We start from the raw sequence: 72,089 nt of genomic DNA on the forward strand, positions 1-72,089 counted from the left end.
AGGAACATCAAATATGTGTAGCAAGTTGATTGAGTGTCCTCTTATCATCTTGTGATCTCCAAATTTGGGCAAAAGAGTATGCGTGAGGATGGTGTTGATTGTAGGCAATCCTGACAATAAGTGCTTCACTGATCCAAACTTGTGAGTTTCCAGGTCTGCATGTGGAATTTCCTTGTACATACTTGCCATTGAGTTATGGTCTTTCTTCTTCTTGGCATACACATCTAAGTCATCCTCATGATCTGCTGGGGCATTTATCAACTTGGCTCATTCATCAACAGTGGATTGGTACCTTGTACCCTCTGACATCCATACAATCCTGCCATCTGGATAGAAGTGAGCAGTGGAGTAGAATTGCATGATCAGCTCATCATTCCACTTAGTGAGCTTCTGGCCAACAAACTTGTCAACTCCATAGTCCTTGAAGCTATCATACACACCTAGGAAGTGATCTTCGTTTTCTCTGATGTATGTCCAGTCAACCCATCTCATGTCACAAACAATTGGCTTCTTGTCAAGCAGGATAGTCTCATAGAAATCTTGTTGTTCTTTGGTGTGGAACCTGTAATCCACAACAGTTCTTCTTCTCACAACATAAGGGTCATTCTTCCTTCAAAGTCTCAGACCTGCATCCTTCCTGATCCTCATGTCCTCTGCCACTGGATGTGTGTCATTGTGGTCTCGGATCTTTGGTTTGAGCTTTCTCAGCACTTGGGCTTCAGCTTCTTCTGCAGCTTCAGGCACTCGGGCCTTGTTCTTCTCTTCAGCAGGGATGTTTCTTATGCTCCTCTTGGGTGCAGTCTTGGTGGTTGGAGCAGCAGCTTTGGGAGCATGTTTGGGCTTAGGAGCAGCCCTTGATCTGATTGCATCTCCCATAAGCTTATGTGCCTTAGGTGCTGGAGCAGCATCCTCTTCATCTTCTTCTTCAGAATCTCTCATCATAGAGGGCTTGCCAATGATCATGGCAGTGGTCTTCTTGACCCTCTCTTTCCTCTTCTTCTCTGCTACAATAGTCTCTTTGGGTTTAGATCCCAAAGTTTCTTGAGTGGATGCTCTGGGCTTAGACATTGGAATTCTCCTTGCTAGTGCTTTCTTGCTCAACCTTGGCTTGATTGAAGCAGCAGTGCCAGACTCCTTCTTCACCACTTTCTTCTTTGAAGTGGCCTCATCTTCAGCTGCAACATAATCTTCATCCTCTGAATCTGAGATTCTCTTCTTTCTTGCTCTACTAGCTGCCTTGGGCAAGTTACTAGGTGTGCTCCTGCTTCCCTCGTCATAACTGCTGGAGGTACTAGTGCCCTCACTCAGATGCATTTTCTCTTCAGACTTGTTCTGGCTGTCACTTTGGTCAGACATCTTGCAGGCAAACTGTCAGTAGACCCTGTGAATAGATGTAGATGAGGTAGAGTGGTTGAGCATCACAAAGTACAGAGGTTTTTCAAAAAAATGAGTCAAAAATCTCAGTTTTAGTTCTCTACAAAAATGATCTCGGAGCTACCGAATTGACAAACTTGGTGATACCGAAGCAACTTTTGGAACCTAAACTAGTGAACTCGGTCAGACTGAGTCACAGTTCGGTGGAACCGAGATTGCTAGGGTTTCACAAAGAAGTGATCTCGGTCACACCGATTTGCATTTTTCGGTCAGATCAAAAAGCGCATGTGTAATGACCTAAGCCAAATAAGTGAGACAGATTTCTACAATTCGGTCGGTCCGAGATGAGTTCTGCGGAGAGCTAACCCTAATTTTTTTGAATCAAACTAGGCTGAAGGAAGATTTAACTGGATAGATTGATTTCATTCGTGGCAAGAATCATGGCATTGTCCTCGTACTAGGAATCGTAGGTAAATAGACAGCACAAGGGGTCGAACACATACCCTAGAACGGCGAGGGTTCGCTACGGTGGCGATGGCGGAGCAAAATCCGTCGACGGCGGCAGAATCCAGCGGCTGGAGGTCGCTGGCGGCGAGGAGGCGATCCGGAGACCCGAGGAGGCAGAGCAGGACACATGCGGGCTGAGGGTTTTTGAAGGAATTTCCAAAATCTCACCCGTGGGTATTTATATCCCGACCCTATCGGTGTGACCGAGTGGAACAACTCGGTGGCACCGAGATTGCAGAATCGCAAGCGGTTGCTGCAACTCGGTGTGATCGAAGTTTTTAAATCGGTTGCACCGAGATGAAAACCTAGATCAACTTAGTGAACTTGGTCAGACCGAAATGTAGAAAGAGGTTTTGGAAGTTTAAGTCTATGATGAATCGGGGACTCCGAGTTCTCCTCACACAAAGTGGTTCAAATATGACTTAATCAAACTTTGTGATGTAGCATGAATAGAGTTTGAGATGAGAAAAACATAGATAGCTAGAGAAGGTTCTTAGGCATTCTTGTCCATCCACTTGGCACAAAGAGAAAGAGCCAAACAAGCAAAACAACAAGTGGATGTCCTTGCATGAGTAAAATATGCAAACAACATGCTCACACAATAAAATGGCAAATGAAATATGTGACAAAGCATGCACAACCAATTCTAGCATCTATCAAGCAATTGGCGATGACTAGGTCATCTATATATGAGTATATTGACTTAGGAGTTAAATGAGAACATTTGATCATAGGTCATACTCATCATTTAAGCACAAGTGGGGTTGTCACTTTTACATAAAGCATTGTTGTGTTCACACCATTAGAGTTGCTTTAGCTCAATTCTTAGAGTAAAGCCCCCCTAGATGTGAGATCCCCCCTAAGAGGGATGAACTAACCTTGGGTTTTGTCAATGATGACTTCATGTAGGTGTTGAAGATGTGGATGCTCAATGTTGTTGTAGATCATTTGGAGCAATCCATTGGAGTGAGTTGCACTTTCAATGCCTACACGAGTTAGTCCCACAAGGAACAAACAAGGATATCCATAGACATAGAGTGAAGTACACACAAGATGATGTCCATGAAAGCATTAGGTTACCTTGTCCCTTGTCTTACCAACAAAAGGGTTTGTGACTCCTTGAACTAGTGCATGATATGAAGGTTGTTTGCACTTGTTCTCGCCAAAATGATATGAGTGAAGTTTGTTGGCGGAGTCACCCTCAAGAACTCTCTAGTCCTTCTTCTTCGGGATCCACATCATCTTGATGGGAATCCTTGGAATTGTAGTCGTACTTGATGAAGTAGAACTTGATGTAGTCTTGGGAATCCACTTGACCAAGGCTTTGGGAGCTTCTTCAAATGCATCAATCTCCTCTTGAAGCTTGTCCTTTTCGTGTTTTCAAAGTTATTAACTATCTCATACCCTATTTTTGATTTCGATAGTATGGTGTAGTGTATCTTATGCAAACCGAATTCTAAGGTTTCTTTATTTTATTTTATTGTGCAATAAGAAGAATTCTTCCATTTTCTTTTTCTTTAGTTGCGGGAAAACCCAAATTAAAACTTTTCCTTTTAGCTTGTGGTCTTGTGGTGGAAGATCATCTTGAGCTCGTGTCCCTTGGAAAGAAGTAGGATCATACTTCTCTTGTTGAGGAACAAACTTCGTCTTGGGGTATTGATCTTCTTTCCACTCAACTCCATTGTCATTTCAAAACCAACACCTTGATTCTTCCGGTGCCTTTCTTGCTTGCGTACAATTTCCTCAAATTGCTTACTCCCGGCAAGGCTCTTGTAGACACCTTTCTCTATAATTCCCTTCAATAAGCAATTTTCTTGCTCAAGTGTAACTTGGCTAAGAGAATCATTAGTGGAATCAAGATAACTACTAGAAGCAACAATATTGGATTTAGCATGATTATTGTTACTACTAGAATAAGAATCTTTCTTGCTCTTATTGTTAGATTTAGCTTTCTATCATGTAAGTAGATAAGAGTAAACGCTTGGCAATGTAAGAAGAACTTTTCTTGCGAAGATCATCATTGATTGCCTTTAAAAACTCATGCTCTTGCTCAAGGTTGATCTTTTCAGAGCGCAACTTCTCATGAGTCTTTAAAAGTTCTCGATGATCTTCCAAGATAGTTTCATGAGCTAACTTAAGAGTATTTAGTTCTTTAGTTAGACGCTCAATCTTCTCCTTATCATTGTCATTCGTTTTTATCTTGATTAGCATGATTAATTGATGTTTCATCATAGTTTTCATAACTAGAGTTGTCAACAAGTAAATCATCATCACCTAACAAATCATCTTCATCACTATTGAAATCAACATACTCGGGGTGTGGTACCTTTGGCCTTTAGCCATGAAGCATCTTCCAATTCCTTCATTTGGTGAATCAAATATGTCGTAGGAGTTGGTTGACACAAGTGCTAGAGCGGCAACACCTTCATCTTGAGTATATTCAAAGTCGGAGTGATAGCTTCTTTCAGAGTGATGGCCGGAGTCGGAGCCGGATACCAATTCACCAACATGAGCTTGATGTCTTTGCTTTGTATAGCTCTTTGATGATTTGTCCTTCCTTTCCGAATCCTTGCCTCTCCGGGAGGTTCTTCGTTCATGACGATCATCTCTACTCCTTGTCTCTCTTGGTGGTGATTATTCTCTTCTAATTCTTCTTTTAGGTGAATCTTCTCTTCTTTTGTAGGGAGCCGTACACTCATTAGAGTACTGTCCGGGTCTTCCACAATTGTAGCAATTGCGCTCACGACTCGAAGATCTTTTGTCATTGTAGGACCTTGACTTGGAACTTCTTTCCTTGATTCTACTCTTGTAGAATTTGTTGTAGTTTTTCACCATTAGGCTCAATTCCTCATTGAATGTTTGCTTCTAACTTGATGATGTAGGAGCATCACATGAGGCTTTGTAAGAACCACTTGACTTGTTGTGAAGCTCTTATTTATCCTTGAGTGACATCTCATGAGCAACAATTCTTCCAATGACTTCCGTTGGCTTGAGATCTTTGTAGTTGGGCATCATTTGGATCAATGTGCACACGGTATCATATTTTCCATCCAAGGCTCTTAGGATCTTCTTGATGATGAATCTATCGGTCATCTCTTCACTTCCTAAGCCGGCAATCTCATTTGTGATGAGAGCAAGCCTAGAGTACATTTCAGCGACACCTTTACCATCCTTCATTTTGAACTTGTCAAGTTGACTTTGAAGCACATCCAATTTGGATTCCTTGACGGAGTCGGTACCTTTGTGCATATCAATCAAAGTGTCCCAAATTTCCTTTGCATTCTCAAGACGGCTGATTTTGTTGAATTCTTCGGGGCACAATCTGTTGAAGAGGATATCACAAGCTTGAGGATTGTATTGCAGCATCTTCAACTCTTCCGTGGTAGCTTCACGGTTCAGTTCTGTCCCATCGAAGAATTCACCTTGCAAGCCAATACAAACAATAGCCCAAACGGCGGGGTTATGTCCAAGAATATGCATTTTCATCTTATGCTTCCAACTAGCAAAATTAGTACCATCAAAGTAAGGACCTCTACGGTGGTAATTTCCCTCGCTAGATGCCATACTCTTCTAGGTTGTGAAACCAAGGCTATGATCACCAAAAGCTATGGAAATCAAGGCAAATGGAGACAAAAGCTCTGATACCAATTGTAGGATCGAAAGTATGTCTAGAGGCGAGGGGGATTAGACTACTTGACCAAATAAAAATCTAGCCGTTTCCCAATTTTAATATTTGGCAGATTTTAGCAACTTAGCACACGTCAAGCAATCACAATATAGTTCAAGCAAGCATGCAATGAGCATATAAGCAACGGAAAGTAAAGCATGCAACTTGCAAGAAAGTAAAGGGATGGGATTGGAGTATGCGAACGCAATTGGAGACACGGATGTTTTTGTCGTGGTTCCGATAGGTGGTGCTACCGTACATCCACGTTGACGGAGACTTCAACCCACGAAGGGTAATGGCTGCACGAGTCCACGGAGGGCTCCACCCATGAAGGGTCCACGAAGAAGCAACCTTGTCTATCCCACCATGGCCATCGCCCATGAAGGACTTGCCTCACTAGGGTAGATCTTCACGAAGTAGGTGATGTCCTTTCCCTTACAAACTCCTTGGTTCAACTCCACAATCTTGTCAGAGGCTCCCAAGTGACACCTAACCAATCTAGGAGACACCACTCTCCAAAAGGTAATAGATGGTGTGTTTATGATGAACTCCTTGCTCTTGTGCTTTAAATGATAGTCTCCCCAACACTCAACTCTCTCTCATAGGGTTGGATTTGGTGGAAAGATGATTTGAGTGGAAAGCAACTTGGGGAAGGCTAGAGATCAAGATTCATATGGTAGGATTGGAATATGTTGGTCTCAACACATGAGTAGGTGGTTCGCTCTCAGAATATGAGTAGTGGAAGTGTAGGCACGTTCTGATGGCTTCCCTCATGAATGAGGAGAGGGTGGAGGGGTATATATAGCCTCCACACAAAATATAACTGTTACACACAATATACCAAACTCGGTGGGAACGAATCATAAAACTCGATCGGATCGATTCAGTACAAAATGTGACCGTTAGGAATTTCGGTGGCACCGACATGTCAACTCGGTGGGACCGATATCATTAGGGTTAGGACATAACATAATCTCAGTGAGACCGATTACACAAACTCGGTGGGACCGACTTTGGTAATAAGCTAACCAGAGAGTTGGCCAGGCAAACTCGGTGGGACCGATTCGCTCATCTCGGTGGGACCGAAATGTTATGAAAGGGAAACAGAGAGTTTACATTGCGAACTCGGTGGGACCGATCACTCATCTCGGTTGGACCGAAATGTTATGAAGGAAAACAAAGAGTTTGCAATCCCATCTCAGTGAGACCGAGATCCCTATTGGTTAGACCGAAGTGACTAGGGTTTCTGGCAGTGGCTATGTCAAGTGAACTCGGTGACGCCAGATGGATCAAATCGGTTGGGCTGAGTTTGACTTTTGATTTGGGACATATGTGGATATGAGAAAGTGGTTGAGGGCTTTGGAGCATATCACTAAGCATCATGAGAGCAAGCAAGCCATTAAGCAACACTTCATCCCCTTTTAATAGTATTGGCTTTCCTATGGACTCAATGTGATCTTGGATCACTAAAGTAAAATGTAGAGTCTTGAACTTTGAAGCTTGAGCCAATCCTTTGTCCTTAGTATTTTGAGGGGTCCACATTCCTAATACGTGCCATGCCAATCATTGAAATTTCCTGAAATATTTATCTTGAATGGCATTAGTTCAATGAGCTATATGTTGTTAGTCATTACCAAAACCACCCAGGGATAGTTGCACTTTCAAGTAGTCTAATCATCCCCCTCTAGACCTACTTGCGATTCTACAGACATGTGTCCCAATATCCTCTCTCATTCCTCTCAGCCCTCCTGCCTTCTCCATTCTCCCAAGATTCCTCCATGAAGTGTTGCTGCTTGGATGTCGTCGCATGTTCCCGGCAACTCCGGTCACCCTAGACCGAACTATTCATCAAAAGACCGTGAGGAGGAAGATAAGTAGTTGAGGAAATTCTATACACATGACGCAATCTGCATTTCCTTCGACTCGAACCGTCATATTCTGCGCGTCAATTCATCCTTCTTGGTTAGCTACTATCTAATTCCTCACACATATGTGCTTAATCATATCTAACCTATACCCTAGACTGCTCCTTGCATCCTATGGTTGTAGTTGGCCGCGATGATGCTGTCGCAGACATGAATCGAATGTTTTTCAATGGCATTGCAACGTTTGCATCGTTTTTTGTTCACTGGTTGATCGCGATCCCAATAGATGAAATGTTTTGTATGGTCCTAGGAATCTGCTCATAGTTTTAAATTTAGAGTATATAGCATAGGGATAGAAATACTATTTTAAACCCATTATGGTTTGGTTTAATTCAAACTACGTGCATGTTTCTGATCAATGTTAATTTTTCACATGTGTTTTGATGTCTAGGAGTCACTGTAATTTATCTAAAATATAATAAAAGTTACTTGTGATTTACTATATTTATTTGAATGCCATTTTTAATTCTTAACAATAGTTTTACATGTTTTTCATGTTAATAACTCTTTTACTATTCATTTTCCTATGTTATGCATGTGTATAAATAATCCTGGATTGTCTCCATGTTTATGACTTTGCATGAATTACTAAAATATTTGCCTGATTTATTTAATTATGGATTACTTGTTGTTGATTATTTCTATTTTTGTTTAGCATGATCATACAATAGATGTGTTACATATATCCTTGTCAACCATATTGCATGCGCGTTTTCTAGATTTGATGCAACATTATCTAGGTTGTTCTTTATTTTATCACGAATCGATTTGTTATCTTAGAACGTAGTCATGCTTGCAGAATTGCTTGTGTTATTGTTTTCATTTAGATCATGTGTGGTATGAGAGTAGCACATTATTGTGTAGTGTTCCTATTGTTTTGTGGAGGTTTGCTCTCCAAGATTACATGGTAAGTTGTTTTTATGTCATATGTTAGTGTTGCGTTGCTATTATAAAAGTTATGCTTCATATTGACGTTTGGATAATTATCCGGTGTCTTTTGTTTACCAAAAATAGTATCTAAGAATGCTTAGTTGGCCGAATGTATGTTTTGTTTGTATTCCTACCATGTGTTATATCATTGCTAGCTTGTGCGTTATGATCGCACATATGCTTGTCCTTTGCTTGGTAGGGATACATGTTACTAGATCCATGTATTTTTATATCATAAATTTTAAATAAGTAGGATTCCTTATTGCTTGATCAATACCATGCCATGCACGATGTTGTGAATCTGTAGTTAGATTGTATAGTGTGTGTGTGTGTGTATGCGTGTACATGTGTGTGTGTGTGTGTTTGTGCGCGCGCGCATGCACGTGTGTATCAATTCATGTATTTGAAGATCATGCCTAGCGATGCATCTTATGTCATTGCAACTATAGGTTGTACTAGATAGGAATTGTATGTCATCATGTTATTCATGCTATTATAGTACATTTCTTGATTTTTTTGATGACATGATTTAGTTGTTTAACTTGCATACATGCCTAATATGCTACGTTCATGTGTTTATTTGACATAGCATGCTAGTGTTGTGTGATAATGCCATGCTTCCTGAAGGATATATGCCCTAGAGGCAATAATAAAGTTGTTATTTTATATTTCCTCATATCATGACAAATGTTTATTATTCATGCTAGAATTGTATTAACTGGAAACTTGATACATGTGTGGATACATAGACAAAACACAGTGTCCCTATTAGGCCTCTACTAGACTAGCTCATTAATCAAAGATGGTTAAGTTTCCTAACCATACACATGTGTTGTCATTTGATGAACGAGATCACATCATTAGGAGAATGATGTGATGGACAAGACCCATCCGTTAGCTTAGCATATTGATCGTTCAATTTTATTGCTATTGCTTTCTTCATGTCATATACATATTGCTTTGTCTATGAGATTATGCAACTCCCGGATATCGGAGGAATACCTTGTGTGCTATCAAATGTCACAACGTAACTGGGTGATTATAAAGATGCTCTACAGGTATCTCCAAAGGTGTTTGTTGGGTTGGCGTAGATCGAGATTAGGATTTGTCACTCCGAGCATCGGAGAGGTATCTCTGGGCCCTCTCGGTAATGCACATCATAATAAGACTTGCAAGCAATGTGACTAATGAGTTAGTTGCCAGATGATGTATTATGGAACGAGTAAAGAGACTTGCTGGTAACGAGATTGAACTAGGTATGAAGATACCGATGATCAAAACTCGGGCAAGTAACATACCGATGACAAAGGCAATAACATATGTTGTCATTACGGTACGACCAATAAAGATCTTCGTAGAATATTTGAGAACCAATATGAGCATCCAGGTTCCGCTGTTGGTTATTGATCGGAGAGGTGTCTCGGTCATGTCTACATAGTTCTCGAACCCATAGGGTCCGCACGCTTAACGTTCGATGACGATTTTGTATTATATGAGTTATGTGATTGGTGACCGAATGTTGCTTGGAGCCCCGAATGAGATCACGGACATGACAAGGAGTCTCAAAATGTCAAGAGGTAAAGATTCATATATAGGACAATAGTATTTGGACACCAGAGAGTGTTCTGGGGGTACCGGGTACGTATCGGGTCACCGGAAGGGGTTCCAGGCAACCCCCGGCAAAGATATGGGCCTTATTGGGCCAAGAGCGGGACAGACCAGCCCCTAGTGGGATGGTGCGCCACCATATAGGCCTAATTGGAGGAGAAGTAAGGAGGGGAAGGGAGAAAGTAAAGGGGAGGATTCGGTCTCCCCCTTGCCTTCTCTCCCCCCTCTCTTTCCTTCCCCCTCCGACACTTATGGAAGGGGGGAGACCAACTTGTGGGAGGCGTCCAAGTAGGATTACTCCTACTTGGGGCGCCCCTTGCTGCCCCTCTCCCTCTCCCACCTATATATATATATGTGGGGGGGCACCGCTAGAACACACAACATTGATTCCTAGCCGTGTGCAGCGTCCCCCTCCACAGTTTACGCCTCCGGTCATATACGTAATGCTTAGGCGAAGCCCTGCGTGGATCACTTCACCATCACCATCACCATGCTGTCGTGCTGACGTAACTCTCCCTCGACACCTTGCTGGATCAAGAGCTCGAGGGACGTCATCGAGCTGAACGTGTGCAAAACTCGAAGGTGTCGTACATGCGGTGCTTGATCGGTCGGAACGAGAAGAAGTTCGACTACATCAACCGCGTTGTTAAACGCTTCCGCTTTCGGTCTACGAGGGTACGTGGACACACTCTCCCCCTCTTGTTGCTATGCATCTCCTAGATAGATGTTGCGTGAGCGTATGAATTTTTTTAAATTGCATGCTATGTTTCCCAACAGTGGTATCAGAGCGAGGTCTATGCGTAGATGATATGTATGAGTAGAACACAAAGAGTTGTGGGCGGTCATCGTCATACTACTTACCACCAATGTCTTATTTTGATTTGGCGGTATTGTTGGATGAAGCAGCCCGGATCAACCTTACATGACCATGTTCATGAGACCGGTTCCACCGACAGACATGCAACTAGTTTTGCATAAAGGTGGCTGGCGGGTGTCTGTTTCTCCAACTTTAGTTGAATCGAATTTGATTGTGGCCGGTCCTTGTTGAAGGTTAAAATAGCAAACTTGATAAATCACCGTTGTGGTTTTGATGCGTAGGTAAGAACGGTTCTTACTAGAAGCCCGTAGCAGCCACGTAAAACTTGCAACAACAATGTAGAGGACATCTAACTTGTTTTTGCAGGGCATATTGTGATGTGATATGGTCAAGACATGATGTGATATACGTTAATGTATGAGATGATCATGTTTTATAAAATTTGTCGGAGCCTTATGGTTGTTTCTTTATTGTATGAAATGCAAACGCCATGTAATTGCTTTACTTTATCACTATGCGTTAGCGATATTTGTAGAAGCAATAGTTGGCGAGACGACCCCGATGCTACGATGGAGATCAAGGTGTCAAGCCGGTGACGATGGAGATCATGATGGTGCTTTGGAGATGGAGATCAAAGGCACAAGATGATGATGGCCATATCATGTCACATATTTTGATTGCATGTGATGTTTATCTTTTATGCATCTTATTTTGCTTAGTACGGCGGTAGCATTATAAGATGATCCCTTACTAAAATTTCAAGGTATAAGTGTTCTCCCTGAGTATGCACCGTTGCGACAGTTCGTCGTGCTGAGACACCACATGATGATCAGGTGTGATAAGCTCTACGTTCACATACAACGGGTGCAAGACAGTTTTGCACATTCGCAATACTCGGGTTAAACTTGACGAGCCTAGCATGTACAGACATGGCCTCGGAACACTGGAGACCGGAAGTTCAAACGTGAATCATATAGTTGATATTATCAACATAGAGATGTTCACCATTGAAGACTACTCCATCTCACGTGATGACCGGACATGGTTTAATTGATTTGGATCACGTGATCATTTAGATGACTCGAGGGATGTCTATCTAAGTGGGAGTTCTTAAGTAATATGATTAATTGAACTTAATTTATAATGAACTTAGTCCTGATAGTATTTGCATATCTATGTTATAGATCAATAGCTCGCGATATAGCTCCTATATATTTTGGTATGTTCCTAGAGAAAAGTTGAAAGATGATAGTAGGAATGATGTGGACTGGGTCCGTGATCTGAGGATTATCCTCGTTGCTACAAAGAAGAATTATGTCCTTGATGTGCTAGGTGACAGACCTATTACAGGAGCTGATGCAGACGTTATGAACGTTTGACAAGCTCCGTATGATGACTAATTGATAGTTTAGTGCACCATGCTTTACGGCTTAGAACCGGGACTTCAAAAATGTTTTGAACGCCACGGAGTATATGAGATGTACCAAGAGTTGAAATTGGTATTTCAGACTCATGCCCGTGTCGAGAGGTATGAGACCTCTCACAGGTACTTTGCCTACATGATGGAGGAGAATGGCTCAGCCAATGAGCATGTACTCAGAATATCTGGGTAGTACAACCACTTGAATCAAGTGGGAGTTAATCTTCTAGATAAGATAGTGATTGACAGAGTTCTCTAGTCACTATCACCAAGCTACTAGAACTCCGTGATGAACTATAATATGCAAGGGGATGACGAAAACGATCCCCGAGCTCTTCGTGATGCTGAAATCAGCAAGTAGAAATCAAGAAAGATCATCAAGTTTTGATGGTTGACAAGACCACTAGTTTCAAGTAAAAGGGCAAAGGAAAGAAAAGAGAACTTCAATAAGAATGGCAAGCAAGTTGCCAGCTGGACCCAAGCCTGAAACTAAGTGCTTATACTGCAAAGGAAATAATCACTGGAAGTGGAATAGCCCCAAACATTTGGCGGATAAGAAGGGTGGCAAAGTGAACAAAGGTATATTTGATATAAAAATTATTGTGTACCCTACTAGTATTCGTAGTAGCCCCTGGGTATTTGATACTAGTTCAGTTGCTAAGATTAGTAACTCAAAACAGGAGTTACAGAATGAACAGAGACTAGTTAAGGGCGAGGTGACGATGTGTGTTGGAAGTGATTCCAAGGTTGATAAGATCACCATCGCACACTCCCTCTACCTTCGGGATTAGTGTTGAACCTAAATAAATATTATTTGGTGTTTGCGTTGAGCATGAATATGATTGGATCATGTTTATCGCAATACTGTTATTCATTTAAGTCAGAGAATAATTGTTGTTCTGTTTACATGAATAAAACCTTCTATGGTCATACACCCAATATGAATGGTTTATTGAATCACGATCGTAGTGATACACATATTCATAATATTGATGCCAAAAGATGCAAAGTTGATAATGATAGTGCAACATATTTGTGGCACTATTGTTTAGGTCATATTGGTGTAAAGCACATGAAGAAACTCCATGTGGATGGACTTTTGGAATCACTTGATTATAAATCATTTGATGCTTGCGAACCATGCCTCATGGGCAAGATTACTAAGACTCCATTCTCCGGAACAATGGAGCGAGCCTATGAATTATTGGAAATAATACATACTGATGTATGCGGTCCGATGAGTGTCGAGGCTCGTGTTGGGTATCATTATTTTCTGACCTTCACAGATGATTTGAGCAGATATGGGTATATCTACTTGATGAAACACAAGTCTGAAACATTTGAAAAGTTCAAAGAATTTCAGAATGAAGTGGAAAATCATCATAACAAGAAAATAAAGTTCCCACGATCTGATCGCGGAGGCAAATATTTGAGTTATGAGTTTGGCCTTCATTTAAACCAATGTGGAATAGTTTCACAACTCACACCACCTGGAACACCACAGCATAATTGTGTGTCCGAACGTCGTAACCATACTTTGTTAGATATGGCGCGATCTATGATGCCTCTTACCGATTTACCACTATTGTTTGAGACAGATGCATTCACGTTAAATAGGGCACCATCTAAATCCATTGAGATGTTTTGCAAAAAACCTAAGCTGTCGTTTCTTAAAGTTTGGGGTTGCGACACTTATGTCAAAAGGCTTTAGCCTGATAAGATCGAACCCAAATCGGAGAAGAGCATCTTCATAGGATACCCAAAAGGAATTGTTGGGTATACCTTCTATCATAGATCCGAAGGCAAGATCTTTGTTGCTAAGAATGGATCCTTTCTAGAGAAGGAGTTTCTCTCGAAAGAAGTGAGTGGGAGGAAAGTAGAACTTGATGAGGTTATTGTACCTTCTCTCGAATTGGAAAATATCTCATCACAGAAAACCATTCCTGTGATGCCCACACCAACTAGAGAGGAAGCTAATGATAATGATCATGAAACTTCAGATCAAGTTATTACCGAAACTTGTAGGTTAACCAGAGCATGTTCCACACCAGAGTGGTATGGTAAACCTGTCCTGGAGGTCATGTTACTAGACCATGATGAACCATGAACTATGAGGAAGTGATGATGAACCCAGATTCTGCAAAATGGCTTAAGGCCATGAAATCTGAGATAGGATCCATGTATGAGAACAAAGTATGGACTTTGGTTGACTTGCCCGATGATTGCCGAGCCATAGAGAATAAATAGATCTTCAAGAAGAAGACTGACGCTGATGGTAATGTTACTATCTACAAAGCTCAACTTGTTGCAAAAGTTTTCCAACAAGTTCAAGGAGTTGACTATGATGAGACTTTCTCACCCGTAGCGATGCTTAAAGTTCGTCCGAATCATGTTAGCAATTGCCACATTATGAAATCTGGCAAATGGATGTCAAAACTTCATTCCTTAATGGATATTTCAAAGAAGAGTTGTATATAATGCAGCCATAAGGTTTTGTCAATTGTAAAGGTGCTAACAAAGTGTGCAAGCTCCAGTGATCCATCTATGGACTGATGCAAGCATCTCGGAGTTGGAATACACACTTTTATAAGGTGATCAAAGCATATGGTTTTATAGAGACTTATGAAGCCTATATTTACAAGTGAGTGAGAGCTTTGTAGCATTTCTGATATTATTATATGTGGATGAGATATTGCTGATTGGAAATGATATAGAATTTCTGGATAGCATAAAAGGATAATTGAATAAGAAGTTTTCAATGAAAAACCTTGGTGAAGCTGCTTACATATTGGGCATCAAGATCTATAGAGATAGATCAAGACGTTTGATAAATTTTTTCAATGAGTACATACCTTAACAAGATTTTGAAGTAGTTCAAAATGGAATAGTCAAAGGTGTTCTTGCCTGTGTTGCAAGGTATGAAGTTGAGTAAGACTCAAAACCCGACCACGACAGAAAGTAGAAAGAGAATGAAAGTCATTCCCTATGCCTCAGCCATAGGTTCTATAAAGTATGCTATGCTGTATACCAGACCTATTGTGTACCTTGCCATGAGTTTGGCAAGGGGGTACAATAGTGATCCAGGAGTGGATCACTGGATAGCGGTCAAAGTTATCCTTAGAGGACGAAGGAAATATTTCTCAGTTATGAAGGTGATAAAGAGTTCGTTGTAAAGAGTTACGTCGATGCAAGATTTGACACCGATCCAGATGACTCTGAGTCTCGATCAGGATACATATTGAAAGAGGGAGAAATTAGCTAGAGTAGCTCCATGCAGAGCATTGTAGACATAGAAATTTGCAAAATACACATGGATCTGAATGTGTCAGACCCGTTGACTAAACTTCTCTCACAAGCAAAACATGATCACACCTTAGTACTCTTTGGGTGTTAATCACATAGCAATGTGAACTAGATTATTGACTCTATTAAACCCTTTGGGTGTTGGTCACATGGCGATGTGAACTATGGGTGCTAATCAAATAAAGATGTGAACTATTGGTGTTAAATCACATGGCGATGTGAACTAGATTATTGACTCTAGTGCAAGTGGGAGACTGAAGGATATATGCCCTAGAGGAAATAATAAAGTTGCTAATTTATATTTCCATATATCATGATAAATGTTTATTATTCATGCTAGAATTGTATTAATCAGAAACTTGATACATGTGTGGATACATAGACAAAACACGGTGTCCCTAGTAAGCATCTACTAGACTAGCTCGTTAAACAGAGATGGTTAAGTTTCCTAACCATAGACATGTGTTGTCATTTGATGAACGGGATCACATCATTAGGAGAATTATGTGATGGACAAGACCCATCCGTTAGCTTAGCATATTGATCGTTCAATTTTATTTCTATTGCTTTCTGAAAGGACAAGAGCTCCCTGGGTGATTTTGGTAATTCATGACAACATATCTCTTGTTGGACTAACTCTTTTATCTAGTATATTTAAGATAAATTCAACAGTGGAGTGGCATGGACAAGAGGAGGTGGAACCCCTTCAAGATGCTAAAGGCAATGGATTGGCTCAAGCTCAAAGCTCAGGACTCTACATTTTCCATTTCAGTGATCCAAGATCACATTGAGTCTATAGGAAATCCAATACTATTAAAAGGGGATGATGTGTTGCTTAATGGCTTGCTTGCTCAAAATGCTGCGTGATATGCTCCAAAGCCCTCAACCACTTTCTCATATCCTCATATGTCCCAAACCTAAAGTCAAACTCGGACCCACCAATTTGATCCATCCGGCACCACCGAGTTCATTTGACTTAGCCACTGCCAGAGACCCTAGTCTTTTCGGTCTCACTGATAGGGATCTCAGTCTCACCGAGATGGGATTGCAAACTCTCTGTTTCCCTTTGTAACATTTCGGTCCAACCGAAATACGCGATTGGTCGCACCGAGTATGCAATGCAAACTCTCTATTTCCTTTTCGTAACGCTTCGGTCCCACCAAGACGAGCGAATCGGTCCAACCGAGTTTGCGTGACCAACTCTCTGGTTTGCTTATTACCAAAGTCGGTCCAACCAAGTTTGAGTAATCGGTCCAACCGAGATTAGGTTATTCCCTAACCCTAATGATCTCGGTCCTACCGAGATGCGTGTCGGTCCCACTGAAATTGTCTAACAGTCACATATGAACTGAATCGGTCCGACCAAGATTTTTGATCCGGTCCAACCGAGTTTGGTGTAATGTGTGTAACGTTTAGATTTTGTGTGGAGGCTATATATACCCCTCCACCCTCTCCTCATTCGTGAGGGAAGCCATCAGATTATGCCTACACTTCCACTATCCATTTTCTAAGAGAGAGCCACCTACTCATGTGTTGAGACCAAGATATTCCATTCCTACCATATGAATCTTGATCTCTAGCCTTCCCCAAATTGCTTTCCACTCAAATCAGCTTTCCACCAAATCCAATCCTATGAGAGCGAGTTGAGTGTTGGGAGACTATCATTTGAAGCACAAGAGCAAGGAGTTCATCAACAACCCACCATCTATTACCTTTTGGAGAGTGGTGTCTCCTAGATTGATTAGGTGTCACTTGGGAGCCTCCAACAAGATTGTGGAGTTGAACCAAGGAGTTTGTAAGGGCAAGGAGATCGCCTACTTCGTGAAGATCTACCCTAGTGAGGCAAGTCCTTCGTGGGCGATGGCCATGGTGGGATAGACAAGGTTGCTTCTTGATGGACCCTTTGTGGGTGGAGCCCTCCGTGGACTCGCGCAACCATTACCCTTCGTGGGTTGAAGTCTCCATCAACGTGGATGTACGATAGCACCACCTATCGTAACCACGGCAAAAACATCCATGTCTCCAATTGCGTTTGCACACTCCAATCCCATCCCTTTACTTTCTTGCAAGTTGCATGCTTTACTTTTCGCTCCTCATATACTCTTTGCATGCTTTCTTGATATGTATAGTGAATGGTTAAACTCATTCTTAAACTCTACCTAAACTTGAAAAACTTTAAAATTGCCAACTTTGTGTGTTAAGGGTCTATTCACCCCCCTCTAGACACCTCTTCTCGATCCTTTCAATTGGTATCAGAATTTTGGTCTCCATTGCCTTGGTTTAAAAACCATTGCAGGAAGATGGATGAGTCTACTTTGGGGAGTCTTAGACATAGAGTGCCTACACTTGATGGAGAGTATTTTCATGAGTGGAAAAATGAGATGCTCGTGATTTTCAATGAATATCATTTGAACAAGTACATTACTAGCCCTTGTGCACCTCATGTTGATCCTATGCATCCTACCCTTGATGAGTCCAATGACATGATTCACAATCTTAGAACTGTTAATCTTATCACTAGAGGTTTGCCTAGAAACTTGATTGGTTGCTTGCCTACTCTTGAGTGCACCTACAACATATGGAAATTTCTTGAGGAATGATTTCCAAATTATTCCTTGCAAAATCTAGATGAAATTCTCCATAAGTCTATTGCCTTGAGTAAGATGAATTCCAATGATCCTAAGTTTGGTGATTGTCTATTTGAGCTTACAAATCTTATGCGTGCCAAAGGAGAGGTTGGAGTTATTAGCGATATTATCTCCGAAGCTATTGGAATTCATAAAAATGACTATTGTCAAAATCATTTGTCTAACGATTCACCCCCTCAAGGAATTGATCCACCACATGATGATGTTGAGCATGGATACTATGATGAGGATGATGTTAGTGACTATGATCTTGATGATGCAATGAGACACTTTGGTCTTATGGCAAATCTTCGGGGATACATGGCAGGAGGAAATGAATGGGTCCTTGACAGTGGATGTACCGATCACATGACCGGAGATAAAGATATGTTTGGTGAGTTTGCTGAAAACGACGGCCCTCGAAAGTATGCCACTTTTGGTGATAACTCAAAGGGTAAGGTGGCTGGCCTCGGTAAGGTGGCCATCTCACATGATAGCTCCATTCAAAATGTCATGCTCGTTGAATCCCTTGGCTATAATCTGCTTTCTGTTTCTAGAATAGCTGACTTTGGCTTCAATGTCCTATTTACCAAAGTAGATTGCCAAGTGTTTCGTAGAGATAATCATAAAATGGTCTTTACCAGTATACGCAAAGGTGATCTATACATTGTTGATTTCACTAAAAAGGCTAAACCTAGAACTTTCTTAATTGCTAAATCTTATAAAGGTTGGTTGTGGCATAGACGGTTAGGTCATGTGGGCATGCGAAACCTTGACAAGCTTATTAAAGGTGATCATATCCTTGGAGTTAAAGATGTCATATTTGATAAGGATAGACTTTGCAGTGCTTGCCAAGTAGGAAAACAAGTTGGAGGAAGCCATCCCATGAAGAACATCATGACCACAAGGAGACCGCTCGAGCTACTTCACATGGATCTCTTCGGTCCCAACATTTACAAAAGTCTCGGTGGAAACTCATTTGGTCTTGTTATAGTTGATGATTTTTCAAGATTTACGTGGGTGTTCTTTCTCGATGATAAATCGCATGTCCAAAAGATCTTCAAAAACTTCGCTAGGAAGGCCCAAAATTAATTTGAAGTGAAGATCAAGAAGGTTCGCAGCGACAATGGAATGGAGTTCAAGAATGCAAATGTGGACACCTTTCTTGACATAGAAGGGATTTCACATGAGTTCTTGGCTACGTACACACCTCAACAAAATGGAGTTGTTGAGAGGAAGAACCGGACACTCATCAAAATGGCGAGAACGATGCTTGATGAGCACAAGATGCCAAAGCATTTTTGGGCGGAAGCGGTTGAGACAGCTTGTCATGCGACAAATCGCTTGTATCTTCACAAGCTACTCGGCAAGACGGCATACGAGCTCCTCACCGGTAACAAACCCCAAGTTGGATACTTTTGAGTATTCGGCTCCAAGTGCTACATTCTTGATAAGCATCGTCGTTCTAAATTTGCTCCTAAATCTCATGAGGGATTCCTACTTGGTTATGACTCAAACTCTCACACTTACCGTGTCTACAACAATTTCACCCGAAAAGTTGAAGAGACGGTAGATGTGAAGTTTGATGAATCTAACAGCTCGCAATTAGAGCAATTGCCAATTGATGTAGGAGATAAAGATCCTTCGGAAGCAATCCAAGACTTGTCTATTGGCAAGGTTCGTCCAACGGAGGTGAAGGAGAGTACCTCGTCCGTCCAAGTGGAAGCTTCTACCTCACGACAAGGTGAACCAAGAGTTGATATTGAAGCATCCACAAGTGGGACACACCAAGATGAAGCAAAAGCGAGGAAGTACACCAAGATGAACCGCATCAACCTCCTTCTCCACCACAACGAGAGAATGACAAGGTTAACAATGATGAAGGGCAAGAAGAAGAACAAGATGATGAAGAAGATGTTCCACCCCGATCAAAGCAAAAGCTCTCACGAGTCCAAGAAAGAGTTGCTAGAGACCATCCCGTCGAACAAATCTACAATGATATCCAAACCGGGAGAATCACTCGCTCTAAATCTTGTTTGGCTAACTTTTGTGAACATTATTCATTCATCTCTAGCATTGAACCTATGAAGGTTGAAGAAGCATTGGAAGATCTAGATTAGATAAACGCCATGCACGAAGAACTACACAACTTTGAGAGAAACCAAGTGTGGACATTGGTAGAGAAGACCGACAACAACCACAACATCATCGGTACCAAATGGGTGTTTTGCAACAAGCAAGATGAAGATGGACAAGTGGTTCGCAACAAAGCACGTCTCGTCACCCAATGCTACGCTCAAGTCGGAGGTATGGACTATGGTGAGACATATGCCCCCATTGCTAGACTTGAGTCCATTCTTATCTTACTTGCCTATGCTAATCACCATGATATCACTTTGAACCAAATGGACATTAAAAGTGCTTTTCTAAATGGTGAAATTGAGGAGGAAGTTTATGTTAAACAACCTCCCGGCTTTATTAATCCTAAGAAACCAAATCATGTTTACAAGCTTCACGAAGCTCTTTATGGTCTTAAACAAGCTCCTAGAGCATGGTACAAATGCTTGACCAAGTTCCTTATTGAAAAAGGCTTTGAGATTGGAAAGATTGATTCTACTCTTTTTACTAAAAGGGTTAATGGAGAATTATTTGTGTGCCAAATTTATGTCAATGATATAATATTTGGATCAACTAACTCTCATTTTAGTGAGAAGTTTGGGAAGCTAATGCCAGAGAAGTTTGAGATGTCTATGATAAGTGAACTCAAGTTCTTTCTTGGTTTGCAAATCAAGCAAACTAAGGAAGGCACCTTTGTCTCTCAAACGAAGTACACCAAAGACTTGTTTAAGAAGTTCAATATGCAAGAATGTAAAGGTATGAGTACACCCATGCCTACTAGTGGACATCTTGACTTGACCAAGGACGGTGAACCTGTTGATCAAAAGGTTTATTGCTCTATGATTGGTTCTCTATTGTATCTATGTGCCTCTCGTCCCGACATCATGCTAAGTGTGTGCATGTGTGTACGATTCCAAGCGGCCCCTAAAGAGTGTCATCTTAAGGCCGTGAAAAGGATAGTGAGATACTTAATTCATACACCAAACTTTGGCATTTGGTATCCAAAGAGGGCCTCCTTTAATCTTATTGGCTACTCCGACTCGGACTATGCTGGAGACAAGGTTGACAGAAAGTCCCCTTCGAGTACTTGTCAATTTCTTGCTAGATCTCTTGTATCTTGGACCTCCAAGAAACAAAACTCCGTATCCTTATCCACCGCCGAAGCAGAATACATTGCTGCTGGGTCATGTTGTGCTCAATTACTTTGGATGACCCAAACTTTTAAAGATTATGGGATATATGTGAAACACGTTCCTTTGCTTTGTGAAAATGGAAGTGCTATTAATATTGCTCACAACCCCGTGCAACACTCTCGAACTAAGCACATTGAAGTTCGTCATCATTTCATTCGAGATCATGTTGCTAAGGGTGACATTAACCTTAAGCATGTTCGTACCGAAAAACAGTTGGCCGATATTTTCACTAAACCACTTGATGAGAAAGTGCTTTGCAGGTTAAGAGGTGAATTGAACATCATTGATGCTTCAAACTTAGAGTAGGAACTCCATTTGGATACATGCAATACATGAGCCTATGACTATTCCATGATATTTCTCTTATGATGATAATCATATATCTTGTATACATTTGGACCCTTGCATGCTATCTAACCCTTGTAGGTACTTGGATGGATCTAAATCTATGAGATTGCAACTCACTCACATCTTGAGAAATCTCTATATCACCAAGTCTCTACTTTACGGTGGTTGAAGACAAGGAAGCATGAAACCCTTCAAATATATCCTTTGACATATTTCTATATCAAATTACATGATTGTCATTTTGGATACACAAGTGCTGTTCCTTGCAATGCTAACTCATGTAGGAAGATGAACTTCATTTACAAGTGGTGCTCCAAGTGAACTCCAACAACATTGAGCATCCCACACAAGTTCAACTACATGATCAAGTTCAACACCACCACCCAAGGTAAGTTATTCCATCTTAGAGAAGCTTTACCCCAAGTCATGGGTCAAAGAAACTCAACAAGATGTGAATACATCAAGATGCTTAAACGAAAAATGGCAACCCCATTTTGAGCTTAAACGATGAGTATGACCTATGATCAAATGTCCTCACTTGACTCCTAAGTCAATATACTCTAACATAGGTGACTTTGTGCCGACCTATTATAGATGAAGTTCTCTGGTATTTCTTATTGTTATTGCATTTTGTCTTATGCATATTTGTTCCCCTTTCAAAAAAAACCTTCATCTAGATTTCTTTTCTTTCGTTTTATGTTCTGCGTTTCTCTGCATCCTAATTCATTGCAAATCCTTGGGAGATAGTACTTGCTTAGTGAGCTAAGGTGACTAGTGTTTTCTCTGTGATGAACTCGGACAAACCGGTTTGCTTCTTTCGGTTAAACCGAAAATTTTCGGTGCCACCGAAATAATCAACTCGGTGTAGCGGATTTCAGCGCTGGGAAACCACTCTGTCAGTTGCATTCTACACATTTTGTTCCAGCTCCACTCGATGATTCTTATCCTCTATCAGCATCATACTCTATGTGCTGCTTTGCTCTGTGACTCAAGGACCAAACCTATTTTGACTCACACTCCAGAAGAACCTTCTTGGAAATTGATGTCAAAGGGGGAGAAAGAGTTCACATCAAAGCTTAATTACTCCAACAGGGAGAGAGAGCAACAGGGGGAAAGAGACACTCTTTTCAAGAGGAAGACCCAAGTTGCTTAATATTCAAAGAGGAGAGAAGTTACATGTCTTTAGAGCGGAAAGATATGTTCATATTGTGTTTTATGTTTGCCTTTCTCTAATTTTCTTGTCCCTATCTTCTCCCAGTATCCATTATAAGATTCAGGGGGAGCAAGACCTCTAAGGGAAGAAAATCTTCAAATCTTATGTTCCATATTTACATGATTGCATACATGTAGGGGGAGCCTATGCGTGTTACATGTCCTTCTAAAGCTTTACTTGCTTTTCTCTATATCTCTATCTAAAGCTTTGATGTATGTTGTCATCAATTACCAAAAAGCAGGAGACTGAAAGCACAAGTGCTCCCTGGGTGATTTTGGTAATTCATGACAACATATCTCTTGTTGGACTAACTCTTTTATCTAGTATATTTCAGATAAGTTCAACAGTGGAGTGGCATGGACAACAGGAGGTGGAACCCCTTCAAGATGCTAAAGACAAAGGATTGGCTCAAGATCAAAGCTCATGACTCTACATTTTCCATTTCAGTGATCCAAGATCACATTGAGTCTATAGGAGAGGCAATACTATTAAAAGGGGATGAGGTGTTGCTTAATGGCTTGCTTGCTCAAAATGCTTAGTGATATGCTCCAAAGCCCTCAACCACTTTCTCATATCCTCATATGTCCCAAACCTAAAATCAAACTCGGCCCCACGAATTTGATCCATCCGGCGCCATCGAGTTCATTTGACATAGCCACTGCCAGAAACCCTAGTCTTTTCGGCCTCACCGATAGGGATCTCGGTCTCACCGAGATGGGATTGCAAACTCTCTGTTTCCCTTCGTAACATTTCGGTCCAACCGAAATACGTGATCGGTCCCACCGAGTCTGCAATGCAAACTCTCTGTTTCCTTTTCGTAATGCTTCGGTCCCACCGAGACGAGCGAATCGGTCCCACCGAGTTTGCCTGACCAACTCTCTGGTTTGCTTATTACCAAAGTCGGTCCAACCGAGTTTGAGTAATCGGTCCAACCGAGATTATGTTATGCCCTAATCCTAATGATATCGGTCCTACCGAGATGCATGTCGGTCCCATCGAAATTTTCTAACGGTCACATATGAACTGAATCGGTCCGACCGAGATTTCTGATCCGGTCCAACCCAGTTTGGTGTAATGTGTGTAACGGTTAGATTTTGTGTGGAGGCTATATATACCCCTCCACCCTCTCCTCATTCGTGAGGGAAGCCATCAGATTATGCCTACACTTCCACTATCCATTTTCTGAGAGAGAGCCACCTACTCATGTGTTGAGACCAAGATATTCCATTCCTACCATATGAATCTTGATCTCTAGCATTCCCCAAATTGCTTTCCACTCAAATCAGCTTTCCACCAAATCCAATCATATGAGAGTGAGTTGAGTGTTGGGGAGACTATGATTTGAAACACAAGAGCAAGGAGTTCATCAACAACACACCATCTATTACCTTTTGGAGAGTGGTGTCTCCTAGATTGGTTAGGTGTCACTTGGGAGCCTCCAACAAGATTGTGGAGTTGAACCAAGGAGTTTGTAAGGGCAAGGAGATCGCCTACTTCGTGAAGATCTACCCTAGTGAGGCAAGTCCTTCGTGGGCGATGGCCATGGTGGGATAGACAAGGTTGCTTCTTCATGGACCCTTCATGGGTGGAGCCCTCCATGGACTCGCGCAGCCGTTACTGTTCATGGGTTGAAGTCTCCATCAACGTGGATGTACGATAGCACCACCCATCAGAACCACGCCAAAAACATCCATGTCTCAAATTGCGTTTGCACACTCCAATCCTATCCCTTTACTTTCTTGCAATTTGCATGCTTTACTTTCCACTGCTCATATACTCTTTGCATGCTTGCTTGATATGTATTGTGAATGGTTAAACTCGTGCTTAAACTCTACCTAAACTTGAAAAACTTAAAAACTGCCAACTTTGTGTGTTAAGGGTCTATTCACCCCCCTCTAGACACCTCTTCTCGATCCTTTCACTTTCTTCATGTCATATACATATTCCTTTGACTATGAGATTATGCAATTCCCGGATACTAATGAATACCTTGTGTGCTATCAAACATCACAACGTAACTGGGTGATTATAAAGAAGCTCTACATGTATCTCCGAAGGTGTTTGTTGGGTTGGCATAGATCGAGATTAGGATTTGTCGCTCCGAGCATCGGAGAGGTATCTTTGGGCCCTCTCGGTAATGCACATCATAATAAGCCTTGCAAACAATGTGACTAATGAGTTAGTTCCGGGATGATGTATTATGGATTGAGTAAAGAGACTTGCCAGTAACGAGATTGAACTAGGTAAGAAGATACTGACGATCGAATCTTGGGCAAGTAACATATCGATGACAAAGGGAATAACCTATGTTGTCATTACGGTAGTTCCGATAAAGATCTTCATAGAATATGTGGGAACCAATATGAGAATCCAGGTTCCGTTGTTAGTTATTGGACAGAGAGGTGTCTCGGTCATGTCTACATTGTGACTGGAGAGGTGTCTCGGTCATGTCTACATAGTTCTCGAACCCGTAGGGTCCGCACGCTTAGCGTTCGATGATGATTTTGTATTATATGCGTTATGTGATTGGTGACCAAATGTTGTTCGGAGTCCCGGATAAGATCACGGACATGACGAGGAGTCTCAAAATGGTCGAGAGGTAGACACTCATATATAGGACGATAGTATTCGGAGTCCGGGGGTACCGTGTACGTATCAGGTCACCAGAAGGGGTCCCGGCAACCCCCGGCAAAGATATGGTCCTTATTGGGCCAAGAGCGGGACAAACCAGCCCCTAGTGGGATGGTGCGCCCCCATATAGGCTGAATAGGAGGACAAGGAAGGAGGGAAGTGATACGTCTCCAGCGTATCTATAATTTATGAAGTATTCATGCTATTATTTTATCATTCTTGGGTGTTTTACAATCATTTTATAGCAACTTTATATCATTTTATGCCGTTTTTTGCTTGTTCTTTACATCGCAGGAAATCATTATCAAAAGGAGTCCAAACACCGCTAACTTTTTGGAGATTTTTTATGGACCAGAAGGAACCCAATGGGCCTGAGCTGCACTTGGGGGGTGCCGCGAGGGGGGCACAACCCACCAGCCTTGGCGCGCCCAGGTGGGTTGTGCCCACCTCGCTGGACTCCAGTAGCCCTTCTTTGCACTATAAATTCCCAAATATTCCGAAACCCTTCAGGGCAAACCTAGATAAGAAATTCCACCGCCGCAAGGCCTTTGTATCCACGAGATCCAATCTAGACCCCGTTCTGGCACCCTGCCGGAGGGGGGAATCATCTCCGGTGGCCATCTTCATCATCCCGGTGGCCACCACGATGAGGAGGGAGTAGTCCACTCTTGGGGCTGAGGGTTTGTACCAGTAGTTATGTGTTTGATCTCTCTCTCTCTCATGATCTATAACATGGGCTTTGTTAATATAGTCGGATCATATGATGTTTCTCCCCTCTATACTCTTGTTATGATGAATTGAATCTTTACCCTTCAAAGTTTTGTCTTGTCGGATTCAATATTCAGAGATGAGAACACATGATATATGTCTTGAAATATGAATACCTGAGGTGACAATGAGGTATCTTATTGATTCACTTGATATGTGTTATGGCATTCAACTCGCGGATTCCCGCTGTGATATTGGGGTAATCTATGCCTAGGGGTTGATGCACATTTTTCTCCGACGGAAACTTTGGGGTCTCTTTGTAGTTCTTTGTGTGGACTGAGTATTATGAATATGAATTTGCTTTGGTGTTATTGTAGTACGAACTCTAGGATAGATCAAACAAAAAAATAGCTTTGTGTTATTTTAGTATGAACTCTTGAATAGATCGAACGGAAAGAATAGCTTTGAGGTGGTTTCGTGACCTACAAACAATTCCTATCTTTTGTTCTCCGCTAATAGGAACTCGGGAGTGATTCTTTGTTGCACTTTGAGGGATAATCATATGATCCAACTATGTTAGCATTGTTGAGAGGTGGCACTAGCGAAAGTACGGATCCTAGCCCTCATCTTTAAGCATTGCAACACCGTTTTTGTGCCCGTTTCTATGTGCTACCTTGCTGTTTTTATTTATTCAGATTATAAAAATATATTTCTACCATCCATATTACACTTTTATCACCATCTCTTCGCCGAACTAGTGCACCTATACAATTTTCCATTGTATTAGGTGTGATGGGGACACAAGCGATTTCCTTGTATTTGGTTGCAGGGTCATTTGAGAGAGACCACCTTCATCCTACACCTCTCACGGATTGATAAACCTTAGGTCATCCACTTGAGGAAAATTTATATATCCTACAAAACTCTGCGCTTGGAGGCCCAACACGTGTCTACAAGAATAAAGTTGGGTAGTAGACATCAATCACTTTTCTGGCGCCGTTGCCGGGGAGGTTAGGAAACCGACACTGACACCACGAAAATGAAGCTCTTTTCTGGCGCCGTTGCCGGGGAGGTGAGTGCATGAAGGTATATCCTTAGATCTTGCAATCGAATCTTTTAGTTTCTTGTTTATCACTAGTTTGGTTCATAAAAGAAAACTACAAAAAAAATGGAATTAGGGTTGCATCATATTATTGATCATCTTTATAATATCTTTCTTGAAAATGATGATCGGAAAATTGTGATCAATTGTTAGAATAGGAATTGAATAAAATGTTTGGCACAAAATATTTGAATGATGAGCATGATTGCAATATTGTTGGTATGAACTCTTTGAATATCCATGATGCTAACAATATGCAAAGCCATAAGCTTGGGGATGCTATGTTCGATGAAGATGATATTTTCAGTCCCCCAAGTTTTGATGTGCAAATTTGTTATAATGATTGCATGCCTCTTATTTATGATGATTATAATATGAAAGTGGATTTGGAGAGGTCATGAATTTATTTAGTGATGAATCCACCCTTTTGGATGAGGCTTCAATTGACTATGAGAACAAGGTTGCTATCTATGATGATTATGGTGATGACATGTATGCTATAAAGAATAATGATAACCATGAAACTTGTCATCATGATTTTAATTTTCACTCTCATGATAGTTATTTTGTTGAGTTTGCTCCCACTACTATTGATGACAAGAAATTTGCTTATGTGGAGAGTAATAAGTTTTCTATGCATACGTGTCATGAAAAGAATGCTTTATGTGATGGTTATATTGTTGAATTTCTTCATGATGCTACTGAAAATTATTATGAGAGAGGAACATATGCTTTTACATATCTCAATAATATCAAGTTTCTTGTCTATGTGTTGATTGTTTTGAAGTTGCACTTGTTTTGCCTTCCTATGCTAGTTGATTGTTGTTCCCATAAACTGTTTGCTTACAAAACCCCTATGCATAGGAAGTGGGTTAGACCTAAATATGCTAGTCATATGCTCATGATTCTCTTGTTATGTTTCAATTCATATCTTTTATGCGAGCATCATTAAAATCATCATGCCTAGCTAAAAAGGCATTAAAGAAAATCGCTTGTTGGGAGACAACCCAACACTTTTACCTACTGTTTTTGTGTGTTAAAATGATTATGTCATTGTAGTAATCATGCTTATTGCTTTTGTTTCAATAAAGTGCCAAGTAAAGCCCTTGGGATCATGTTGGGTGATAGTTGATTTGATCTTGCTGAAAAACAGAAACTCTTGCGCTCACTAAAATAGCTCTCATTTTTAACAGAAGAGTGATTTTGAGTTGATTCTTTTGCAGAAGATTAATATACAAAATTCTCACGTGGTCCAATTTTTTCATAATTTTTGGAGTAGCAGAAGTATGGTTTGAGTACAGATTACTATAGACTGTTCTGTTTTTGACAGATTCTGTTTTCAATGCATAGTTTGCTTGTTGCCTTGTTTCTATGGCTTATATTGCTCAATAGAAATTGTGGAAATGATATGCTACAGTAGTCATTGTGTGGCAACAATTATGAATCTTGTCTTTGACAGTACCAAAGTGAAATGGTTTGCTCTTTATCATACTAACCTATCTCATGAAGTTCCGTTAAGTTTTGTGTGATTGAAGTTTTCAAGTTTTGGATGAGATGCCGATATGAGGAGAATAATGAGTGACAAGATCCTAAGCTTGGGTATGACCAAGGCACCCAAGGTAATATTCAAGGAATATCCAAGCAATTAAGCTTGGGGATGCCCTGGATGTCATCCCCTCTTTGGTCTCCAACATTGTCGGTAACCTCACTTGGAGCTATGTTTTCATTCGTCACATGATATGTGTTTTGCTTGGAGCATCAATTTATTTTGCTAGGATTTTCTTGCTGATATTTATAATAATTTTTTGCATCTTTATTTCAATAAAAGTGGCAATAATAGCCTTTGCCATGCTTATTTTGCAAGTATACTTGTTGCTGTTTGAAAACAGAAAGTTTATCAAACTAGAAAATTCAGAATATGATAAATTGTTGAAACATTTTTCAAATTAAGCTCTGATAAATTTTCTACAGTATAGTATTTTTCTCCTAATTTTTGGAGTTAGGGAAGTATGATGAATCTTGCATTCTTTACAGACTGTACTGTTTTGGCAGATTGCTGTTATGTTTGCATTGTTTGCATATGTTTGCTTGTTTAATGATTCTATTTGAGGATAGGAGTATTAAATATGTAGAGGCATTTAGTATGCAATGTTGAATAATAATTCTTGTGGTTTGCTACAGTAAAGAATGATAAGGTTTTTGCATTGGTTTGTACTAACTTCTCTCACGAGTTCTTGTTGAGTTTTGTGTGGATGAAGCTTTTGAGATTTAGGAAAACCGTGATATGAGAGGAATTAAGGAGACACAAAAGCTCAAGCCTGGGGATGCCCAAGGCACCCCAAGATAATATTTCAAGAAGTCTCAAGCATCTAAGCTTGGGGATGCCCCGGTAGGCATCCCACCTTTCTTCTTCAACAATTATCGGTTAGTATCGGTTAAGCCTAAGTTTTTACTTCTTCACATGAGTTGTGCTATCCTTGAAATGCCATTTTATTTTATTTTGCTTGCTGTTTGAATAAAGTACTTAAGATCTGAAATAATTAAATGAGAGAGAGTCCTCATATAGTTAAATAATTGTTTGACTACTCATTGATCTTCACTTATATCTTTTTGGAGTAGTTTGTCATTTAATCTTGTGCTTCACTTATATCCTATGAGTAAATTGTTGAATAAATTGAATGTCATGAAGTTGAAATCATACCATGCCTAGTGGTAGCTTCACATTGGGTTTAGAAAGTGAAATATTTTGAAGCTTGACAATCACAACATTGATCATACAAGCAATTCACGAATGATTAGTATAAGGAAGAGAACTTTCACATGCAAATACACTATCATGGAAATCTTTTGTGATTGTGAGCCCCCATCAAAATATTATATGCCAAAATTGTTGACGTTGGACAAGGAAGACAACGTAATGATTTATGTTTGTTCATATTCACATAGAAGTTATATTGTCATAGATCCTTAAACATGTGGTGCTTGCCCCCTATCTTTGCTAGCCAAAAATTCCGCACCAAGTAGAGATACTAGTGCATCCAAAAACCCTTAAAACCAAATCTTGTTTTTAGAGTCCACCATACCTACCTAAGGATTGAGCAAGATCCTTCAAGTAAGTTTTCATCGGTGCAATAAGGCAATAAAAATTGCTTCTAAAAGTGTTAGATCATTTATAGTGTAAGAGAAAACTGAGTGTTGTATGTACTTGTGATGTTAAAGAATAAAAGCGACATACTGCATAATAAAGGTTGCTATCATAAGGGGAAATATAACATGATGTTCTTTTGCATTAAAGGGTTGATCATACAAACAAATAAGCGCATGTCAACCTCTGCTTCCCTCTGCGAAGGGCCTATCTTTTACTTTTCAGTATCTTCTTTTATGCAAAGAGTCAAAGTTTTTCTCTCTATTCCTTTTTATTTTTCTCCTTTGGCAAGCATCATGTGGCGAGGAAAGATCTAGGCACATATGTCTAGTTGAATATGGGTAGCATGAGATATTATTTTTTACATCACCCAAAGGTGAATACGTTGGGAGGCGAAATTTTAAGCCCCTATATTTCTATGTGTCCGGTTGAAAGGTTTTGCTCATGTGTATGCGGTGAGTGTTAGAAATCATAGAAGACTATATGATGGTCGAGTATGTGGAGCTCTTACTTAAACTCTGTTGAATAAGTTGAATTGCAATTTCTTGGTGACTGAGAAAATAGGTTGTTGGGTTTCAAGAGAATTCATTGTTTGAACCTTAACATGTGAATTGGTTGCTACTATAACATGAGAAATTTTATAAGAAAGAATTGCTGTTATGATGCTAGAAAAAGTGATTAAAATTATCATTGATAAAACTTATGCACTTTGCTAGCATTCACACTTCATAAACTATTACTTTTATCATTTACCTACTCGAGGACGGGTAGGAATTAAGCTTGGGGATGCTGATACGTCTCCAACGTATCGATAATTTATGAAGTATTCATGCTGTTATTTTATCATTCTTGGGTGTTTTACAATCATTTCATAGAAACTTTATATCATTTTTTGGGACTAACCTATTGACCTAGTGACCAGTGCCAGTTGTTGTTTTTTGCTTATTTTTTACATCACAGGAAATCAATATCAAACGGAGTCCAAACACCACGTAACTTTTTGGAGATTTTTATAGACCAGAAGGAACCCAATGGGCCTGAGCTGCACCTGGGGGGAGGGTGCCCCGAGGGGGGCACAACCCACCAGGGCACACGAGGGCCCCCTGGCGCGCCCAGCTGGGTTGTGTCCACCTTGCTGGCCTCCCATACCCCTTCTTTGTACTATAAATTCCCAAATTTCCAAAACCCTTTGGGGCAAGCCTAGATTAGAATTTCTGCCGCTGCAAGGACTCTGTATCCACGAGATCCAATCTAGACCCCGTTCTGGCACCCAACCGGAGGGGGGAATCATCTCCCATGGCCATCTTCATCATCTCGGCGGCCACCACGATGAGGAGGGAGTAGTCCACCCTTGGGGTTGAGGGTTTGTACCAGTAGCTATGTGTTTGATCTCTCTCTCTCTCTCTCTCTCTCTCTCTCTCTCCCTCTCGTGATCTATATCATGGCCTTCGTTAATATAGTTGGATCATATGATGTTTCTCCCCTCTATACTCTTGTTATGATGAACTGAATCTTTACCCTTCAAAGTTTTGTCTTGTCGGATTGAATATTCAGAGATGAGAACACATGATATATGTCTTTCAATATGAATACTTGAGGTGACAATGAGTTATCTTATTGATTCACTTGATATGTGTATGGCATTCAACTCACGGATTCCCGCGGTGATATTGGGGTAATCTATGCATAGGGTAGATGCACATTTTTCTCTGACAGAAACTTTGGGGGTCTCTTTATAGTTCTTTGTGTGGATTGAGTATTATGAATATGAATTTGCTTTGGTGTTATTCTTGTACGAACTCTAGGATAGATCGAATGGAAAAAATAGCTTTGTGTTATTTCAGTACGAACTCTTGAATAGATCGAACGGAAATAATAGTTTTGAGGTGGTTTCGTGACCTACAAACAATTCCTATATTTTGTTCTCCGCTAATGGAACTCGGGAGTGATTCTTTATTGCACTTTGGGATAATCATATGATCCAACTATGTTAGCATTGTTGAGAGGTTGCACTAGCGAAAGTACTGACCCTAGACCTCATTTTTAAGCATTGCAATGCCGTGTTTGTGCCCGTTTACTATTTGGTACCTTGCCGTTTTTATTTATTCAGATTATAAAAATACATTTCTACCATCCATATTACAGTTTGATCACCATCTCTTCACCGAACTAGTGCACCTATACAATTTGCCATTGTATTGGGTGTGTTGGGGACATAAGAGATTTCTTGTATTTGATTGCAGGGTCGTTTGAGAGAGACCACCATCATCCTACACCTCTCTCACGGATTGATAAACCTTAGGTCATCCACTTGAGGGCAAATTGCTACTGTCGTACAAAACTCTGCGCTTGGAGGCCCAACACGTGTCTACAAGAATAAAGTTGTATAGTAGACATCATGAAGGGAGAAAGGAAAGGGGAGGATTCGGCCTCCCCCTTCCCTTCTCCCCCTGTCTTTCCTTCCCCCTCCGACACTTATGGAAGGGGGGAGGCCGACTTCTGGGAGGCTCCCAAGTACGATTACTCCTACTTGGGGTGCCCGTTGCTGCCCCTCTCCCTCTCCCACCTATATATATGTGGGGGGCACCGCTAGAACACACAACTGTAAGTGCATCTAGTGCCTCTTAGTAATTTTGGTGTATTGAAGAATTAGGTTAAGGGACTAATATGTTTGTGAGTGTACACAGGCTCTATAAGTCGATGAGGAGTTTGATATTTATAGTGAATGTCGACCCCTAAAAATGAACATCTTCAGCTGAAGATTTGGGTTCTCCTGAAGACTTTGAAAGTGAAAAATTGGTGTGACCTTGAAGACTTGGATATTCATGCGAGGATTATGAAGCGTGAAGTCTTTTGTTTTCATAATTTCATTTTCTCTTTCTTGAGTCATAGGAAACACCGTACTGTTGAAGGGGGTTGAGGTAATACTAAGGAAACTGATTTCCAAGTGATGCTCATCTTAAAATCCTACACCTACCCAATCCTTTCGAGTGAAGCCATTGGAAATCTCATATCAGTTTAGTAAATTTCTTAAGTGACAGAGACGAAGATTTTCTGGTCTCTGAGGAATTTGTTCTGACTGAGGAGTTAGGTATTCGCTAGTGGGGAATGCCTACATAGTGAGGAACATGATAGCCCTGAGGAATTCGAACCTCAAATCCGACTGTTGTTATACTACACGCCAACTGTCCAAAATATCCTACCACCTAACGGTCATATCATTGAAGGGCATTTATGTCTTATCATGTTGGGCTGCTCCCTAGGCTATAAATAGCATCCCCTACAACCACTAGTTGGTTGGCTGCTCCGAGAGAAACTGACACTTGTCAATTGATAGCATCCCATCCTCCGAGGACTTTGAGCGAAAATCATCAAGTGAGGAAAACCCAAAACCCAAACCCAAACACCTACAAACCCAAAGTGATTCAGCATCACTGAAGAGATTGTTCCTGTGTGGAACCGATGCTTGTTACCTTTGAGGATTGTGTATCCTCCAGACGGTTAGGCGTCTTGGTCTGAGCATGCAAGAGGAATTGTGGATTGCCGAGTGACCAAGTCTGTGAAGGTTTGGAAGTCACCTGTGAAGACTTACCATGAGTGTTGGGAGAGGTCTGTGTGATCTTAGCTCAAGGAGAATATGGTGAGGACTGTGTGTCCAAGACTGTATGTCCTCGAGTTTAAATACTCAGCCACTCCAATCAGACGTACAACTATCACAACAGTTGGAACTGGTCTACCAAATCATTGTATTCACCAAGCCTACTGGTTCTATTTCCTCAACCCTTTCATTTCCTCATTCATGTGTTGATTAACCTGATCATTACTGTTTGAAGACTTTGACTGAAGACTTTCTCTATTTCTGCAATCCAATTTCTTCAGTCTCACTGTGTTCTGCCTGCTTATCCTATGCTTACGCTACTTGTGCTTTGTGTTTATTTTCCATATAATCCTGATGACTATGTTGTTACTATGTTATGCTTACACTTGAGCACTTATTCCGCTCCTAGTTGTTCAGGACTTAGGAATTTCCTCACCCTTAAATTCCTCATTTACGAATTTGTAAAAATTGCCTATTCACCCCCCTCTAGTCGACTTAATGCACTTTCAATTGGTATCAGAGCAAGGTACTCCCTTGTTCTGTGTGATTTTGGTTTAACCACCTGGAGTTTTAGTTACGTCGACTGCAGGTATGATCAAGGTCTCGGCTGGGTGTCCTACCTTCGATGGGACGGACTACCCCTACTAGAAGAATAAGATGCACATGCATCTTGAGGCAATTGATCATGATCTTTGGTATGTTGTGGAAAATGGTGTTCCCTCAGTCACTCCGTCTGTGAATGCTGCTGATGTGAAGAGATTCAAGCAACTTGATTCTCAAGCGAAGAATATCATATGTGGCCATTTGAGCAAAGGACAGTACGACAGAGTGAGTGCTTTGGAAACTGCTAAGCTGATTTGGTACAGGCTGTCCAAGGTCAACGAAGGAGTCTCCAATCAATGTGACCCCCGAGTTAATGTTCTTCGCAATCTCTTCAACCGCTTGAAAAGACTCGACAACGAAAATGTTTAGCAAACCGTCGATCGCCTCACTGACATCTCAAATGAGCTTCAAGCACTTGGTGGCACTGAGATCACCGTCCATGAGGTGGTGAAGAAATTGCTGAGATCACTTGATTCCTCATTCGATACTTTCGCACTGATGATTCAAGAGTGAGCTGATTACAAGTCACTAGATCCCGCTGACATCCTTGAGAGGCTAAACACTCATGAGTTCCAGCTTGCTGATAAGAGAGGCCTCCATGGACCAAGCTATGGAAGATCACGTGCACTGAAGGCCAAGGCAATCTCTGAGTTTGAAGGTGAAGATTCTGGTAGCAGCCTTGGTGATCCTGCAGAACTGAGCTAGGAGCTAGCAATGCTCGTGAAGAAATTTCAGAAGTTCTCCCGCCGCGGTCGCTTTGGAAAATCTTCAAGTTCCTCGTCTCGTGACTACAAAAAGAGAACTTGCCACAAATGCAAGAAACCTGGTCACTACATGTCTGATTGTCCTCAGTGGGAAAAGGAATCAAAGAATAAGAAGTAAAAAGATGACAATTCTGATGACTCAAAGAAAAAGAAGAAATCTTCAAAGTCTTCATTTTCAAAATCTTCAAAGTCTTCATCTCACAAGAAGGGCAGTTCCAAGAAGGCCCGTGCATTCATTGTCAAGGAAATGGACTTTGAAGTGAATCTGAGGATACTGTGGAAGAGGAGGAATCTGAGGAGTCAAACTCTGGTGTGGCGAGCTTAGCCCTCACTACTGCTTACTTCAGCAAGTCCATCTTCAACATTGAAGAAAATGACCTCCCCAACTCTGCTGACAAGAGCGTCGATGACTGTCCTCCCACCTACTGCTTCATGGTGAAAGGTGCCAAGGTACTCAAACATTCCCCCTCTGACTCTAGTGAGGATGAATCTGATGACAATCTCAAGCCTAGCTATTCCAAACTTGCTACAATTGCTGTTAAACAACAGAAGGCTTTGGAAAAGATTCAAAATCTACTAGACAAAAGCGATGACCTGTTGGGTGAGGAATTGAATTGAACTAAGACTCCGACTGATAATCTTTAGAGACTTCAGTCTAGGTTTGAGAACCTTCAAAATCATCATAACACTCTCTTAACTGATCATGAGAAGCTTTCTTATGAATTTCTTCATAGAAAGCAAGATCTTGAGAAGTTAAAAGTGAGTTATGAAGATCTTCAAAAGGAAAACGATTCATTGCTTGCTTAATAGATCAGTTCCGCTTAGGAAGAATTTATTCCACCATGTCTGAAATGCATTGAGCGTGAATCTGCTAATTCTTCACCTGAATGTTCAAAGCTTCTATTGCTGCAAATTCTTCAACTGTCTCTGTTGTCACAAATTCCTCATCTGAGGATACCACAAGTATCACTGATGATAATGCAGGATTGAAGGAGTTGTATGTAACAGGCATATACAAATGCCTCAAAGGGCTTCATACTCTTTGTGATGTGCTCAAAAATCAGATCTTGAACAAGAATCCGAGGAAAGAGGGTATTGCCTTTGAAAGGAAACTCAATGTTGATGGGACCTATTGGAAACCTGAGCAGTATCCCAAGACCTCATGGGTTGCTGCGAAAGGACCTCCTGTAGATCCATGCACTCTATCTGGCTTTACTTGTGATTCTTCATATTCCTCTGATTAGTCATTTGACTCCAACTATAAATTGTTCAGGAATCAGATTGGTGAAGTGTTTGCTCGATATGTTGGAAATAACTGCAGGAACGGTCCCCCTATGAAGAAAATCTGGGTTCCCAAAAGGTGCCTTGAAAATCTTCAGGTGAATGTCATCATGACACCACCTATGAAGGAAAGAAACCCCAGATCAAATTCTTCATATGGATCAAATTCTTCATCTGGATCAAAATCTTCACATGAACATCATCATGCTAACACTTCTGTTTCGCAGGAAAAGTCTAAAGGCTATGAATATGTGCATTATTCTTCAAACCATTATGTTCATAAGTCCTCGAAGAATTTCTCTGCTTATTCATATGCTTATCCTAACCACTCTTCTATGAAACAAAGTGCACTGGCTTCAATGCCATCCTTTTCTTATGGAGCTCGTAGAATGATGAACTCGTTGCCACCCCTCCAGATGTGGGTGGTGAAGAAAAATAACTAATCTCTTATGCAGGGTCAGGTCTCCAGACGAACTTAATCGTCTGAAGAATTTGCTGGAGACCTGAATGTGCTTGTATGGACTCAAGCAAATCATGAAGAAATGAATCACTCATTTCTCTCATCCTCATACTGCTATATCTGTTACTGTTAATGAAATTGATATCATATTCTTCACTGATGAAGTATATGGGTTTGTAAGTTGCACTAATTCATCTGTAGGATGAACAACCTAAAGCTACTGAGTGGGTCCTCAACAGTGGATGTACAAATCATATGACCGGTGACAGGAACTTGTTGATGGACACTTATTTGTCATCATCTCATCTGAAGCATATCACCTATGCTGACAAAGGCAAAAGCAAGGTATTGGGTCTAGGTAAGGTTGCGATCTCAAAGGATAGACACATGGACAAAGTCATGCTGGTCGAGTCCTTAGGATTCAACCTCATGTCTGTCTCAATGTTTTGTGATCTTGATATAGTTGTCGTCTTTGGCAAATATCGTTGCATTGTGCTAATAGAATCTGACAATTCCAAAGTCTTAGAAGGCTTTAGGAAAGGAGACTTGTATATTATTGATTTCTCTGCAGGACCACAGCCTGCCACATGTCTACTTGCAAAAGCTTCAGAATGCTGGCTATGGCATCGACGACTTGGTCATGCTGGGATGAGGAACTTGCATACACTCGCTAAGAAGAAGCATGTCATTGGCATCGAGGGTGTCAAATTCCTCAAATATCAACTTTGTGGGGCTTGTGAGGCTGGAAAGATGACCAGAGCCAAACATCCCTCAAAGACTATCATGACCACTTCTCGTCCCTTTGAAATACTTCATATGGATCTCTTTGGCCCTACTCATTATGCCACATTCTCTAGTTTTGCATCATTATATGGCTTTATCATAGTTGATGATTATTCTCGTTACACATGGGTGCATATCATCACTTACAAAAATGAAGTGCAGGAAGTCTTCAGATGATTTTCCTCAGGAGCTTCTACTAACTTCGGTGTGAAGATCAAGCATATCAGGAGTGATAATGGAACTGAGTTCAAGAATACTGGTCTCGATGAATATCTTGATATACTTGGTATTACTCACGAGTTATCTGCTCCCTAAACTCCTTAGCAGAATGGCGTCGTGGAGCACAAGAACAGAACTCTTGTTGAGATGGCTCGCACCATGCTTGATGAATTCAAGACACCACAACGCTTTTGGCCTGAAGCTATTGATACTGCATGCCACATCATCAACATAGTATATCTTCACAAATTCTTCAGAACGACCTCATATGAACTCCTCACTAACAAGAAACCCAATGTAAGTTATTTCAAAGTATTCGGTGCTAAATGCTGGATTAGAGATCCTCACCATCACTCTAAATTTGCACCGAAAGCACATGAGGGTTTTATGCTTGGTTACGGAAAGGACTCCCACACCTACAAAGTCTTCAACATCAATCATCACAAGATTGTTGAAACTGTAGATGTGCGGTTCGATGAAACTAATGGCTCGCAAAGAGAGCACCTACCTCCTGTGCTAGATGAAATGTCACCTGAGGAATCCATCAAGTTCAAAGTTACTGAGGATATCATCTTTACCGAAGAATCTGCTGAAGAAGTCATTCCGGATCGTGAAGAAAATCACTCCGGTGCTGCTGAAGAAAATGGTCCTGAAGAAATTGTTGGGCCTAAGCAAAGTCGTCAACCTGCACATCCTCATGTTGAAAACAGAGTGCAGATCAAGATAATCATTAACAACATCAATGCACCAGGTCCTCTCACGCGCTCAAAAGCTTCACACTTATCTAACTTTTGTGGGCATTTTGCATTTGTCTCTATCACAGAGCCCACTAAAGTTGATGAAGCATTCATGGAATCTGAGTGGATTCAAACCATGCAAGATGAATTGCATCAATTCGAGCTCAACAATGTGTGGGAGCTTGTCAAGCGACCATACCCACGTAAGCACAACATCATCGGTACCAAATGGATCTGCCATAACAAACAAGATGAAAATGGCCTTGTAGTGATGAATAAGGCTCGTCTCGTAGTTCAAGGCTACACACAGGTTGAAGGAATTGATTTCGATGAAACTTTTGCACCTGTTGCTAGACTTGAAGCTATTTTCATATTGCTTGCTTACACTAGCCATCATAATATCATCTTACATCAAATGGATGTGAAAAGTGCATTCCTCAATGGTAAGCTTGAGGAAGAAGTATATGTTGCTAAAGCACCAAGTTTTGAGGATCGAAAATTTCTAGATCACGTCTATAGACTCAACAAGGCTCTCTATGCATGGTATGCCAAATTGAAGGAATTACTCATGAAGAAAGGCTTCAAACCCGGTTCACTTGACCCAACTCTTTTCACCAAAGCACATGATGATGAATTATTCATGTGCCAAATGTATGTTGATGATATTATCTTTGGTTGTACTAACCAAGGTTACAGTGATGAATTTTCCTATATGATGTGTGAGGAATATCAAATGTCTATGATGGGAGAGTTGAAATTCTTCTTAGGTCTTCAAATTCGTCAAGAACACAATGGCATATTCATATCTCAGGAGAAATACCTCAAGGATGTGTTGAGGAAATTCGGCATGCAAGATTGCAAAGGCGCCAAAATCCCTATGCCCACAAATGGCCATCTATGCACTGATGAAAATGGTAAAGACTTCGATCAAAAGGTATATCGCTCCATGATTGGCTCTTTACTGTACCTATGTGCATCTAGGCCAGATATTATGCTTAGTTTTTGCATGTGTGCCCAATTTCAAGCTACACCGAGGGAATCACACCATAAGTCTGTGAAGCATATTCTTCGTTATCTAGCTCACAGTCCAACACTTGGATTATGGTATCCCAAGGGCTACTCCTTTGATCTCATTGGATATTCTGACTCTGACTATGCTGGTGATTGGGTGGACCACAAGTCAACGTCAGGCACATGTCATTTCCTCGGACGATCCTTGGTATGTTGGTCCTCGAAGAAGCAAAACTGCATATCACTCTATACTGCTGAAGTTGAGTACATTGCTGCTGGATCCTGTTGTGCTCAATTGCTATGGATGAAGCAAACCCTCAAGGACTATGGCATCAATGTGAAGAATGTGCCACGCTACTGCGACAATGAGAGTGCTATCAAGATTGCTCACAACCCAGTTCAACACTCGAAGACAAAGCACATCCAGATTCGTCATCATTTTCTTTGTGACCATGTGTTGAAGGGCGACATCTCCATCGACTATGCAAATACTGAAGACCAGCTGGCCAATATCTTCACAAAGACTTTGGATGAGAAGAGATTTAGCATGTTGTAGTGTGAGCTAAATATCTTAGAATCTTCGAATGTTCTTTGAAAAAGGACACACATCCTAACACTTATGCAAACTTGATGACTTAGATGTGCAACACACGAAGTAACATTTTTCTTCAATCAATGAGGACTAACCCTGTAAGTGTGACGAAATTAATGAAGAATTTGATTCTCAGAACCCTACGACAATTGTACGCGGTGTATGAAATCATCATTCTTATACGGTGGGTTACGCCACCAACCAAAGTTGAAAATCTTAAATTTGTTCTTATTCATTTTTGAAATACCTCAGTTGTTCAATTTCTTCAACTTTGCATCTTCTTCACTCTTTCCATCGTTGTTCTTCATTGACTATATATATACATATACTTGAGTTTTATGTCCTCTACAACATTAACTTATTGCTAATTCTTCAAGTTGCCTTCTCTGCTAAGTGAATGTGATTGGACCCTTTCCCCTCTATGCTAAACTCAACCCAGTATGTTCACAAATTCTTCATGTGCGTTCTATTTGAAACACGTTCAAAATCTTCATTGTGTCCTTGTCAGTTGAAGAATTTGCGAATGAAACATTAAAATTTTCTTATCTGAATTTTCGGCCTTTGCCGCACAAACTGTTCCATATCCCTTTATACGATTTATCTATTCACCCAAGATCTCACACGATCTCCACCACACTATATGTGGGTGACACCTGTCGCTAGGACGAGAAGGGTCAGGGGCACGTTCGTCCATTTTCCTCGGGCAAGAGGTTTTTCACCTCAGCTATAAATACCCCTCACCCTCCTCAAACTGCATTTACCCCGCTCGATCTCACTCCCCTCGCTCGAGCTCTCAAGCCCTAGTGTCACCGCTACCTTCATCGTCGCCGGTGAGGAAGAGCTTCACTGCCTTGACCTCGTCACCGTCGTACTCGCGCCGGCCGCGGATATCTTCACTCTGCCGCCGCCATAGCTGTCTTCCTCTGCGAAGTTAGGGCGTAGAAGATCTGGACTGATGAACTTCCAATCTACACTCTCAGTTCGTCGTGTTCTTCATCAAGGATAATTAAAAGTTACTTTTACTGCCTTTGTTGATTCTGATGATTTCCATAAAATCTTCAAAAGGTGTTTATTCTTCAAGTTCCACACTCTAAACACGTCACACAATCATTTGTTATTGATCGGTTTCTCTAAGTGACATTTTTCCTCAAGATTCCTCAATTGTGTGAATTTCACAATCCATACAACTCTGGAACCTAAGTCAAAGAACGTTTAGTGAAATTCTTCAAGACATATCTGGTCAAATTCCTCAAACTTGTTCCGTTTTGCAAAAATTTCTGAGAATGCATATGACCTCTCCAAATTCTTCGCACCTATACTCTGTTCACAGGTTCACATGTCTGCTGTTGAATCACTAGGTTCTCATCAACTTAACTCATTTGCAGTGTTCCTCGAAGAAAAGATGCATACTTCTTTAGAGAACTCAATAGTTCAAAATCCTCAACTGAAGAAAATGGCAGATGGCAAGAGACCTCGGAAGGGAGGGAAGAAATTCGCAGGGTATTGAGATCCCTGATGACATATATGCAGGGTATTGCACACCAGATGAGGCAACTCATGGAAAGGAAACGAAGAATGAGCGCAAGGTGCGCATTCAGAAAATTGAGTAAACATGGGCACGGGAATGGAATACAGATATGTTACTCCAAAGTACATGAAGAAATTCGCTCTAAAACCTCCTTGCCCAAGACCTCCATTGGCACCTGGCCAAATTGCTGATCCCACAGCATCAAACACGGTGAGGATTATGCTGATGAATGGGCCAAGCGGCAAGCCAAGTTGGCCAAACAGGCCAAAGAAGTAGTGAGGAAATTCAACGAATACTCAGCTGCTGCCGCTGCTGAGGCCTCCACTAGCAAGAAGGCTATGCCAAAGAAGCCTGCTCGAAAACCACATTCCTCAGCAATGCCCTCACGGTCAATCTCATCTGTGCCCTCTCGGCCTATTCCTCAAGCTGGTCCAGTTCCTCAGGTTGCAAAACCCTCAGCTCCTCTAGCAAAGTCCTCGGCACCTGTGCATCTCGCCTCTTGCCAGAGGACCACAAGCATCTCAGGAGCATCTACAAGTTCTTCAGCTCCTTCGCTGTCTTCAACAGGCCCCACTTTGCTGAAGACCAAGGCCACTATTGGATGAGGCACTAGACCAAGTCCTCACAAGAAGCAAGTTGCCTTTCAAGCACCTTTAGATGATGATGAAGCTGATGATGAGGAATTAGCCAAAATCATCAGAGACAGACAACAAAGGGCCGCTAGAGCCAAGGGCTGTGTTGTGCCCCTCATTTTGGATCCGAAGAAGATCCTGAACTTCATTAACCTCTGGCACAAGGACCCAAACACTCCCTTGCCAGAATTAAACCTCACACCTGGTCAAAGTCATATGTTGGCGGCTTTCATTTCTGAAGAAAAATGGAAGTTTGAGCAAGCCAGGTCTGCGAAGAAAGCTAAGTACAAGAAACAACGCTTTTTGAAGGACAATGTTCCCAAGCTATCACCTAATGGACTTATTTCTCTGCAATCTGAAATCCAGAAACTCAGTGATGAATTTCACGCCTACAAGGCAGAATGACTTGGAGCCAAGGTCAGATTCTCAGAATGGTGAAGGGATTTACTTCCAATGTTGCTGCTCCAACGCACATTGAAATTCCTTAGGCCGAAGCATCTGCACAACCAATTGAAGAACATGCCAGCACCGCTGATGAAAATCAGGCTGATGATGAAATTGAGAGCAACATGGCTGATGAAGCTATTCCAGCCGTTGAAGAAATTGCGAGGGCAACCTCTAGTGTTGCGCCTGAAGTACAAGATAGGCCAGCTGAAGCATCTAACGCTGCGCCTGAAGAAACTGAACAAGTCAGGACAACTACATCAGTTGTGCCTGAAGAAACTACACCAATTTCCTCTGCTCCTCTTGCACCAACGCCAACACCAAGTCCTATTCTTCCTTCTACATTAGAAGTGAAGAAAACCAAGGCCGCGGAGCGAGCTGCACTGAAGAAAAGGAAATTATCTGCTTCCTCAGAGTTTTCTGCTCCCAAGAAGGCGAAGACTCTGACCAGCTCATTTGCAAATCCAATTGATGTTGTTCCTCTTTCAAGCATGCCATCAACGAAAATCATTCCTTTTGGTGAAGATTATGTGATTCCAAGTGAATTAGATGAAGAAGATCCTTCTGCTGCTTCGACAGAGCAGATGGATGAAGAAATTGAAGTGGACAATGTCACTTCAACTCCTCTGGTATCATTGCCCATGCCTCAGTTCATGGCTGAAGAGGCAGGCGCTAAAGAAATTTATGAAGAAGAAGAAGACATGGACATTGGGTGCACCACTTCAGTGTTGAATGATGACTATTGGGAAAGTCATCACCCCAATTCCCCCATGTTCACCCCACTGCAACAGATTCCTCAGTCCCCAGTCCAAACTGAAGAAATTCACACGGGCTCTGATGAACCTCAAGCACCTCTTCTTACCATGTCTGAAGAAATTCCAGCCACTCGTGCTGATGATAAAGCTACTGAAGAAAAGGAGACACAGGCTGCTACAGAAGCAGAAACTGAAATTCCTCAGCCTGCGGCTCCTGAGACTGTGATTCCTGAGGCTCTGAAGACATTGACTGATGCACCTCAGCCAAGCCGAAGAATCCATTCTCGAAGACGCCGAAGTTCAAAGCTGATGACTTCTTCCACGAGCATGTGTTCTTCATAGAATACAACCCATATGACTCTGCTCGTCTTCGAAGGAAGCGCTTTTGGACCGCCAGCCAAGAAAACTTCTATTCTTCATTGCTTTTCGATAAGGACAAAGTCTTTGACCATGAGCATATTCCTCATGTGGATATGGAATCGCTACCGTGCTTCACACCAGTCCTCTGTGTTCTTCATGATGCTGGACTTCTCAACTTCCGCACCGATATATGTGATTGGAATGAAGAACTGATTCTTCAATTCTATGCAACACTGCACATCATAGGAAATTATGATGATATTAATTATTGGGTGTTGGACTGGATGACAGAGAACACTCACATCAAAGCACCGGCCTCTGAATTGCTTCATGCCCTGCCTGTCAGTCCTCCCCTTGAAGGTGCGCGTCTTATGTATCATGAACCTGAACTCACAGATCACTACATGCAAGTATTGATGAAACCGCTGAAGCCTGGCCAAGCCCCAAGAACCAAATTCCTTGTGAAGGAATTGCTATATGTGGCACGGACTGTCTATCACATTCTGACCAAGACATTGAGTCCTATCAAAGGCCACGACTCTAATGTATAAGAAGTTGTTGGCATCATGAAGAATCTTCTATTCAATATCATGCATGGTATTCCAATAAACTACCATGACTTCTTCATGAGGACTCTGGCAAATGTTGCATTGTCTCCGTTTGAATTAAAGCCTTACGCTCCCTAGATTATGAGATTCCTCAGATCAAGGTCTTCAATCAATTACAAGTATGACACACTCAACCATGGCAGCTACTTGCCCCCACTGAAGTCCTCAAGCGGACATTTTCCTCAGCTGATGAAAAGGGCAAGGCCACTGCTGTTATTGATGAAGGCATTCGTCCACTGGATGGACAATTCCGCAAAGCTGCATCCTACTCCACCAATGATGAATCTGCCACTCATGACTCTGCTGCCAATGCTTCAAAGCAAAATCCTCAAGGCACAACTCCAAGGGTGATGACTGATCGTGAGCTTCTCCTCAGTCTTCATCAGAAGGTCGATCGCAACCACAAATGGGTCAAGCGTCAGTTTGGTTCAATTCTTCACAACATGACTGCTACACACAATTCAGTGAAGAAGAGCCATTACTACCTCCATGAAGTATTTGATCGCACCTGGGTTGTTCTGTCTCATCTCTTAGGTGAAGAAGATCTTAAGTAGATGGGCTTCAAGCAATACTTTGACTGGTCCAAGCACCCGGTGAAGAAATTCAAGAAAGTCAAGGTTCGTCCCTTGGTGGCCAGCTCATTTTCTTCATCGCGCAAGACTGATGAAAATGAAGATTTGGACGACACTGCCGTAGGCCCTACTACAACAACTGACCCCAAAAACGCTAGCACTCCTCCATCAACCTCGTGATGATATTCTTCAGGGGCCTTAGTCATCACTTTTCGTCCCTTTTGGTCCTTTGATGACAAAGGGGGAGAAATTTGAGTTATTCTTCAAGCGGGTCTATCTATATGGGCGTTTTTTTGTTAAGTTACAACTCTCGCTCTTCTGAAGTATTTATTGGATCGAGTTCTAAACTTAAGTCTGATGGTGACCTGATACTGTTGCTCTATTTTTTTCTGCATGCTATTTCCTCATATATGTTATGCATGCATGCTGAATTACATCAGTCACCATATTTGATCATGCATTTCAAATTCTTCATTCGATATGTTAAATGCCTGTATGAATTAAAAGATATAGGGGGAGTTCTCCATGATTCTACTCTTCAAATGTGCTTTGCTTCAAAAGCAAATTCCTCACTATGCACATCTTCAGGGGGAGTTCTTCTATATCTTGCAATCAAATTCCTCATTATTGAGCACTTTCAGTTGATATGTTTATCCCTGTTGAAAATTTAACCTATTTGTCATCAATCACCAAAAAGGGGGAGATTGTAAGTGCATCTAGTGCCCCTTAGTAATTTTGTTGTATTGAAGACTTATAGGTTAAGGGACCAATATGTTTGTGAGTGTACACATGCTCTATAAGTTGATGAGGAGTTTTCTGTTTACAGTGAATGTCGACCCCTAAAAATGAATGTCTTCAGCTGAAGACTTTGGATCTCGTAAAGACTTTGAAAGTGAAGAAATTGGTGTGACCTTGAAGATTTGGATATTCATGCGAGGATTATGAAGCGTGAAGACTTTTTTTTGTAGTTTCATTTTCTCTTTCTTGAGTCATAGGAAACACTATACTGTTAAAGGGGGTCGAGGTAATACTAAGGAAACTGATTTCCAAGTGATGCTCATCTCAAAATCGCACACCTACCCAATTCTTTCGAATGAAGCCATTGGAAATCTCATATCAGTTCAGTCAATTACTTCGATGATAGAGACGAAGATGTTCTAGTCTCGGAGGAATTTGTTCTGACTTAGGAGTTAGGAATTCGCTAGTGTGGATTGCCTACACAGTGAGGAACATGATAGCCCTGAGGAATTTGAACCTCAAATCCGACTGTTGCTGTGCTACGCGCCAGCTGTCCAAAATATCCTACCACCTAATGGTCATATCATTGAAAGGCATTTATGTCTTATCATGTAGGGCTGCTCCCTAGGCTATAAATAGCCCCCCCTACAACCACTAGCTGGTTGGATGCTCCGAGAGAAACTAACACTTGTCAATTGAGAGCATCCCATCCTTCGAGGACTTTGAGCGAAAATCATCAAGTGAGGAAAACCGAAAACCCACACCCAAACATCTACAAATCCAAAGTGATTGAGAATCACATAAGAGATTTTTCCTGTGTGGAACTGATGTCTACTATGCAACCTTCTTCTTGTAGACGTTGTTGGGCCTCCAAGGGCAGAGGTTTGTAGGACAGTACCAAATTTCGCTCAAGTGGATGACCTAAGGTTTATCAATCCGTGGGAGGTGTAGGATGAAGATGGTCTCTCTCAAACAACCTTGCAACCAAATAACAAAGAGTCTCTCGTGTCCCCAACACACTCAATACAATGGTAAATTGTATAGGTGCACTAGTTCAGTGAAGAGATGGTGATACAAGTGCAATATGGATGGTAGATATAGGTTTTTGTAATCTGCAAATTATAAAAACAGCAAGGTAACTAATGATAAAAGTGAGCACAAACGGTATTGCAATGCTAGGAAGCAAGGACTAAGGTTCATACTTTCACTAGTGCAAGTTCTCTCAACAATAAAAACATAACTGGATCATATAACTATCCCTCAACATGCTACAAAGAGTCACTCCAAAGTCACTAATAGCTGAGAACAAACGAAGAGATTATTGTAGGGTACGAAACCACCTCCAAGTTATCCTTCTTACCGATCTATTCAAGAGTCTGTAGTAAAATAACACGAAGCTATTCTTTCTGTTCGATCTATCATAGAGTTCGTACTAGTATAACACCTTAAGACACAAATCAACCAAAACCCTAATGTCACCTAGATACTCCAATGTCACCTCAAGTATCCATGGGCAGGATTATATGAGATGCATCACACAATCTCAGATTCATCTATTCAACCAACACAAATTACTTCAAAGAGTGCCCCAAAGTTTCTACCGAAGAGTTAAAACGAAAACGTGTGCCAACCCCTATGCATAAGTTCACAAGGTCACTGAACCCGCAAGTTGATCACCAAAACATACATCAAGTAGATCACGTGAATATCCCATTGTCACCACAGATAAGCACATGCAAGACATACATCAAGTGTTCTCAAATCCTTGAAGACTCAATACGATAAGATAACTTTTCAAAGGGAAAAATCAATCCATTACAAGAGAGTATAGGGGGAGAAACATCATAAGATCCAACTATAATAGCAAAGCTCGCAATACATAAAAATCGTGCCAAATCAAGAACATGAGAGAGAGAGAGAGAGAGACATCAGACACATAGCTACTGGTACATACCCTCAGCCCCAAGGGTGAACTACTCCCTCCTCATCATGGAGAGCGCCAGGATGATGAAGATGGCCACCGGTGAGGGATCCCCCCTCCAGCAGGTTGTCGGAACAGGGTCCCGATTGGTTTTGGTGGCTACAGAGGCTTGCGGCGGCGGAACTCCCGATCTATTGTGCTCCTGGATGTTTTCAGAGTATATGGGTATATATAGGAGGAAGAAGTAGGTCGGTGGAGCTGCGAGGGGCCCACGAGGGTGGGGGGCGTGCCCAGGGGGCAGGCGCGCTTCCCTACCTCGTGGCCTCCTAGCTTCTTTCTTGACGTCCACTCCAAGTCCTCTCGATCATGTTTGTTCCAAAAATCACTCTCCCGAAGGTTTCATTCCGTTTGGACTCTCTTTGATATTCCTTTTCTGCGAAACACTGAAATAGACAAAAAAACAGCAATTTGGACTGGGCCTCCGGTTAATAGGTTAGTCCCAAAAATAATATAAAAGTGTATAATAAAGCCCATTAGACATCCAAAACAGATAATATAATAGCATGGAACATTCAAAAATTATAGATACATTGGAGATGTATCAAGCATCCCCAAGCTTAATTCCTGCCCGTCCTCAAGTAGGTAAATGATAAGAACAAAATTTTTGATGTGGAATGCTACCTAACATATTTATCAATGTAATCTTCTCTATTGTGGCAAGAATATTCAGATCCGTAAGATTCAAGACAAAAGTTTAATATTGACATAAAAATAATAATACTTCAAGCATACCAACAAAACAATTATGTCTTCTCAAAATAGCATGGCCAAAGAAAGTTCATCCCTACAAAATCATATAGTTTGGCTATGCTCCATCATCGTCACACAAAATATCCAAATCATGCACAACCTCGGTTTAAGCCAAGCAATTGTTTCATGCTTTATCCTTTTCAAAATTTTTCAGCTTTCACGCAATACATGAGCGTGAACCATGGATATAGCACTATAGGTGGAATAGAGTATGATGATGGGGGTTGTGTGGAGAAGACAAAAAAGGAGAAAGTCTCACATTGACACGGCTAATCAACGGGCTAGGGAGATGCCCATCAATTGATGTCAATGCAAGGAGTAGGGATTGCCATGCAACAGATGCACTTGAGCTATAAATGTATGAAAGCTCAACAAAAGAAACTAAGTGGGTGTGCATCCAACTTGCTTGCTCATGAAGACCTAGGGCATTTGAGGAAGCCCATTGTTGGAATATACAAGCCAAGTTCTATAATGAAAAATTCCCACTAGTATATGAAAGTGACAAAATAAGAGACTCTCTATCATAAAGGTCACGGTGCTACTTTGAAGCATAAGTGTGGAAAAATGATAGTAACATTGTCCCCTTTTTTTTTCCTTTTTCGGGCCTTCCTTTTTTTATTTGGCCTTTCTCTTTTTTTGGCCTTTCCTTTTTTTATTTGGCATTTTTTATTTGGCCTTTTTTTATTTGGCCTTTTTTCTTTTTTTTTCAAGGGACAATGCTCTAATAATGATGATCATCACACTTCTATTTATTTACAACTCATGAATTACAACTCGATACTAGAACAAAATATGACTCTATATGAGTGCCTACGGCGGTGTACTGGGATGGGCAATGAATCAAGAGTGACATGTATGAAAATATGCATGGTGGCTTTGCCACAAATACGATGTCTACTACATGATCATGCAAGGCAATATGACAATGATGAAACGTGTCATAATAAATGAAACGGTGGAAAGTTGCATGGCAATATATCTCGGAATGGCTATGGAAATGCCATAATAGGTAGGTATGGTGGCTGTTTTGAGGAAGATATAAGGAGGTTTATGTGTGATAGAGCATATCATATCACGGGGTTTGGATGCACCGGCGAATTTTGCACCAACTCTCAAGGTGAGAAAGGGGAATGCATGGCCGAAGAGGCTAGCAATGATGGAAAGGTGAGAGTGCGTATAATCCATGGACTCAACATTAGTCATAAAGAACTCACATACTTATTGCAAAAATCTACAAGTCATCAAAACCAAGCACTAGACGCATGCTCCTAGGGGAAGGGTTGGTAGGAGTTAACCATCGCGCAATCTCGACCTCCACATAAAGGATGACAATCAAAGAAATACATCATGCTTCAAATTTGTTACACAACGGTTACCATGCGTTCATGCTACGAGACTTGCAAACTCCAACAGAAGTATTTCTCAAATTCACAATTACTCAACTAGCATGACTCTAATATCACCATCCTCATGTCTCAAAACAATCATAAAGAATCAAACTTCTCTTAATACTCAATGCACTTTATATGAAAGTTTTTATTATATCCTTCTTGGATGCCCATCATATTAGGACTAATTTTATAACCAAAGCAAATTACCATGCTGTTTAAGACTCTCAAAATAATATAAGTGAAGCATGAGAGTTCATCTATTTCTTCAAAATAAAACCACCACCGTTCTCTAAAAAGATATAAGTGAAGCACTAGAGCAAATGACAAACTACTCCGAAAGATACAAGTGAAGATCAATGAGTAGTCGAATAATTATGCAACTATGTGAAGACTCTCTAACATTTAAGAATTTCAGATCTTGGGATATTATTCAAACAGCAAGCAAAACAAAATAAAACAAAATGACGCCCCAAGCAAAACACATATCATGTGGTGAATAAAAATATAGCTCCAAGTAAAGTTACCGATGAATGACGACGAAAGAGGGGATGCCATCCGGGGCACCCCCAAGCTTAGGCTCTTGTTTGTCCCTGGATATTACCTTGGTGTTCCTTGGGCATCCCCAAGCTAAGGATCTTTCCACTCCTTATTCCATAGTCCATCGAATCTTTACCTAAAACTTGAAAACTTCACAACACAAAACTTAATAGAAAACTCGTAAGCTCCGTTAGTATAAGAAAATAAATCACCACTTAGGTAATGTTGTGAACTCATTCTAAATTCATATTGGTGTAATGTCTACTGTATTCCAACTTCTCTATGGTTCATACCCTCCGATATTACTCATTGATTCATCAAAATAAGCAAACAACACATAGAAAACAGAATCTGTCAAAAACAGAATAGTCTGTAGTAATCTGTAACTCTCGAATACTTATGTAACTCCAAAACTCCTACCGAATTAGGAAAACCTGAGAAATTTGTGTACCAATCCCTAGCAAAAATAATCAGATCAAAATCCCGTTTCGATGAATTATCAAAACTAATTTAGTGGGGACAAAAGTTTCTGATTTTCAGCAGGATCAACACAACTATCACCGTAAGCTATCTTAAAGGTCTTACTTGGCAGTTTATTGAAACAAAAGCTATAAAACATGATTAATACAGTAGCATAATCATGTGGACACACAAAAACAGTAAGGGTAAATATTGGGTTGTCTCCCAACAAGCGCTTTTCTTTAATGCCTTTCTAGCTAGGCATGATGATGACAATGATGCTCACATAAAAGATAAGACTTGAAACATAACGGGAGGATCATGAAGCATATGACCAGCACATTTAAGCCTAACCTACTTCCTATGCATAGGGATTTTGTGAGAAAACAACTTATGGGAACAAGAATCAACTAGCATAGGAAGGTAAAACAAGCATAGCTTCAAGATTTTCAACACATAGAGAGGAAACTTGATATTATTGCAATTCCTACAAGCATATGTTCCTCCCTCATAATAATTTTCAGTAGAATCATGAATGAATTCAACAATATAACCATCACATAAAGCATTATTTTCATGATGCACAAGCATATAAATTTTACTACTCTCCACATAAGCAAACTTCTTCTCATGAATAGTAGTAGGAGCAAACTCAACAAAATAACTATCATGTGAATCATAATCCAATTGAAAATTAAAATCATGATGAAAAGTTTCATGGTTATGTTTATTCTTTATGGAATACGTATCATCACAATAATCATCATAAATAGGAGGCATGCTTTCATCATAATAAATTTGCTGATCAAAACTTGGGGGACAAAAAATATCATATTCATCAAACATAGAATCCCCATGCTTGTGGCTTTGCATATCATTAGCATCATGGGTATTCAAAGAATTCATACTAACAACATTGCAATCATGCTCATCGTTCACATATTTTATGCCAAGCATTCTATGTAATTCTTCTTCCAGTACTTGAGCACAATTTTCGAAATCCTTATTTTCACGGAAGACATTAAAAAGATGAAGCATATGAGGCACCCTCAATTCCATTTTTTTGTAATTTTCTTTTATAGACTAAACTAGCGATAAAACAAGAAACAAAATTTTTTGATTGCAAGATCTATAGATATACCTTCAAGCACTCACCTCCCCGGCAACGGCGCCAAAAAAGAGCTTGATGTCTACTATGCAACCTTCTTCTTGTAGACGTTGTTGGGCCTCCAAGTGCAGAGGTTTGTAGGACAGTAGCAAATTTCCCTCAAGTGGAAGACCTAAGGTTTATCAATCCATGGGAGGCATAAGATTAAGATGGTCTCTCTCAAACAACCCTGCAACGAAGTAACAAAGAGTCTCTTGTGTTCCCAACACACCCAATACAATGGTAAATTGTGTAGGTGCACTAGTTTGGCAAAGAGATGGTGATACAAGTGCAATATGGATGGTAGATATAGGTTTTTGTAATCTGAAATTATGAAAACAGCAAGGTAACTAATGATAAAAGTGAGCACAAACGATATTGCAATGCTAGGAAAGAAGGCCTAAGGTTCATACTTTCACTAGTGCAATTTCTCTCAACAATAATAACATAACTGGATCATATAACTATCCCTCAACATGCAACAAAGAGTCACTCCAAAGTCACTAATAGCGGAGAACAAACAAAGAGATTATTGTAGGGTATGAAACCACCTCAAACTTATCCTTTCTGATCGATCTACTCAAGAGTCCCTAGTAAAATAACACGAAGCTATTATTTCCATTCGATCTATCATAGAGGTCGTACTGGAATTACACCTTAAGACACAAATCAACCAAAACCCTAATGTCACCTAGATACTCCAATGTCACCTCAAGTATCCATGGGTATGATTATACGATATGCATCACACAATCTCATATTCATCTATTCAACCAACACAAAGTACTTCAAAGAGTGCCCCAAAGTTTCTACCGAAGAGTCAAGACAAAAACGTGTGCCAACCCCTATGCATAAGTTCACAAGGTCACTGAACCCGCAAGTTGATCACCAAAACGTACATCAAGTAGATCACGTGAATATCCCATTGTCACCATAGATAAGCACATGCAAGACATACGTCAAGTGCTCTCAAATCCTTAAAGATGCAATCCGATAAGATAACTTCAAAGGGAAAACTCAATCCATTACAAGAGAGTAGAGGGGGAGAAACATCATAAGATCCAACTATAATAGCAAAGCTCGCGATACATCAAGATCTTGCCAAATCAAGAACACGAGAGAGAGAGATCAAACACATAGCTACTGGTACATACCCTTAGCCCCGAGGGTGAACTACTCCCTCCTCGTCATGGAGAGCGTCGGGATGATGAAGATGGACACCGGTGAGGGACCCCCCCTCCGACAGGGTGTCGGAACAGGGTCCCGATTGGTTTTTGGTGGCTACAGAGGCTTGCGGCGGCGGAACTCCCGATCTATTGTGCTCCTAGATGTTTTCGGAGTATATGGGTATATATAGGAGGAAGAAGTAGGTCGTTGGCGCTACGAGGGGCCCACGAGGGTGGGGGCGCACCCAGGAGGGCAGGCACGCCTCCCTGCCTCGTGGCCTCCTTGCTTCTTTCTTGACATCCACTCCAAGTCCTCTGGATCACGTTTGTTCCAAAAATCACTCTCCCGAAGGTTTTATTCCGTTTGGACTCCCTTTGATATTCCTTTTGTGCAAAACAATGAAATAGGCCAAAAAAATAATAATTTGGACTGGGCCTCCGGTTAATAGGTTAGTCCCAAAAATAATATAAAAGTATATAATAAAGCCCATTAAACATCCAAAACAGATAACATAATAGCATGGAACACTAAAAAATTATAGATACGTTGGAGACGTATCGAGAACCGACACTTGTTACCTTTGAGGACTGTGTATCCTCCAGACGGTTAGGCGTCATGGTCTTGGCATCCAAGAGGAATTGTCAATTCCCGAGTGACCAAGTATGTGAAGGTTTGGAAGTCACCTGTGAAGACTTACCACGAGTGTTGGGTGAGGTCTGTGTGATCTTACCTCAAGGAGAATACGTTGAGGACTGTGTGTCCTCGAGTTTAAATACTCAGCCGCTCCAACTAGACATACAACTGTCACAACAGTTCGAACTGGTCTACCAAATCATTGTCTTCACCAGGCCTACTGGTTCTTTTTCCTCAACCCTTTCAGTTCCTCATTCATTTGTTGATGAACCTGATCATTACTGTTTGAAGACTTTGACTGAAGACTTTCTCTATTTCCTCAATCCAATTTCTTCACTCTCGATGTCTTCTGCCTGCTTATCCTGTGCTTATGCTACTTGTGCTCTGTGTTTATTTTTCGTATCATCCTGATGACTATGCTGTTACTCTGTTATGCTTACACTTGAGCACTTATTCCGCTGTTAGTTGTTCATGACTTAGGAATTTCCTCACCCTTAAATTCCTCAGTTATGAATTTTTAAAAATCGCCTATTCACCCCCTCTAGTCGACTTAACGCACTTTCAACAACATTGATTCCTAGCCGTGTGCGGCCCCCTCCATAGTTTACGCATCCGGTCATATTCACGTAGTGCTTAGGCGAAGCCCTGCGCGGATCACTTCACCATCACCATCACCACGCCGTCCTGCTGACGTAACTCTCGCTCGACACTTTGTTGGATCAAGAGTTCGAGGGACATCATCGAGCTGAACGTGTGCAGGACTCGGAGGTGCCGTACGTTCGGTGCTTGATCGGTCGGAACGAGAAGAAGTTCGACTACATCAACCGCATTGTTAAACGCTTCTGCTTTTGGTCTACGAGGGTACGTGGACACACTCTCCCCCTCTCGTTGCTATGCATCTCCTAGATAGATCTTGCGTGAGCGTAGGAAGTTTTTGAAATTGCATGCTACGTTTCCCAACACTTCCATGTTCAGACAATCCATAACTAGCATCCTAGGGTTGTGTGCTATTGTGATTCTTGATATTTAGGTTAGCTGATACTCCCTTCTTTTCGAAATAAATGTCTTTGATTTAGTACAACTTTCTAGTAAATTAAAGACACTTATTTTAGACGGAGGGAGTATAAACTAAGTTATGTTATAGATATGAGTTGTATTGTATTGGTACAATAATGTGGTATCCCGTGTGATGATTCACCATGATTTCTTGCTATATATAGTTTATCTCGTTGTTGCATCGTTATATGTCGATGTCTAGCATTCATGCAAGTGATCTTTCATGTCTTGTTCTATCCTATGTGTTATAGTTGCACTTGTGTTGCTTAGGATAGTTTACCTTTCATGTTAGTTGAGTTGACAATTGCTCTTATGCTTCTCATGCACAACTTATTATGTTATTACAAGCATGTGGTGGTAATCTTATTGGTAGTTGCTATTTGGATATTTATTTTAAAATAACTATTATAAAGAGCATATCTGACAATCCCCCAGTGCAAGGAATCATCATAGCAATTTCCAAAGGTGGAAGTGATAAGTATGGAGTGTCGAACCCACAAGGAGCTAAAGGTAAGATCAATATTCTCTCAAGTCATATCTGCCACTGATATGACTCTACGTACACCGAAGGTTTGCTTCCATCTAGAAACGAGAAATAAAACTACGTTGTGGGTATGAAGATGGTAGCTTTGCATGATAACAGAGAACTAAAATATAAAAATAGGTGATGTTAACACAAAGTTAGAATATATTACTAAATATTATAAATAGCAAGTGTGGAATAATGATGGAGTAGTGTGCGGCAATTGTTAACAAGATCGATAATCATTATTGCAATTTTATATAAGGGAGAGGCATAAGCTAACATACTTTTTTTGCTTGTATCATATGCACTTATGATTGAAACTCTAGCAAGCATCCGCAACTACTAAAGATCATTAAGGTAAAACCCAACCATAACATTAAAGCGTCAAGCCCCTTTATCCCATACGGAACAACCCCCTTACTTAGGTTTAAACTTCTGCCACTCTAGCAACCCACTATAAGCGAATCATGAATGTATTGCAACACACTAGAACAGGAATCCTTCACCTCTGTGTGGCACGGAAGGCACCATAGGACAGCACCAAAATAAAACATACAACTCAAACCAATCTAGATCATTAATCAACCCAAAAGACAAAATAAATCTACTCAAAACATCATAGGATGGCAACACATCATTGGATCATAATATGTGGCATAAAGCACCATGTTCAAGTAGGGGATTACAATGGGGTGCGAGAGAGTGGACTGCTTAAAAGACATGAGGAAGGTGATGAAGATGGTGATGTTGATGAAGATGATCACCGCGACGATGGTTCCCCCGGTGGCACTCTGGCGCCACCGAGAGAGAGGGGGAGTGTCGGTGTCAAAACCGGCGGATCTCGGGTAGGGGGTCCCGAACTGTTCGTCTAGGCGGATGGTAACAGGAGACAAGGGACACGATGTTTTTACCCAGGTTCGGGCCCTCTCGATGGAGGTAAAACCCTACTCCTGCTTGATTAATATTGATGATATGGGCGGTACAAGAGTTGATCTACCACGAGATCAGAGAGGCTAAACCCTAGAAGCTAGCCTATGGTATGATTGTTGTTCGTCCTATGGACTAAAACTCTCCGGTTTATATAGACACCGGAGAGGGCTAGGGTTACACAGATTCGGTTACAATGGGAGGAGATCTACATATCGTATCGCCAAGCTTGCCTTCCACGCCAAGGAAAGTCCTATCCGGACACGGGACGAAGTCTTCAATCTTGTATCTTCATAGTCCGGGAGTCCGGCCATCCGGACACCCCCTAATCCATGACTCCCTCAGTATCCCCTGTACCAGGCTTCAATGACGACGAGTCCGGCGCGCAAATTGTCTTCGGCATTGCAAGGCGGGTTCCTCCTCTGAATACTTCATAGAAGATGTTGAACACAAGGATAGTGTCCGGCTCTGCAAAATAGTTTCCACATACCACCTTAGAGAGAATAATATTCAGACAAATCTAATCTGCTGACGTACTCCGTAGCGTGACGTTATGCCATAGCCAAACCTTTATTCGAATCATTTTACTGTCCCACCTCAGCGCGTTTAGCGAGGCAGTTTCCTTGGTATGTCTTGTCAAAGCAGAGATCGTGTCCCCTTATTCCGGGATTCTCATCAATAAGGGTGTGGGTAACCCAACCGTGCCATTATTCGCGGCGCTTGGGAGATAAGCGAGTTTTATTAGGCTGGTGGGGGCTCATAGTTTTGGCCTCCCATATAAGGGGATAATGATCCACCCTTTCCATCTACACCTTCTTCCTCCTTTGCTTATCCATTCCTGCGCACTCGAGCTCCAGTGCCCCAGTCCGCACTTCCCACCTCAACCTTCTCCAACCATGTCCGGAGCGGGAGGTAGATGGATGGCCTCCACCGTCATGGAGGGACACATCAAAAAGTTGAGGAAAGCCGGATACTTGTCTAACGACATCGCGCACCGGGCTTCCATGAGAGGGTGGTGTTTCTCATCCCCACCCTAGGCCCCATGAGAGGGTGGTGTTTCTCACCCATTTCCTCCGCGGACTGGGCTTCCCACTTCACCCATTTGTCCGGGGGCTCATGTTCTACTATGGCCTGGATTTCCATGATCTGGCCCCGAACTTCATCCTCAACATCTCGGCGTTTATCGTCGTGTGCGAGGCCTTGCTCCGCATCAAGCCTCACTTCGGCCTATGGCTAAAGATCTTCAGCGTCAAGCCGAAGGTTGTGGGCGGCCGGCAAGCAGAGTGCAGAGGCGCCATGGTGGGCAAGATGCTCAACGTCACATGGCTCGAGGGCTCCTTCATGGAAACCGAGCCACGTGACCCTGAGTGGGCAGCGGCCCCCAAATTCCAATCTAGCATCCCCACACGACTCACATCTTGGAAATAGACGGGCCTATTGTGGGGTAATCCGGAAGAGGTGACTGGACTCCAAACCTGCGTCCAAGACCTGGTGAACAAGAAGGTTAAACTTGTCAACGTAGTCCAGGCCATGCTCTTCCGCCGGATCCTCCCATGTCAACGATGGCCCTTCAACTTGTGGGAGTTCGACCCGGCCCAGCACCAGACTTTGTCCTCTTCGACACAAAGCACGAGGACGCCTAGAAGGTGCTATTCAAGAGCTCCAAGGTCTCCCCTCCCATCACCGAGGATCGCGGATTCTGTGCCAAGCGCCAAGCCACCGAAGTAAGCTTGTTTTTATCCTTTATAGGACACTTGATTTTCATAGTTTGACTCTATGTAGGATCTAAACTCCCACTCCTTTAACAGGACTGGAAGAGGACGTCCGAACAGTTTGACTGTCCGGCCCCTTTGCCCGAAGGCCCAGCAGATGCACGCTTGACGAAGCTGCTGGTTCCGGCACCTCACGTGGTGCCGGAGAAGAAGGCCAAGAAGAAGGCCACGGGGACTCGAAAGAGTTCCCGACGCCTGGTGGTGTCGGATTCATCGCCCGACGACCCCTAAGCGCCCTCCAGCTCCGAAGACGAGGAGGAGGAAGAAGAAGCCTCTCCCCCTCCAGCGGGGGGAGGAAAGAAAAGGAAGGCTTCCCCAACTGGGGAGGCCGGAGGGTCCAAGAAGGGGAAGACCCTTCTTCCAGACTACGCCTCCGACGCCGACGAAGGCGGAGAGGAATGATCATCCAGGGCAAAGCCCCTGGCAAAATCGTAAGTATCCGGATACCAGAATAACTTATGGCGCTCCTCTATTGTACAGTACCTTCTGACGCCGAATTCAATCATGCAGTCTGCCCAAGGCTCGGCTTGGTGATTCGTCGAGCGGCTCCCTGGATTCATCGGATGTGAATAACGCTTCACTCCCGACGGCCTCCTCCCCTCTCCCTACGGACGATGCCAAGGTGGAGTCCCAAAAGGGACTAAACCAGGAGGAGGTGGTCCTGGAGGCGCTGCAAGGCGACCTCCCGGACTCCAGGCCCAAAGGGGATGAAGCCCCAGAGGGATTTAAGTCCGGCCCTGGGCCGGACACCGCCCCGGAACCTTCATTGGTTCCGGAGTCCGGCAGGCGGCCCCTTCGCAAGAAGGGCAAGCCTACGACGCCGGCGGCCTCCGTCCAACCGGAGGCGCCGGACAATTTGCTGGAGGTTCTTAACAGCGCCTCCATCGACGAGGAGCACCACACTGTTATGAGTGCGGTGGTTCAGAAGGTTCAGTCCACCAAGAGCGGGCTAACAGAAGCCTGTACCAGCCTTCTAACAGGCTTTGAGGTATGTATTTAAAGCATATAAAAATGTTACCGCATAGACAGTAGCCCTTGATGCTCAGTTTGGTGTTTGGAAAGAAAAGCCGGACTGAGGATCTAAAAAAGATATATGTAGGAGTCTAACATAAATATGTCAATATGGGAATGCAGGCTGCGCTGCTGACCTCTGCCGCACTGACTGCGGAGGTCGATGCATTGAAGCAGAGCCTCGATCGGTCTGAGAGCGAGCTCGGCCATGCCAAGAAGCAGCTCGAGGACAAGGAAGGTATGTAATACCTTATGTAAGTATATAAAAAAATACCTGGTTGCAAATAATGACAGGACCAACATGAATGTTGTAGGGGCCACATCCGAGGTGGCGGCCCTGAAGGAAGCGTTGTCCAAGGCCAAAGACAATGCGGCCGTGGAGTGCACTGAGCGAGAAAAGCAGGAGGCGCAGGTGGCGGAGGTGCGGCAAGAGCTCGATGCTCTCGTGAAGAAAAATGAGAGTTTAGAGCTTGACTCGAAGACTCGAGAGTTCGAGCTTGCCTCCGCACTTGAATGCGCCAAATCTGCCAAGGCCAAAGCCAAAAAGCCATCCAGGAGATTGAGGCGATGAAAAAGATTGCGGTGGGTAAGGCATTCTTTATGCAAAGCAAGCACGTGAAAGTAAATTACCTGTTACTTACCCGAGTTCGGAGCTCTCCAGGAGCATTCACAGATCTGCCCCGCAGTATATCTGACGCCGCCGCATTCTACCGGGCCAAGGAAGGGAGCTTGACCGAGAAGGTGTTCTGGTCCCAGTATGCTGAGGCCGGACACCCGGTGCCCCTGAGAGACCAGCTGAAGCAGCTGGTCGAGCTTCATAAGGCAGCCGAACAGGCCATAAAGGGCCTGATAGGCCGGCTGTGGCCTGGGGAGGCCATGCCTTTGAGCTACTTTGGGCTGGTGCGGCAGCTGATGGATGCCTGTCCACGGCTTGAAGTCATCAAGCGCTCCGTATGCATCGAGGGCGCCCGTAGGGCTTTTGCCCATGCTAAAGTGCACTGGGGCAAGCTGGATGCTGAGAAGCTGGTGAAGGATGGGCCACCGGAGGGGAAGGAGCATCGCAGGCCTGAGATGTATTATGAGGGCGTCCTGAAGGGTGCCCGTCTTTTAGCGAATGAATGTACCAGGGATGTAATTTTTGAGTAAACTCACTCGTGTTTATCCTGTGCGCTGAAAACTTGTTCATATGCACTAAGCAATGCTTTTTGAATTTAAAATATTACCTTATGTGCGGCCATTTATTAAATCTGAGAGATGCAAGTCTTCGGCTTCTACCCCCATGCCACGAGTGCTGGGGTGTTCGGGATAAACCTGAGCGCTCTTGTTCCCATTCTTGGGTCCGTCTAGGGAGGCGCTCAGCACAACGAACAATGCCATCAGACTTATAATGCTTTATCACTCTCACTTAGCCATAGAATTCTATAATTTTAAATTTTGGCGAAGCCCCTAGTATTCGGAAGACCGAGTTCGGGGCGCTATACACGCCTAGGCCGGATAAATCCAGCTCCTCGCTCTAAGCAGCATAAGTCTTTAGGGACTCGAAAAACCTCTCGAATAGCGACCGGTCTCTCACCCTACCATGATGGTCAGTTTTAGCTTTCTCTACTGAGGTGTTAACCTAGCTCAACTGGGGCACAATCACAGTAGTTCTCCCAGCGCTACCTTAGCCGACATTGCGGAACGTAAGGTACCAAAACATGGGAGCCGGGCAAACCCAACTATTGACCCAAGACATGATTGGGAGCCGATGCATATAATGCTATAAGTTCGGGGTGCCACACTCATAAGAGTGTTCGGTCTTCTCACACCGTATTCCGGGGAACTTAAGCCCCTGGTGTATTGGCCGTACCAAAGTGTACGGTTGCATGATGTCATGACTGAACATATTTACATGAAAAATGAATGCAATAATAGACAAGAGCTATGTATTGTTTATTAAAGGGCTGCTATGAAAGCAGAACGATACAAATAGTGCGATAAGCAAGAGATGGGATTATTTGACATTTCCCCCTCCAGGGGCAAGGTGCGAGACGTTAAGTAAGACATGTATTTAGCTCGTTATAGAGACCACCTGGACATTTGACGTGGCTTGTTGTCCCCTTGGCTATTGCATCGTGTGTTCGGCGAGTGTATTGCCGGACATGCCTTCCGAATAGTGGAGTCCAGAAAGTATATATAAAAAAAGAAGAAATGGCAAAATCGGGAGCCCCTAGTGCGATTGAGCCGCATTCTGGGCGTACCGTGGTTGTGCCCCTCCCCTTATGCCCATGGTATTTCCAGAGCATAATTGTGCACGTGTGGTACTGCTATTGCAATCCCGCGAGGGCTGGGGTTGGGGCCGCACTGCTATGCTTGCTCGGAACGTGCCAGGCTGTTTTGTTGTAGGTTACTTCGGGCGCGCTTGACGTTGTCCGGACGTTTAACAGCCGGATTGGAGGATTGCCTTGAGATGGTACTTTGTACTTCTGCCGCCAGGGCTGCCGTGTGCTCCTCTGTTCGGAGAGAGCGTTCAGTGTTTCCATTGATCGTAATGACTCCGCGAGGGCCTGGCATCTTGAGCTTGAGATATGCGTAGTGCGGCACCACATTAAATTTTGCGAATGCGGTTCGTCCGAGCAGGGCGTGATAGCCACTGCGGAACGGTACTATGTCGAAGATTAACTCTTCGCTTCAGAAATTATCCGGGGATCCGAAGACCACTTCGAGTGTAACAGAGCCTGTACAGCTGGCTTCTACACCTGGTATGACGCCTTTAAAGGTCGTCTTTGTGGGTTTAATCCTTGAGGGATCCATACCCATTTTTCGCACTGTATCCTGATAAAGCAGGTTCAGGCTGCTGCCACCGTCCATGAGGACTCTAGTACCAATGCGGCGAATCCGCCGTGATGAATGCTAGTGGGGTGGTCCCTTCGATCAAAAGTGATCGGGCAGGAGGACCATGGGTTGAACTTTGGGGCGACTGGCTCCAACGCATGGACGTCCTTGAGAGCACACTTCCGCTCCCTTTTGGTGATATGGGTTGCATATATCATGTTCACCATCCGCACTTGTGGGGGGAAGCCCTTCTGTCCTCTATTGTTCGGCGGCCGAGGCTCCTCCTCATCATCGCTATGCAGCCCCTTGTCTCTGTTTTCGGCACTTAACTTGCCTGCCTGCTTGAACACCCAACAATCCCTGTTGGTGTGATTGGCTGGTTGTTCGGGGGTGCCGTGTATCTGGCACGAGCGATCGAGTATCCGGTCTAAACTGGATGGGCCCGGAGGATTTCTTTTGAATGGCTTCTTCCGCTGAGTAGGTTTAGAGCCTCTGAATCCGGCATTAACTGCCGTATCCTCAGTATTATCGCTGTTAATGCGGTGTTTGTGCTTGTTACGACGCGACCTGCCATTGTTGTCCTTGGTATCTGAGTTTCCCGGGCTCTTGGTCATGTTATTGCTACGAGCTAGCCAGCTGTCTTCTCCCGCGAAAAAGCTGGTCATGAGTGTCGTGAGGGCTGCCATAGATTTCGGCTTTTCCTGTCCTAGGTGCCGGGCAAGCCATTCGTCTCGGATGTTGTGCCTGAAGGCTGCCAGAGCCTCTGCGTCCGGACAGTCGACTATTTGATTTTTATTGGTTAGGAACCGCATCCAGAATTGTCTGGCCGATTCCTCTGGCTGCTGAATTATGTGGCTTAGGTCATCGGCGTCTGGTGGTCGCACATACGTGCCCTGGAAGTTGTGAAGGAATGCGGATTCTAGGTCCTCCCAGCAACTAATTGACTCTGCTGGCAGGTTATTAAGCCAAAGCCGAGCTGGTTCTTTAAGCTTGAGTAGGTGGTATTTGATGGCGTGTAGATCATCACCACGGGCCATGTGGATATGAAGGAGATAATCCTCGATCCTTACCGCAGGATCTATTGTGCCATCATATGATTCGATGTTTACCGGTTTAAAACCCTCGGGGATTTGATGATCCATTACTTCGTCTGTGAAGCATAGTGGGTGTGCGGCGCCTTTGTACTGGGCTATATCACGACGTAGCTCGGATGAGCTTTGTCTGTTGTGTTCGACCTGGCCGTATTTGTCATATCCGGCGTGACGGTTATCGTCACGTGACGTGGGGCGCCCACGCGGTCCGTAGATTGATCTTGTTTGGCTTGCCTTATCCTCCAATATGTCTCGCAGGTCTGGTGTGTTTCCCCGTGCTCTGGTATTTTTTGAGCGGCGCCGGGGTGCGGCTTGAGTCGAGGGCCGAAATGCCTCTCTGTCGCGGCCACGGGGTGGCCGATCGGCCGCATCATACGCTGGTGATGTAGGTTTAGTTGCTTCCTCCTCTAGTTGGGGTAGCAGCCTGCGCTTTGGGTAGCTCTTGGAGGGGCGTTCGAGTTTGTACTCTTTGGCCGCCAAGACTTCAGTCCATCTGTCGGCTAGCAAATCTTGGTTAGCTCTAAGCTGCTGCTGTTTTTTCTTGAGGCTGCTTGCCGTGGCCATAAGCCTGTGTTTGAAACGCTCTTGTTCGACGGGATCCTCTGGCATGACAAAATTCGTCGTCGTCGAGGCTTGCCTCGTCTTCGGAGGGAGGCATATAATTGTCGTCCTCTACCTCCCTGTCTGCCGCTCTCTCATGAGGGCTGGCTTCTCCGTCCTCCTGCGCTGAATCCTACTGGAGGGGGTTGTCTTCGGCACTGTCCGGGGTGTTGTTATCTCCAGTTCCGGACTCGCCGTTTTTTCTTTGGCGGGATTTAGAGCGGCTCCACTGACGCTGGCGCTTAGGTTGTTTCTTGGAGGGGTCATCCTCCGTTTTTTCATCGCCATTCCCTGCTTTTCGGGTGTCCACCATGTATATGTCATATGACGAGGTGGCTTTCCAGTGCCCTATAGGTGCTGGTTCTTGGTCGTCTCCTTCATCGGCGTCCATACCGTCGATGTCTTCGGAGTCGAAGTCGAGCATGTCGGTTAAATCGTCGACAGTGGCTACAAGTGGGTGGTGGGTGGGTTTCGAATTTCTTCGTCGTCCGCATCCCAACCTTGCTGACCATAGTCCGGCAAGGGCTCTCCTGACAAAGAGAGGGACTTTCGTGAATTCAAGATGTCGCCAAAGGGTGAGTGCTGAAAGACGTCCGCGGCGGTGAATTCCATGATCGGAGCCCAATTGGGTTCGATCGGAAGGGGTGCGGAAGATTCGGCATCCGGAAAGGAGTCCGGCACCTTGGAGTCACAGGCCTCACAAAGGACTAGGCTAGTATTCGGCTCGATTGCCGTAGAGATTGCAGCTCCCGGGGCGGCATCCAACCGTCCGTCCCCGACTGGCGTGGTCGGCTCCGAGCTAAGGGTCGGAGCAGACACCTGAGCGGCGCTCTCGGCGCTGTCCGGCGGCAGAGCTAGATCATGCCCATCGTGACAGTGCGGCGCGCTCGGCCGTGGCTCGAATCTGTCGAAGATCAAGTCCCCGTGGATGTCAGTCGTGTAGTTCAAACTTCCAAATCTGACCTGATGGCTAGGGGCGTAGCTTTTGATCTGCTTTAGATGGCCAAGCGAATTGGCCTACAGTGCAAAGCCGCCGAACACGAAGATCTGTCCGGGGAGAAAAGTCTCACCCTGGACCGCGTCGTGGTTGATGATCGAAGAAGCCATCGGGCCTAAAGGTGACGACACAGAGGAACTCTCAATGAAAGCACCAATGTCGGTGTCAAAACCGGCGGATCTTGGGTAGGGGGTCCCGAACTATGCGTCTAGGCGGATGGTAACAGGAGACAAGGGACACGATGTTTTTACCTAGGTTCGGGCCCTCTCGATGGAGGTAAAACCCTACTCTTGTTTGATTAATATTGATGATATGGGTGGTACAAGAGTTGATCTACCACGAGATCAGAGAGGCTAAACCCTAGAAGCTAGCCTATGGTATGATTGTTGTTCGTCCTATGGACTAAAACTCTCCGGTTTATATAGACACCGGAGAGGGCTAGGGTTACACAGAGTCGGTTACAATGGGAGGAGATCTACATATCGTATCTCCAAGCTTGCCTTCCACGCCAAGGAAAGTCCTATCCGGACACGGGACGAAGTCTTCAATCTTGTATCTTCATAGTCCGGGAGTCCCGCCAAAGGCCATAGTCCGGCCATCCGGACACCTCCTAATCCAGGACTCCCTCAGGGAGAGAGTTCCCCTTGTGCTTCCTCCTCCATGCCCCCTAGATGGGGAGAGGTTCTCCGTCTGGTCCTTGGCTCCATGGTGACGATGGCCCCCTCCAGCTTCCTCCTCCATGGCCTCCTATGATGATGGTCCCCTCCGGAAGAGTGTCGAAGAGGGACTAGATTGATTTTTCTTGGCGACAGAGGCTTGCGGTCGTGGAACTTCCGATCTAGGGTTCTTTTAAAGGGGTTTTAGCATTTATATGAATTTTTGGTGTCTGTCTCACATAAAGGAGGTGCCCGAGGGGCCCACAAGCCCTAAGCGTGCCCCCTGGGGCGCACCTAGGAGGCTTTTGGCTTAGTCGTGAAGCTTCGGGTCCTTCCTTGATGCCTCGGGGGTCTCTTTTGGTCCACAAAAACTCACCATAAATATTCAGCCCATTACGAGAACTTTTATTTCTGCACAAAAAATGACACCACGGTATTTCTGTGAAAAACAACATCAGTTCGGGTTAGTTCTAATCAAATCATACTCAACCATATAAAATTGTAGTAAATATGGCATGAATACTTTATAAATTATAGATATGTTGCATACGTATCAGGATCCCCAAGCTTAATTCTTGCTCTTCCTTGAGTAGGTAAATGATAAAAGAAATAATTTATGAAGTGTGAATGCTTGCATAGTGCATAAGTTTGATCAATGATAATTCCAATCACTTTTTATCGCATCATTATGTATCATAAACAGTAGCTCATCTCATAAAACTTCTCATGATCAAGTAACAAGCTATTCACATGTTAAAGTATAGACCATAAGGTTTCTTCAAAACTAACAAACTATGCTTTCAGTCACCAAACAATTGCAATTCATCTTATTTTCAGGAAGGGTATGTAAGAGCTTTGATTTAGCAAATTCCACATACTAAACTATCATATAGTCTTCCATGATTGCTAACACTCAAAGCATATTTTTAGAACAAATAGCATCCGTCGAACACAGAGAAAGATAGGGGCTTAATGTTTCGCCTCCCAACTTATTTATCATATAGATAATTCTCAACAATAATAATTCATGATCAAGTATATTTGAATGGCCATATATGCTTGGATCTTTCCCCACCAGATGATGCTTGCCAACTAAAGAATAATTGAGGTTGAACTAAGAAGGAATACTATTGACTCTTGCATAAAAGTAAATACATGGAAGTAAAAGATAGGCCCTTCGCAGAGGGAAGTAGAGGTTGCCATGCGCTTGTTAATTTTGGGTGTGCAAACCCTTAATGGAAAGGAACGTCACATTGTATTGACCTTTGTGATAGAAACCTTTATTATGCAGTCCATCACTTTTATTTCTTTACCACACAAGTTCGTACAACACTTATTTACCCTTACAATAAAAGATCATACATATGTAGGAGCAATTTTTATTGCTTTTTGCACCAATGACAACTTACTGGAAGGATCTTATTCAATCCATAGGTAGATATGGTGGTCACTCATGGCAAGAAATGGGGTTTAAGAGTTTTTGGATGCACAAGTAGTATCTCTACTTGGTACAAAATTTTTGGCTAGCAAAAGATCCTAATCAAGCACCACATGTTGGAGGATCCATAAAAGTATAGCTTCTATACCAATACACCCAAACATAACTCATTGCGTTGTCTTCCTTGTCCAACTTCAACTAATTTGCTCAAGTTTGAAAATAATTAATGGGGCTCACAATCACATAAGATTTCTAAGATAGTATATTTATATGTGAAATCTATCTTCCTTCAATATTCTTTCATGAATTGTTCAAGTGACCAATGCGGTGTTTGCTAGCTTTCAATGAATTTTACCACCTATACTTCTTATATGTGAAGTCATTACTCCCCATGGGATAAGCATATAAAACATACATAATTTCAGATTTATGATATTCAATTCATTCAACCATTTACTCATAGGATATAATGAATAACGGGAGTAAATGACAAAACTACTCCAAAAGATATAAGTGAAGATCAATGAGTAGACAAATAGTTAAATAGCCAGGTGAGGACTCTCTCTCTCTTTCAAGATTTACGATCCAATGGTTTTATTCAAACAACTAGTAAAATGAAAATACGCTCCATGCAAAACACATATCATGTGATGAATAAAAATATAGCTCCAAGTAAGGTATACCGATAGTTTTGAACACGAAAGAGGGGATGCCTTCCAGGGCATCCCCAAGCTTAGGCGCTTGAGTCTTCCTTGAATATTACCTTGGGGTGCCTTGGGCATCCCCAAGCTTAGGTTCTTGCCACTCTTCATTCTTCTCATATCGATATCTCACCCCAAACTTGAAAACTTCAATCACACAAAACTCAACAGAAAACTCGTGAGCTCCGTTAGTATAATAAAACAAATCATTCACTTGGGTACTGTCAAGAAAATATTCATAATTGTTTCCACAAAATTCATACTGTACTCTATCATTTCCATGATTTATATTAAGCAATATAAGCCATAGAAACTAGAAAACAAGCAAACTATGCATCAAAAACAAAATCTACCAAAAACAGAACAATCTGTTACTAAAAGCAAAAAAATCTGAAAACTAGGAAAACATAGAAAATTTGTATATCGATCCTCTGTAAAAAATTCAGAGTTTTTCTAAGTTTCAGTGAATTTTAACAATTCTGTTACTGGACGCAAAAGTTTTCTGTTTTTGCACAGAATCAAATCAACTATCAACCACACTATCCCAAAGGCTTTAGTTGGTACTTTATTGAAACAAAAACTATAAAACATGATTAATACAGTAGCTTAATCATGTGAACACAAAAAAATAGTAAGGATAAATATTAGGTTGTCTCTGAACAAGAACTTTTCTTTAAAACTTTTTAGCTAAGCAGTGATATTTTAATGATACTCTTCCAAGCCCAATTTCGATGATAATTTTATTCATACTCTAAAAGATAGTAGTGAATTTCATAGGGCATCCTATAATTAATATAGATTGACTAATGTCCAAGCTCAAAATATAGAAGTGAAGCACAAGAAGCATTCTATAAAGCCATAATCAAAAGATTTAAGTGAAGCACAAAGAGCATTCTGTAAAGACATACTCAAAAGATTTAAGTGAAGCACAAAGAGCATTCTATAAAGCCATACTGAAAAGATTTAAGTGAAGCGCATGAATAATTCTATAAATCAATGAAGGACTACTCATACTAGCATTGTGCATAAAGAAAAAGAAAAACACAAAGACGCATATCATGTGAACAAAACAAAAACCGAGGTATAACGATAATTGTTGAAGAATAAAGATGGGATGCCTTCCGGGGCATCCCCAAGCTTAGATGCTTGAGTCTCCTTGAAATATTTTACTTGGGGTGCCTTGGGCATCCCCAAGCTTGAACTCTTGTCTCTTCGTATTCTTCTTATATCGATACCTCCTCGATCATTGAACACTTCATCCACACAAAACTTAACAAAAACCCTTGCGAGATCCCTTAATATAAGAAGGCAAATCACTACCTTTAGGTAATATTGCAAACTCATTCCAATTTCATATTAGCATTACATCTATTGTATTCCAACTTCACCATGGTTCATACCCCCCAATACAACCCATAGATTCATCAAAATAAGCGAACAACAGATAGAAAATAGAATCTGTTAAAAACTGGACAGTCTGTAGAAATCTGAAAATTTACCATACTTATGTAACTCCAAAAATTCTGAACAAATAGGAAAAAATAAAAAAATTGCATATAAGTACTGTGTAAAAATTTCAAAAACTTTTGACGTTCCAGTAAAAAAAATGTAAATTCATGCACTACAACCAAAGTTTCTGTTTTTGCACCGCACATAGCAAATAAGCAATCTAATCATCTTAAAGCCAAATCTTGGCACATTATTTTTATAATACAATGGATATATACAAGGGGATAATTATTTTTGAGAAACTTCCATGAAAAATTCTACATTGTTTCCATGAGCATGAACACAAATGTTCAAGGTCGACCCTCACTTCTCCAATGCATAACCTTCCAATCACTTTTATTTTTTGAAAAAGTTTTTAGGCATAAGAGGAAAATAATTTTTTTTGTATTTTTCATTCTTTAATTGTTTTCTTTGTTTCACCCACAACTAAATAAAATCAAAACAAAAGAGAAAACAAAATCTACTTAGTGAAGAAAGGAAACAAGCACACATGAGAATATCAACCCCATGCTATTGCTCCCCGACAACGGCACCAGAAAAGAGCTTGATAATCCCCAAGTGAAAGGAATCATAGTAGCAATTTCAAAAGGTGGAAGTGATATGTATGGAGTGTCAAACCCACAAGGAGCTAAAGGTAAGATCATTATTCTCTCAAGTCCTATCTGCCACTGATACGACTCTACATACACCGAACATTTGCTTCCATCTAGAAACGAGAAATAAAACTATGTTGTGGGTATGAAGAGGATAGATTTGCATGATAATGGAGAACTAAAATATAAAATAGGTGTTGTTAACACAAAGTTAGAATATATTACTAAATATTATAAATAGCGAGCGTGGAATAATGATGGAGCGTTGTGCAGAATTATCCTAGGCAATTGTTAACAAGATCGGTAATCATTATTGAAATTTTATATAAGGGAGAGGCATAAGCTAACATACTTTCTCTACTTGGATCATATGCACTTATGATTGGAACCCTAGCAAGCATCCGCAACTACTAAAGATCATTAAGGTAAACCCAACCATAGCATTAAACTATCAAGTCCCTTTATCCCATATGGAACAACCCCCTTACTCGGGTTTAAGCTTCTGTCAGTCTAGCAACCCACTATAAGCGAATCATGAATTTATTGCAACACCCTACAGCGGGAATCCTTCATGTGTGCATGGCTCGGAAGGCACCATAGGAAAGCACCAAAATAAAACATACAACTCAAACCGATCTAGATCATCAATCAACCCAATAGACAAAACAAATCTACTCAAAACATCATAGGATGGCAACACATCATTGGATCATAATATCTGGCATAAATCACCATGTGCAAGTAGGGGATTACAGCGGGGTGCGGAGTGTGGACCGTTTAAAGAGGTGAGGAGGGTGATGAAGATGGTGATGTTGATGAAGATGATCACTGCGGTGATGTTTCCCCTGGCGGCACTCCGGCGCCACCGAGAGAGAGGGGGAGAGAGTCTACCCCTTGTGCTTCCTCCTCCATGGCCTCCCCCCTAGATGGGGAGAGGTTCTCCCTCTGGTCCCTGGCCTCCATGGTGATGATGGCCCCCTCTGGCTTCCTCCTCCATGGCCTTTGTTGATGATGGCCCCCTCCTGTAGGGTGCCGGAGAGGTCCTAGATTGATTTTTTGTGGCTACAGAGGCTCGCGGGGGCAGAACTTCCGATCTAGGGTTCTTTTCGGGGGTTTTAGCATTTATTTTTTGGTGCCGGTCTCATGTCAAGGAGGTGCCCGATGGGCCCACAAGCCCTCAAGGCGCATCCCCTTGGGCACGCCTAGGAGGCTTGTGGCTTAGTCGTGAAGCTTCTGGTCCTTGCTGAATGCTCCGGGTGTCTCTTTTGGTCCACAAAAAATCACCGTAAATTATCAGCCCATTCCGAGAACTTTTATTTCCGCACAAAAATGACACCACGGTAGCTCTGCTGAAAACAGCGTCAGTCCAGGTTAGTTCTAATCAAATCATACCAAAACCATATAAAATTGTTGTAAACATAGCATGGATACTTCATAAATTATAGATACGTTGGAGATGTATCAATGTCCTAGTTTAGTATCTTATCATGATTACTCGTATGTCTCAATCTTGTATTATTCGTTAAGGCTTCTAGTGATTCTATATTCACATGGGTTGTATGATGTGTGTCTTATTATTTAATTGTTTAATTAATTTTTGCCATAGTGTTAGCTTGTCTTCTGTTGTAGGAATGCATGTTATTAGATGTTTGGTGTTTGTATATCCTTTAGTTATTGTTTGACCATTATAAATATTTAGAGTTATCAAACTATTTATTTGTTATTGATTATCACTCTTAATCATGTCATGTCTAGGATAGTTGTTGAAAGGATCGATATGGTTGACTAGAGGGGGGGGGGTGAATAGGCAACTAACAATTTTAGCTATTCTTTACCAAATTAAACTTAGCATCAAAATAGATTGTCTAGATATGCAATTAGGTGAGCAACCTATATGATGCAACAACAACAAGCACACAAACAAGCAATGTATAGAACACAATATAAGCTTGCACAAGTAAAGGTAAGAGATAACCAAAAGTGGAGCTGGTTGGAGACGAGGATGTTATACT

This window comes from Triticum dicoccoides, chromosome 5B, assembly GCF_002162155.2.
Source record: "Triticum dicoccoides isolate Atlit2015 ecotype Zavitan chromosome 5B, WEW_v2.0, whole genome shotgun sequence".
Taxonomy (NCBI): Eukaryota; Viridiplantae; Streptophyta; class Magnoliopsida; order Poales; family Poaceae; genus Triticum; species Triticum dicoccoides.